This window comes from Mustela erminea, chromosome 1 (genome assembly GCF_009829155.1).
Source record: "Mustela erminea isolate mMusErm1 chromosome 1, mMusErm1.Pri, whole genome shotgun sequence".
Classification (NCBI taxonomy): domain Eukaryota; kingdom Metazoa; phylum Chordata; class Mammalia; order Carnivora; family Mustelidae; genus Mustela; species Mustela erminea.
Window position 1 is genome coordinate 95301031 of NC_045614.1, and position 58733 is coordinate 95359763.

The 58733-nt window shown below is 46.4% G+C and overlaps 1 protein-coding gene across 7 annotated transcripts; it reads right to left on the reverse strand.

Annotated features, from left to right (window-relative positions):
* Positions 1-15261: 15261 nt before the first annotated feature.
* Positions 15262-58525, reverse strand: DZIP1L (DAZ interacting zinc finger protein 1 like). 7 transcript variants are annotated; one of them, XM_032334055.1, is made up of 19 exons: positions 57899-58524; positions 54999-55255; positions 54325-54387; positions 52415-52499; positions 48226-48807; positions 45808-45892; positions 42271-42392; positions 41413-41574; positions 38452-38580; positions 33238-33300; positions 31698-31838; positions 29406-29436; positions 28267-28320; positions 23752-23885; positions 22863-23055; positions 20150-20366; positions 19518-19708; positions 17754-17893; positions 15262-16200 (listed from the first exon to the last, which is right to left on the reverse strand). In XM_032334055.1, exons 5-19 carry the CDS (start codon positions 48724-48726, stop codon positions 16039-16041), a joined length of 2325 nt encoding a protein of 774 aa, XP_032189946.1. In that variant the 5' UTR covers positions 48727-48807; positions 52415-52499; positions 54325-54387; positions 54999-55255; positions 57899-58524; the 3' UTR covers positions 15262-16038. The 7 variants fall into 7 exon arrangements, with proteins under 7 accessions (XP_032189946.1, XP_032189937.1, XP_032189952.1 ...); XM_032334046.1 differs by having other exon boundaries at positions 57637-58524; XM_032334061.1 differs by lacking the exon at positions 54325-54387 and having other exon boundaries at positions 57637-58524.
* Positions 58526-58733: the final 208 nt, after the last annotated feature.

Consider the following 58733-nt stretch of genomic DNA (forward strand, 5'->3'; position numbering starts at 1 on the left):
TTTGATTGTCCTCTAATCTACTGTGCATAGTGTTGTATCTGAATTCTAGGGCAAGCACTACAAAAAGAAGTGAAAAATATTGACAACTACTTTACTAAAATCTCCATGACGTGCTTTGAGGGGTACTAGTAGGTTTGGTTCCATGATCTGGCTGTATCAGGAGATGGGACTGAAGTGTCCCGTGAAGAAGGACTGGTTTCTGAATCTTGGGTACTAAGCTGGCATTACGTCTCCTTGTTTGGAGCCAGGGAAAATAAATGGTTGGATCTTAAATGTCAACACAGACTGATTCCAATGAACTGTGGTTAGGACTCAGGCATGAGAGAAGGCTAAGATCCGTGAACAATGTCTGTCATGGAACTGGCTGGGGAATGGCAGCAGACATGCCACACACTCACCCTCCTGAATCCCCCTGAGATGGAACTCAGCCAAGCATCCCCTGCATCATAGTAAGGATGTGCTTCTTTCAACATCCTGTGTTAGGCATTCAAAAATCTTGTATTTATTTTTTATCTCCTCTTAAGCAAGGGTGTACTTATAAAAGTGCACTGTCTCCAGCCAATCCAGCCCTTGTTGAACAATCCACCAAACCCAAGAGCCATTCTCATCGCATTTATTGTCCCTTATGCTTCAGAGCACTTAACAATCCTCAACTATTGCTATTTCTTGAAAAGCAACAGCACTCCACCTAGTGAATCTCACTTCAGAATCTTAGTACTATTGTTGTTTTTAGGATTATTCTTGTCTTCCTGCTTCGTACTAAAGATTTAAACCATGCGTAGATTTGACATGCTTCAAAACTTCTTTTGTTCTTTCAGGGAGCTTTTGGAGAGGGTCCAACTTCACAATGTCCCTGGGAAGCAAGGCCATGCAGAATCCTTTGAATTTACTTCCACAAATATTTCTTGAGTACCTACTTTGTACCAGGGGCCATGGCAGGTACAGAGATGAATGAAGAAGAAAGAGAAAGTATCATTTGTTGAGATTCTGCTGTGCTAAGCAACATGCCAATACCTTGTTGGGAACATTGAAGTGTTTCAGCTCATTTCATTTCCATAACAACCTCCCAAAGCATCACTATCACAAACACAGCCAAGAAAACTGAGGCTCAGGGAGGTTACATGACTTGCAGACTCACTCATCTGGTGATTACTGGAGCTGGAATTTGAATCCTGTCTGACTCAAAGCCCACCGTGTTTCAATGCACCATGACAGAAGACCAAATTAGAAGTACGCTTCATAGGAAAGTGGGAAGAGGGTCCTGGGAAATTAGGAGTCAGAGTACTTCCCAGCAAGCTGTGTGAAAGTGGGCCGGTTATCCACTCTTAGTTACCCACTCTTAGCTTCACCAGCCTAGTCACGGGCTAATACCTACCTTGCAGGGCTATTGCAAGGATTAAAGAAGATATGTGTAAAGCACCTAGCACATGGGAGTCTATAAAAAATATCTATTTTTATTCACATCCATGTAAATTACCATTTCTCAAAGAGGTAGGAATCATTTCCCTACACACTGAATTCTCAGAGCTTACATTGGGTACAAATTTTGAAATCTAGGATCAAAGTTAACAAGATTTTGTTATTTTGTTATATGGCTTTGAGAAAGTATATGGTTATTTCAAGAATCTCAGGAAAGTCTTCAAGAAGAGAAAATCCCAAACCAGAGGAAAGTTCAAGGACTTGCTTTCCTACTCTCAAGTCCTCCTTCAGCTGAACTGCTGGTCAGGAATGACAAGAGGACTCACCATTGTTGAGTCTGCTCCTGATTGTGCATGAAAAGTGATAACTACCAGGTCTGGCCCCCTGGAATTGCCACAGCATCTGCAGTGAGAGGAAGACCATTATCTAAACTGCCTGGATCCCACAGCAAATCTCTACAGAAGGGCACAAAGGTATACCAGTTCAGGCTTCTGTTGGTCTCTGGGGGGAAGCTGACTTTGTTCCTTAATGACAAATGTGTCCTTGAATGAGGGAATTGGCAAGACACCTCTCTCTGCACTGAAACCTGATCGAAAGCAAGTCCAACCCCTTCTGTTCTCTCAGGAGTCCCCACAGTTTCTAGTCCTGTGTGATTCAGCAATTTCTATGACAGGAAGACACCATCTTTGTTTCTTCTATAGATAATCTATCCATGGTGCAGCATGAACCCTCAAGGACCAGGCTGCCTCCCAAATAGGGAAGGATCATTGCCTGAATGGAAGGACTTGAGAGAAACTGAAGATGCATCCCCATGACACCCCAAGAAACCCCCCACCGCCACCCAATAAACTTGTTTTCTTATCTCTTGTCGCCAATGTTGCAAATCCTACTTTGGAGGCAGTAGCATAGGCAAGCAGCACTTCCCACACTTTTTTAGCAAAGAACCCCTTAAAAATAGAGTAATGGCAGAGGTAACTACACAACACTGTGAACAGACCATAAACTACAGAACTGCATTGTACAGTGATGACATTTATGTTCAATAAATTCATCTCCATGATAATAAAAAACACATTAAAACAAAACAAAAGCAAGGGAAATAGCCTTGGGAAACTTATCCTTGGGAGGTCTGAAGGGCCTGGACTCAAGTACACAGCTCGAAGTAGGAACTCTCGCATGCCTGTTGCATTTCACTCCCTAGAATAACCTCCACTTGCTGTGGCTTTTGAAGAGAGTTAAACAACAAAATGCAACCAAGTGAGTTTGTAAGTCTAATTGGTTTTATGAAGCAATTCATAAATTGGGCATCATTCCATCTAGCAAGTAGAGAGATTCTCCTAGGAACCTTATAAAATGGAAGGTTTTTATAGGAAGGAGGCTGGGGCAATGAGTTACTAGCAAAAAAAAAGAGAGGACTGTTTCAGGCCAGAACTTTTGTGGGGGAGTAGTTTGGGGCTGGAGGGCAGAACTGCAGGGTTTTTATCATATTGATTATCTCACTAGTGCTGATCACTACATTTCAGATTGACTTTTAACAGGTTATAGAACTTGGGACACTTGGGTGGCTCAGTCGGTTAAGTGTCTTACTCTAGATTTCAGCTCAGGTCATGATCTCAGGATTATGATCTCAGGGTCATGAGATTCAGCCCTGTGTCAGGCTCTGCGCTGGGTATGGAGTCTGCTTAAGATTCTCTCTTCCCCCTCTCTCTCTGCCCCTCCCCCACACCCCTACTCTACTCTTTCATCAAATAAATAAATAAATAAATAAATAAATAAATAAATAAATGTATACCGGTCACATTCCTGGGATAGGAATTAAGTCATTAATTCCTGTAATTAAGTCTTGGTTTGTTGTTGTGGGGGGCAAATAACTTCAATTTGGGTTTGTTTTTTAACTTTTTAACAAGGGTTAAAGTTATTTACCAATTAAAATGTTCTACTTTTAGGCCCTCATTTTCAAATAAAATTGAAACCTCAGGAAGACATACCTTAGTTTCCTGGGGGGTTTCGGAACCTTGTGGCAGCCCCACTCCCTTGTGGGCTGCCAAAGCATGTGAGAACCTGACTTACTAGGATGCAATACCAGGGTGTGATCCCAGGGATGATTCCAGGGTGTGGACCCAGGATGGAATCCCAGAGTGTGGATCCCACCCAAAGTGTAGTCCCAGGACATAATCCCCGGATGTGGGTCCTAGGGGGTGGATCCCAAGTTGTGATCCCAGGATATGATCCCAAGGCATGTATTCTAGTGTGTGACCCCAGGGTATAATCCCAGGGTATGACCCCAGGTGTGATTTTAGGATGTGATCCCAGGATATGATCCCAGGGTGTGGATGCCTGGTGTGATACCATAGAATTGTCAGAGAGGAAGACTTTCCTCTGCCCTTTGCTTCTTCTAGCTGTACTTAGAATCCATTTGGTGTGAGAAAAATTAGCAGCAGAAAGTCAAATTTAGTAACACACCTATGGAAAACCCACAGACGTGAAATTCTCAAGACAATGAGGGAACATGAAGCTTATATGAGCTAAGCACAGGCCTAAGGACACAAAGGGGAGAAAACTCATTAGCAAGAAGGTGTTTGGAAAAAAACGGATTGTTCTATCATGTAGCTGAGTTCCTTCTGTAAAGAGGGTCTAGTCAATACTTCTCTTCCAGTTGCAAGCTCTCCTTCCAATGTAAGTTTAGTCAGTTATGAGGGAGGCAGAGCACCTTTCTGGCATCTGCTGGGTTTTTTATTATTTTCAACTCAAAATAATCTTTATGTCAAAGTGGCCCATTTTGGGGTATCTCATCCTGCACCTCTTCAGTATAATCCCAAGGTGTGAGTCCCAAGGTGTGGTTTCAGTATGGGATCCTAGGGTGCAGCTTTGGTGTTGTGACCCCAGGGGGTGACCTCAGTGTGTGGACCCCAGGCTGTAAATGCCAGGGTGTGAATCCTTGCTGTGGGACACTGTACATTCAGGTCCCTGAGAGCATCCATTTCCTCCTCTGTTAAATCAGGAAGCTAGTACCTACTAGAGCATGAAACACACCCAAATAAAAATATACCTTATGTCACAGGAATAATTGAAAAAATAAACCAACATCTACAACAGCTCCCAAAACACCACACATACAGACACTTCTACTAGAGAGTATCTCCAGATTTGAACGAGCTTATCCAAGGCAGGAGACTTGAGGTAAGCAAAGAACAAACAAAAAAAGAAAGAACATTTGGGGCTCCTGGGTGGCTCAGTGGGTTAAAGCCTCTGCCTTTGGCTCATTTCATGATCCCAGGGTCCTGGGATCGAGCCCCACATCAGGCTCTCTGCTCCATGGGGAGCCTGCTTCCTCCTCTCTCTCTCTCTGCCTGCCTCTCTGCCTGCTTGTGATCTCTGTCAAATAAATTAAAAAAAAAAAAAAAAGAATGAACATTTAATGAAAGGTTTCCAGATGAAGCAAAAAAGAAAAGTTCCTCTACCCAGCCATAGAGACCTGTTAAGGCCAAGGTTAGGACAGGCTTCTGCAAATAGAAGAAATGTCTTTTCCTCATTATGGGTTCAGACTGTACGGTCAAGAACAAAATGTCTTCAGGACAGTACTAACTTTAATGCATCAACTGGTAAAAAAGGTGAGTATTATCTAACAGGAGACTGAACTTGGAGGACTCCCATCCATCATCACTCATTAAGACCTAGCTCACCGCAGCCTCACTTCCTGGGCCCGGTGTGCAGGGGCCTAGGGTTCTCATCAGCCTCTCTTAATGGTGGTGTGGTCACCTAACAAGGTTCTAGAAGGGCAGGAATAGTTACATCACTTGGACAAAGGAAAGCAAGCATCCCAGGCCTCAAGGGGCTCTGCTCTTTTCCATGTCCTCCTTGGGATTTTCAGTCCTCCCAAGGCCCAAATGGGCTGGGGTAGCAGTGCCATTTGAAAGGACGCCTCAAGTCCAGATGAGGGTGCAGGGAACTCGGTCCCTGTTTCTCCCCTTCTCAGTTCTCGCTGACTCTCCACCCTGAATGAGGGGTCAATCAGATGCCCAAAGGGGCTCTGGGACTTGTGGCAGGCATATGCTCTTACTAGCTGGGGCAGTGATTCCTTGTGAGAGCATGAAAGTTGGGTTCCAAAAATGCTACTAACATGCTAATTTGGGGTGACACTTTTTTTTTTAATTTTATTTATTTATTTGACAGACAGAGATCACAAGCAGGCAGAAAGGCAGGCAGAGAGAGAGGAAGGGAAGCAGGTTCCCTGCTGAGCAGAGAGCCCGAGGCGGGGCTCAATCCCAGGATCCTGGGATCATGACCGGAGCTGAAGGCAGAGGCTTTAACCCACTGAGCCACCCAGGCACCCCCCATTTTTCACAGAGGAAGTTCAACGTTCTTAGTTACCAAAAGTCCGTTGCCACGTGAACGGGCCCATGTGTCAATTCTCACGCTTCCATGTTTTAGTTCAGCGCTGCCACAGGCTGACAACTTGGGAGAGCAAAGGGTGACATTTATCCTGCATGTCCCTCACTACTGACACCCAGGACAGTCCTCCGACTACTCATAGGCTTCAACAGTCCTCTGAGAGTGGTCCCTTCTGTACCCCCTGAGGTGTTTCAAGACTGTTGCACAGCAACACAAATGGACTCTTCCAGTTGATGTCCTTTCTTACCTCTAGTTGTTGTGGTGACATCCTGCTCTCCTGGGTCAGTCTTACACCATGGTAGAGAACACAGGGACATGCCTTGCATAATGGACATGCCTTGCTCTTCTCCCTCCACCCAAGGACCCCTTTCCTATCCTTGCTGCAGGCAGCTGTCTATGGAAAGCAAGGGCATGGTCAACATTGAAAGGGAACACATTCTAGAAAGGCAACGATTAAGGTCTAACAACCTCAAGAAAAGACATGGTTGGAGGACATGTTAGTCTACATTTGTGTTATAAAATTCTAAATGGTAAATTTACCAAGACCAGAAAATTACCATTTGATTTTCCTATATACAGTGGGCAAGATTTATATTTACACTCATCAACAACAAAACACTACAAGATTTGAGAGTGTCATTGGAAGGCTGTATTCACAGGTGGCATGATTGTAAATAATGATGAAACTAGCATTAAATAATAGGTCTCAGGGAATTGCAGAGACCAGTAGATCTGTATTGTTTCAATACACACAGCCACAGCTTTGGGAGAAATAACAGTGTTGCTACCTTTTCCTCATGGTGAAGGATATGAAGTTAGCCAGGAATGGTACATTTGATAAGAAAGAACAGGAAGAGATGGTGCCAGGATACTACCCAGGGTCTTCACACGCAATGATTCGACAAGAAACAAATCCCTAAGTACCTCTTCTCCACCAATTTGTCTATGCTCATGGGCCCATGAGTTTTGTAATTCTTTGTTTCAATCAAATTGTTTATACAGGCAGCCCCATGAAAAATATTTGTCCAAGGCCATGTACCCCCTGGAGGTTGCCTGGGCACAGTTGTGTCTTTTGGAGGCAGGGGAATGGGGTTTGTGGGGAAGAGCTGGACAGAGGACTGCTTGGGAAAGTGCATTCAAAGCTGAGGACAAAAGAACCCAGTAATGAGTGGAGGCTTTTATCCCCTTCAAATAACATCATTATCCTTCCAAAATCCTCTCCAAATGGAATAAAAATAAATTGTAAAAAAGAAAACTGAGCAAAATTAAAGTTTTGAACCTTTTAGGTTAATGTCAGGAGGAAGTATAGCACAGTAGTTAAGAACAGTAGCTTCTAAAGCCAATTACCCTGGCTTCAAACCCCACTTCCATCATTTATAGTCATGTGACCTTGAACCTATCTGAGCCTCAGTACTCTGCTCTGTAAAATAGGGGAATAATAGTACTCATAGTCTCATTGTCTCAAAAGTCTCATTGGTATGCTATTTGTATAACTCTCATGACATACTATTTGTACAATAAATGCTCAATCGATATAAACTGTTATTGTTTATTTGTTGAGGTAACAGGCCAACCATATACAGGGAAAAAAAATCCCAGATTTTTTTTTTCTATTAAATCCAGTTAATTATCCCATTTATCTTTACATTTAGCATACTTTCATTTTTTAAAAGTGTTTTTGAAAGGATATGAGTCTTCTAATTTAAAATCACATTGTAGGGCGCCTGGGTGGCTCAGTGGGTTAAGCTGCTGCCTTCGGCTCAGGTCATGATCTCAGGGTCCTGGGATCGAGTCCCGCATCGGGCTCTCTGCTCAGCAGGGAGCCTGCTTCCCTTCCTCTCTCTCTACCTGCCTCTCCATCTACTTGTGATTTCTCTCTGTCAAATAAATAAATAAAATCTTTTAAAAAATAAAATAAAATAAAATAAAATCACATTGTATCCCAGTAAGGATAGACAAAAACAAATCCATCCATACCTACAAACACTGCAATTTTTATAGAATTGTAGAGATTGAAAGAACAACTTAAACTTAAATCAAAAAAAGGCAGATTGACTACAAAGCAACAGCATTTGGAATGATGACAGAATTCTCCAGAACACAATGGAATCGTGTCTTTAATGTAATGACAGAAAGCAATTATCATCCTAGTATTCTATACCTAAATAGTTTATCTTTTAAGAATGAGAGTGAAATCTTTCTATTTTCCATTTTCACTTACTCTAAGGGCACCCAGTGTAAAAGCATAGAGCATCCCTAAACCCATGCAACTTCAAGACAGGTCTTCTCGAGCCTTATCCCCCCTCAGACTGTCACCCCTAAACCCCACCATTATGGAAACTGGAAGTGACTGAGGAATGTACTGAGAATGCCCAAATCCACACTCTGAAATGAGAAAAACACACAAGTTCATGGACTATTAAACCCAAGTGTATTTGCCACCTGTGCCACAGCTGCTGATGAGTAAAAATTCTGTGATCATTTATATAGAGCCACATTCCAAATACTGGGGCTCCAAGCCCCTCCAACTTTGACCAGTAGGAAATTACATCTTTTGCCACAGAACCCTTCCTAACCTTTTTGGATCTCTCAGAATTCACATGTGAAATGCAAATGTGCCTCAGTCTGCTCACCTGGGGGTCCTAAGTAGGGTCATACTCCTTCCTGGAGTGCCTGGGAGGCCCCACATAAAAACAGAACCTCTACCTGCACCTTCCCTTATCTCTCCCCCTCCCTGTGTCCTGCTGTCCCTGCTTGTCTCACAGATGTGCCTCATCCCCTCCACTATGGAGTTCAGACTAACCATTTTCTGGCTTCCTCTGGGCCACCCCAAAGCAACTGTCTCACCATAGCAGAACTGCCTCTGACCTCAGCTGCCCCCCTCTGCCCAGACCCAGGTCTCTCCCACAGCCACATGGGCCCCTAGTGATACCGCCCTGAACCTATAATTCCTAAAGGGTTTTTTCAAAAGTCCTTTTGTTTCTGCTATACATTAACCACAAAAGAACTAATTCTAAAGAAAAAAAAAAAAAAAAAAAAACAGAAAAGAAAAAGAAAAAAAGAAAAGAAAAGAAAAGAAAGAAAGAAAAAAGAAAAAAGAATAAGACAATTATATGACAAACGGCTCAGAACCATGAAATAGAGGCTGATTATAAATATAGGCTTGAGGCATTATGAAATGAGGCAGCTCTAAATTTTCAAAGAACAAAGAGAAAGCAAGAGGATTTTTTAAATATCAAAAGGACTTTCAGGTTATAATTAGTAAATTGACTAACCTTTTTAAAGGTAAAAGTGAATTTCCAAAGCCTAAGGCCTTCATGGGATTCTAGAATACCATAAGTCTCGGAAATGTCCCCTGCCAACCTCCCCTGTCCCCAGGTGAGAAGACTAAAGGTTACATGACTTGCCCAAGGCCACCAAACCTGTTTGTGGCTGTCAGGATTTGAATCAGGGCTCCTGACTTGCTTCTTCAGGTTCTTTCCACTCAGTCTACAAGAGAAGCTGCATTCCCAAATGGGCCACAACCCCAGAATTACATGGACAGATGCAGGCTGGTGGTGGTGGTGGTGGTGGATGGGAGTGGTGGTGTGGTGGTGGTGGTGCAGGAGCCAGTGGTGCTGGTGAGATAGGTAGATAGATAGATAGATAGATAGATAGATAGATAGATGCCGAGGGGACAGTTTAAGGGCAACTCAAGGGCATGTCAGCCAAAGCTGAGATTCAGTTGTAACAGGGTACATCTAAAAAATTGATGGACTGAGGAACATGGTGCAGTGGGTAGAGACAAATCAATTAGATGTATCTATAAACAAAATACAAGAAATAATACGGCAACTGAGGAAGCAACAAAGGATTTTTCAGTGCAAGATTGCCATGCATGTTGGATATTCCCAGGACAGGGAACACTTCCCAACGGTGAGACTCTTGGAGCACACACCTGGTGGAAACCCATAGATATCTGTTGATTGCTCTTTCCATGCAAGACTCTCAGGTACACCTTGCCCACACTAAGGTAAGCAGGGAAACAAGGCAAGTAAGTCCCGGCTCTCTACCTTATCTTTTGGTTTTGGCTTTTTCAATCACAAGGGAGTTTCCTGGCTGAATGAGACAGTTTGCCAAGTCCTGCCCACCTGTCCCAGAGAGGTGGGGGGTGGGGGCTGGAAGAACCCTGGTTTTCTCTTGCAGAGAAGTCCCCATACCGTTAAGTCTGAGTGTGGCCATGGCTTTGTAGCCCACAGTGCCACCATGTGGTAGGCACCAGTTGGCTGATAGAACTGAAGCTTTAAGCCAATATATCACTTCAGGCCAGGGAACCCTGAGCACTTTTCTTTGCATGGCTACTGTGCTAAATCAATGCAGAGAAAAGGCTGTTGAGCCTTAGGGTGCAAGAGACCTCAGGGACCATCTCTCAGGCCCGAGTTCTCAACAGTCTCCTCTGTAAGGTCGGCTGTGGTTAGAATCAGTGAGCAGCAGGTGGTTCTCTGTTCTTGAGACCACCCATGGGATCCAGTCCTCTGATGCATTCCATGGACTATGAAATGCAGCTTCAGCTTCTACAGGAGCCTAGTAACAACCAGCTATTGACAGTGGCAGGACAATTCCAATCATTATCTCACCCTGGGTTGGGTCCTTCTACCTGCCACCTTCACACCTTTATTTTAAGCCCCCTGTGCCCCTTGGAAATATTTTTCTTTCTGGTTCCTTGCTTAGGTTAGTTCCGCTATCTAGTCTTGTCATTAGGTAGAACAATGTATGAAGACACTCCTGGCATAGGAACAGACATGGAACTGGCCCAGCTCAGCATATCAGATGGCAAGCGTCTGCTCTGTGCATGTTCAAGTGATCCAAGGGTCAGCAACACAACCTCCTCCCTATAGAATGTAGCAAGTGTTGGTGTCTGGCAGCACCATTTTCTGCCTGTTGTTCTCAAGGTGGAGCCTGCAGCATTATCGCCAGCAGGAAGACAGGCTGGTTGCCATTTGTAACAGGCATGAAACAGACATAGAGCAAGCCATGCAGGTATACAATGATTCCTTCCAGTCCTTTCCTCCTAAACCTAAAAAGGACTTGATGGATATTTGTAACTCCCTTCAGAAACTGGTAGCAGGCGAGGAGAGCAGAGGGAAGAGAAAAAAAGGTACAGAATTCCATTTGTGGTTCTGTTGACTTTAGAGTTTGCTTTATTTGAATTCCCTATAAATGTACAGTTTGATTACAGTACGTAAAACAACTTAGGTTATTTCACATTAGACTTTCCAAAGCTGAAAATGGTCTTACTACATTAGATCTTAGCCAAAAGGCCGAGAAGCAATTAATAATGGTCTTAATCTTCGTTTTAGTTATCTACTACTACCAAGTTCCAGCCACGAGCCCACAGCATCTTCTACTCCCTAAATTGTGGGTTTATATTTTTAGATGGTTTCAGGTTGTAAACGTACACTTATTACTAACTTCTAATCAATGTCATCCCCACGTGTCTAAGTTAAACTTTTTTTTTAATAAGCTCTATGAGCTCAAACTCATGATTCTGAGATCAATAGTCGCATGCTCTTCTGACTGAGCCAGCCAAGTGCCTCTAAGTTAAACACAATTTTGAAGTGTCAAATTTTGAAGTGTCACAATTTTGAATGTGTCAGAAGACACATCTATTTATTGGGCATGGGGACATCTCAGTTAGCTAAGCATCCAACTCTTGATTTTAACTGAGGTCTTGATCTCAGGATTGTGAGGAATGGGCCATTCTACCCAGATGTATTCAAAAGAAACACCCAGTACAACGCAAATAGTTTCTGTAGTATACAACAAAAAGAAAAAGTTAATCACATCCACACGGGGGGGAAAAAAGATTAAGAATATGATCAGACAATTTGTACAAGGAAAAATAGAAATAATTGATATGACAATGAAAAAGGGACTCCTAATAGAAGATCACTAAAAAACGTCAATTTTTTTAAGTGAGTTTTCATTTTTCACTCATCACATTGTCATATCCCAACATTTAAAGACAAACAATACCCCCTGGTGGCCAGGGAAGGAGAAAATGAGCTCACACTGCAAACATTAATCTAAATTGGTTTGGGTTTTCTGGGGAGCATTTGGCCATCGATAACAAAAATCCCCAAAAGTAGGTGGTTTGGAGCCAGGGCTCCAGGGCCAGCCAGTCAGGGCAGATCGCAGTTATACTACTTGCTGGCACCAGGACTTGAATCAAGTTTCTTTCAAGGACTGCTCTATGTCTCAGTGACTAGTCGTTCAGTGACTGTAAAGAGTTGCACCCTGACTGCTGTGAGGTTCAGCCGGTGAATATTCATGAGCACCTTGGACCAGTGCCTGGCACATAACATGGCTTTCATTATGATGTTGGTCCAGGCAACCTCACTTCTAAGTATTTATCCTGAGGAAATCTTAATTAAGGGCACAAAGATGTATATATGCATTTATCACTTCATTATTTAGCAAAGGCCAAAAGTGGAAATGTCTGGTTAAATAAATTTTTGCAGACTTTACCTTGTAATACTATGGGCCCATTAAGTATAATTATGTTGATACATATGTACTGATGTGAGCACATTCATATTCTGTTTTAAAGAAGGGAGGTCAAGCTAGGGAAGAATAAATATAATGGAACCCTAGGAAGGAGACATACATGTTTTTTAATCAGAGAATGTATAGCTTGTTGTTAACAGACATGTTAACCGTGTTGACCCTTGATTTGAGGGTTACTCAAATTTATTTTTCTTTTTTGATTGTGTCTTCCAATTTTTCTAGATCAATCTCATTGTTCATATAATTTTTAAATAATTTATTATGCTGCATACTGAGATGGTTAATCTCAGTCAATTTGACTGAACTAAGGGATGCTCAAATAGCTGGTAAAACATTCTTTGTGGATATGTCTCTCAGGATGTTTCTGGAAGAGATGAGCATTTGAATGAAGAAGATCCATCCTCCCCAATGTGGGTGGGTATCATCCAATCCACTGGGGACCAAAACAGAAAGAAAGGCAGAGGAAAGATGAAATAGCTTTCTCTTCTTGAGCTGGGACATTATTCTTATCCTGCCCTCAGACATTGGAGCTTCTGGTTTTGGGACCTTTGGACACCAGGACCCTTCCTTGTTCTCCAATCTGCAGATGGCCATGGGATTTCTCCATCTCCATAACCATATCAGCAAATCCCTACAATAAATTCCCTCTTTATACCTATATCCACACCTATATTCTCTTGCTTCTGTTCCTCTGGAAACCCTGATTAATATACACATGTTCCAAAGTTCTTATCAATTTTGCCACACATTCTAAAATTGGTTTGAAAGTGGGGAGGGATAAGCAGCATAATGTTAGTCCAGAGTAGATAGAAAAACACATTCGGAAACATATAACTTCATAGTGAACACTCAGGTACAGAGTCATTCTCGGTAATTATCACTAGTGTCTGTGTGTTCACATGCAAACACATGTGCACACACATCTCTTTCCTTTGGGTTCCCCCTGAAAGCAAAGCCTGAGGGAAGGATTTGGGAACAGGTTCATTTATTTAGAGATGCTCCCAAGAAGCGTAAGTGAGGGGTGCCTGGGTGGCTCAGTGATTAAGCCTCTGCCTTCAGCTCAGGTCATGATCTCAGGGTCCTGGGATCAAGTCCCACGTCGGGCTCTCTGCTCAGCAGAGAACCTGCTTCCTCCTCTCTCTCTGTCTACTTGTGATCTCTGTCAAATAAATAAATAAAATCTTAAAAAAAAGAAGAAGAAGAAGAAGAAGCGTAAGTGACAGTGAAAAAAATGCAACAGTGGGGAGAAAGGCCAATAAGAGGAGTGCTAGTAAAAAGTAACTGCTGCAAGCAACTGGGATTCACTCCCACTGGGCACTCTCTGAGAAGCTGTGATAAACCTCAGAACTGTCCCACCAACGCACAGGCAAGCTGGAGCAATTACTCAACTCCCCTCCCACCTGGGCTGCAGGCTACCCTGGTAGCATCAGCTCTCCCACGCTTCAGGGTTACATCTGCAAATAGGCTACGCAGCCTCCCACAGCATCAGAGACACCCCTTGGCCAAAGAGCAGTGACCCTAGGATGTGTGAAGTGGGTGGGCTGCCATCCAACATCAGCTCAGAGTTTCAGGAGACCCGGATGTGGTGGGGGGACACCCGGATGTAATGGGGGGAGACCGGGATGTAGTGGGGACGGAGGAGATTTGGATGCGGAGCCACCATCTTTCATACCTCCCTTCATCTTTCATACCTCCCTTGCCCAAACCCCGCTAACGGGAAACCAGGACTTTGTTGGGAGAATCCTGGGAGGCGGATGAACCCACCACACTTCCCACTCACTGCCCCTTCTCCTCCTCACACACTCACCTGCGACCATCGCTGCACAGGTCCTCAGCTGCTCAAAGGTGTGAGAAACACAAAGGGAATTTACCCCCGGGCGGCCAGGGCTGCATCAGCCCCAAGTCCCACATCATGCCCTTCATAAGCTGTCTTCTGGCTTCAGTGAACAGCCTGGTACTGTGGCCCCCTAAGACTCCCCCCGACCCCAGATACCCTTTGTCCTCTGCAGTGCCTTTCCTCCCTTGCTTCCCCTGGTTCCTCCCACCAGAACTTCTGGGCCTGGCCAGGTGTCAGAACCCAGAGGTCAAAAAAAGCCCGGATGGAGGGTTGGGGAGGGCAAAAGACCCCAGGTGGGGGGAAAAGAGAGATGGAGCAAAACTGGCCATGAGTTTCATTCCTAATGGCTGAGGCTGGGTGTTGGGGATGTGCACTGATTACACTACTCCTGTAACCTGTGACCAATGGGGACCCATCACAGCAGCAGAATGGTAAGTACAGCTGCAACTTCTTACCCAGCCCTCTCTTAGTTTGCCTTTACATTTCCCTTACTCTCCTCCTGCAAAGAGAGGTCTGAGGCTTGCCCTCCTGTCTCCCCATTTGGCTGCCTCTCCACTAAACCCTTTCCTTGCTGCATACTCAAAGTCTCAGTCATTGTCTTTGCTGCCCGACAAACGGGCAGATGGACTGGGGTTCCTCTACGTGTGAGTCTTGGAGGCACAAGGCTGCATCTCCCTTGAGGCCAGAAATTGCCGTTGGATTCTGAGGAATGGAGTAGGTTGACAGGGTGGGGGCACTAGAGCCCAGCCCTTTCTCCCCAGTGGCGGCGGAGGGTGGTAGGAGGGGTCCCTGCTCCACAGCTCCCACTGGGCTGGCGGAGATGTCAGCCCTGCCAGGCAGTCTGGGGGCTCCCTCTCCTCTCCCAGTGGTGGGACCTCCCCCACTCTCTGAGGGCTCTCCCTGTCCCTTCTGCTTCCTCCACCTTCAGCCCAGCCAACCTCTGGCACTCCTAACTCCATCTTGGCAACCGCATTCCAACAGACCTCACCTGACATGACCAAGGTGCACTCGCTTCACCCCCACTCTGCCCCTGCTGAAGCTCCAAAATAATGAGTACACACAAGTTGTAACCATTGTGTTATTTAAATGTTCACATATAATAAATTAAGCTCTTCACATTAAAAAAATACAGTGGTGGCATAGATAGCTTAATTTTGGAGATAATATCAAAAATTAAATTTGTGGGTCTTTGAGCACGGGGTCCCATCCAGGTGGCTTTCCTTCCCTCCTGCCACTGTGGAAGCACAGCCAGACATCAGCTCTGAGACCCTCTCCAGGACCTCCCCCTTACAGCACTGGCTGGCTCGGGCTCTACTACCATAGCACCCTAAGCTCTGTCACTAGTTTAGCACCCTGTAATTCCACCCCAGTCACCTCTGCCAGCACCCCAATTCAGCAGGGAGAGGCTGAAGGGCCTGGCACAGAGCAAGCACTCAGTAAATGACTTTGAATCAGTCACTGAATGACTGACTGAGGCATGTGTCCCCACAAAGACACTCACCATGAGTGTTACCTGCAGGGTAACACTCATCTACACACTGTTCCCACAGATTTACAAAATGCCAGCAAATAAAGATCAAGGGGCTCCTTCAGGCCAGAGTGAACATGGAGGTGGGAAAGGAGACTGCTCATTATAACCCTTTATAACTCATTATAACCCTTTCTCAAGCCTTGGGACCCAGGGGCACCAAGCACCCCTGGTGCTTGGAAGCAGGACAGATGGGAGGGAAGAAATTATATCCAACTTCTGCTCTGCTTCTTTCCAAAGGAGATCTCTTGGTTACTGGCGAAGACAAGAGGCCTAGCAGCCTCTTCTGTTCAGGGAGCCCGCCTCTGGGGCAGGATCACCAACCAGGGACCCTGGGTCGGCCAGGGCTCCAAGGGCTGGCATCAGACTTCTCCGGTGGCTTTGAGCGAGACAGGATCTTTGATTTTTCTCTCTGGCCCAGGTCCTGGGGGAGCTCTTCCAAGGAAGAAATCTCCAAGTCACTCTCAGCATCAGAAACCTATAGGGAGGGAAGGGGAAGAGGAAAATGCATTCTGACAATGGAGGATGAAATGCTGGACAGACATGAGGGCAAAATGCAGGTTTGGAAGGAGCAGGAGGGAGATGCTCCTTCTCCTGTTTGTTCCCATTTCCCTGTCTTGGAAGACCTGATTCAGAGACCCTGAGTCAGAGTGATTTCAAATGCTCCTGAAATCCCACTGGCCAAACCAAGGCAAGTTCTCTGGAAAGGCTTATGGCAAGTCAAGTTGCTCTTGTAATTTAAACTTTGTCCAGATTTGTTAATTCCCCACATTGATGGAGCTGAAAGCCCAGAGCATTGACTTTTCTGAATCCCTGAGCTGAATGCAGCCCAGGCTAATGCGCACCTCCCCTCCTCTCAGACAGCTGCTCTGAGGCCTGGTCAAACACCCTGACTCGAGGAGTAGCAGACGCTCCAGAACACCAGGATCCCCTAGCCTGGAAAGCGGTTGGGCTGTAGCCAACGGAAAAGCCTGAGCAGGCCAAGGGCCCAGGCAACCTCTGGGCCACGGACCCCACTCCAGAACTTTCAGTGCCCTCCTGGCCTTTGATAGGAACATCCTATGCGTTTTTTCCCAGAATGTAAGGCCAAGCAGCTAGAAACACCCTGGGCCGAGGGCAGCAGGCTCTGAGCAGAGCCTCAACCTGCTCTGGGACATAGGAGAAGGGACAAATACTTGTTTAATCATTTGGACTTCCTACTCATAAACCGCACACGGCCTGCACAAGAAAACAAACACATTATATAATAAGTGTATGATCTCGTGAGGACCAAAAAGTGATTGTCCACTCTCCTGGTCATCCCAAGAGGTGCCTTTTCAACTGAGAAGGGTGAGAGAGGAATGTGAAGTAACGAGCTCTACATCTTTCTGCCTAAGCAGGTAATGGGCATGTAGGAGTTGTTCCCTGACTGGAGGCAGTGGGGAGGGGGTCCTGATGGTAATGGTCCCAGAGGCTGATGGCAGCTAGAGTCTCAGAGAGGGAAGACCACCAAGACATTCTTAGTGATAAGGAATGACCTTGAATATTCTGAACAAAGATCTCTAGATATTCCCCTTCTATGTTGTCACCTACTACAATGTGCTGTAGGATGCCCCTCCAACACCCTGCCCTCAGAGAGAAGTCTCCTCTGCACACACATCCTGGAGTTGGGGTCCAGAGCTGACTGAAGGAAGGAGGTGGGGCCCATGATGGGATGAAGCCAAGCCAGAAGACAGAAGCTACTGCAAGCATCCGGGCATAGAACCAGGTCCCAGCTCTGTCAGAGGCGGGACATAGGAGCATGAGTGACCAGGAGAAACAATCTGTTGAGCAGTTCCTTGTGTAATGAACCAAAAGGCTTCTTAACATCAACAAGGATACAAATAAGAAGTGGCCATTCCTCCCCCTGTGCAGGGGCAGAAGAGACAGGGAGGTCACTGGCAATGTCCCACTAGGGCCAAGGCTGACACTACACCCCACCCCAGGGCCCCAACACTTGGAGTTGGCTCTATTGGAAATGGCAAGACAACCTCCAAGAGTCCTATGCCCTACCTGAGGCTTGTTTCCCGGCACGGCAGCCCTCTGGGGCCCAGTGTTAGGCAGTAAGAACAGACTGACCCCTCCAGAGGGCTTCTTCACTGGAGCTTCCAGCTGTTTCTCAAGGTTTTTGACCAGCGACTGCACTAGTGTTCCTGGAAGACAACCGGAGGGAAAATTCCAGAGAATGAATGCCTCATCCTTATAAGTCATGACCAGGCTCCGGTGTGGATAGAGGGAGTGTGGCGAAGGGTCAGAAGGGAGAAGGAAAAGCAGCCACAAAGAAGAGGCGCAAGGGCAGAGAGAAGGCCCAGGCCAACGTGTGCTGGTAAAAAGAGGCTTTGCCCATCTTAAAAATATAACTTCAGTTAATGACGTGAACAGAGGCTTAGGAAGCTGTTCTTCCCTCTTAATGGCAGGACCTCTGCCCAGCTGGTATATGAAAAGCAAGACTAACAGGCAAACACAGCCTCCTTCAACATCTTCACTGAGAAGAGAAGTATCATAAATGTAAATTATCACAGAGGGGCCAAGGGCCAGACAGACTTTCTGCAAACTCCATGCAGGAAGAGGGCTAAACAGGGACATAGACTATGAACAGACTCCTGGTGACATGCTAAACCCTGCGGGATGTCCAGGCCTCAGGAACAGCCAGGAAGCAGGGAGCTAACCACCACCTCGTAGGGTTCAAATGACTGAGGGCCTGAGCAGATGTCTGGGGCTACAACAGCCCTTGGTTCATTGATTCATTCAAGAATTGTTTGTTCGTTAAGGGGCGCCTGTGTGGCTCAGTCAGTTAAGCATCTGACTCTTTTTTTTTTTTTTAAGATTTATTTATTTATTTGTCAGAGAGAGAGAGAGAATACATAATCAGGCAGAGGCAGAGAGAGAAGCAGGCTGCCCACTGAGAAAGGAGCCTGATGTGGGACTTGATCCCAAGACCCTGGGATCATGACCTGAGCCGAAGGCAGTCGCTTAATGAACTGAGCCACCCAGGTGTCCCAAACACCCGACTCTTGATTTCAGCTTAGGTCATGATCTCAGGATGATGACACCAAGCCCTGAGTCAGGCTCTGTGCTCAGCATGGAGTCTGCTTGAGATTCTCTCTCTCTCTCTCTCTCTGTCCCTCACACACACACACACACACAAACACACACACACACCCGTTAACTCACACGGGTGTACTCTCTCAAATAAATAAATAAATAAATAAATAAATAAATAAAATCTTAAAAAAAAAAAAAAAAGAATTGTTTGCTAAGAGCCACTATGTCCAGGCACTGTGTTCCTCACAGTGTAAGGAACACTGTGTTCCTTACACTGTGTTCCTTACTTGTCTTGTACCAGTACCTCATTTTACAGCAAAGGAACCAAAACCCCTCACTCAGACACAAGCAGGTAGCAAGTGACAGAGCCCAGACTGTCTCAGAGGACTCCCAACTCCTGCTTCCAAAATCTTTCCACCCTGTCATCCGACCTGGTGGCTATCAGTACCTGGTTCTGGTGGATTCTGGTGGACTGGGAGGCTTGGAATGAGTGAGTGAGCTCCTCCAGTCTCCAACAGCTAAGCAAAAAAAGGGGCAAAATAAACCTCTCTCAGGTTCTTCCTTCTGATATCTCTGTAATCCCAGGAAAATATCTGATAGGAGGGAGGGTCATTCTCCCCAAGTTTCAATGAGTTGCCAAACCAGAAAACCCAGAGAAAATTACAGGGTATTTCCAGAACTAGAGAAATCTGGCCTGGAAAAGGTCTGTCCCAGTGGTCCCAGACCACTCACCTGAGGAAGCCAGCCCACCTGAGCTCTTGTTAGGGGGCTGGGCACTCCCCTCCGAGGTCTCAGTGTCAGACCAGTCCCAATCATCCTCTGGCCGGGACCCCATTCTGGAGGGACCTCGTGGGGGCTGGAGGGATGTCCGCTGCACCGAATTTCCCTCCTCCGAGTCCTCTTCAGAACTGAACGGGGGCGTACTGTCATGGAGGGGAAGAAATGAGGCCTATATGGACCAGAAACACTTTAAAAGCCAAACCTCACCACTTGTAAGCATGTTTGGTTTGGCCTGAGCCAGCCCTGCTCCTTCCTTGGGCCCGGGTGACAGTCAGGAGGTACCCTGGAGCACAGAAGCCACACCAGCAACTCTGTTAGAAGATGGGGACCAAACCCTCCTGGTGCAGCAACTAAGGCTTAAGGAAGAAATAGGGAAGGAAGGGTAGATTTGTCCCACCTGGGAACAAGGGATCCTGGTCTCTTCATGGGGGCTTGGGAGGGGACCCCACCTGAGGCGCCTCCTGTTCACTTCTGTCTCTGCCCCTCACCTGTTTGCAGAAGCCTGTGGGAAGCCCTGATAAGGACTGCCTGAGGCTGGGAGCCGCAGCCACAGACCCAGTAGGAATGCAGAGTCCAGGGCTCACCTCAGCCCAGGCCCTGGGGTAGCAGGGGTGCTGGAGCGTCCACGTGCTCTGGGACATGGAGCGGGGGTGGGCATGTGGGCCAGGCTGGGGCCATGGCTGCTGCGGCTCTGAAGAGTCGACGTGGGAGGCTCTGTTGGTTTGGATGGCAACGCCACATGCAGGGTCCTGGACTTCGTCTGTGCCTCTTTGATGACCAATGTGTTCTGCTGGCTTTTGACTAGAAACACAGAGAGGAATAAGTTCCAGGGCATGACTATCTGGGCCCTCAAGCCTGAAGAAGACAGAGAGGGAGGTTCTGGCCCACTAGAAATGGACAAGTCACTCTGTCACTCTATACCATAACAGTCACAGCCAATAAAGTCCTTGCCCCCACTCCCAACTGTCTGTCCTGCTGCTGGCTTGACTCAGGGTTGGGGACGGCCCATAGTTCCACCAGAGACCAGGAGAGCAGCTTGTGTTCCAGGGTCATGACATCATTCCAGGAGTCCCACGGGAGTCGGCAGGTCTGAAGAGGGGCCCAGCTTCCCTGCAGCTTCACCCTGCAGTCCTAGGGCTTGATCTCCCCAAAAGCCCCACCCTCTCTACCCACCCAGGCTGCAGCTGCGAGAGTTCAGACAACCTTGCAGGAAGGCCCTGCTGCCACCAGAGGTCACCACAGGACCACATGGGCCACCCACATCCACCACTGTCCTCCCAAACATGCCAGTGGCAGGAGGGCTAAAGGCAGACCCCAGACCCAGTGCCTCCCTCTTCTGAACTGCATCAAGTCCCATTGAGGCTGGGGTAGGAGTGGGGCAAGGATCCAGGATCAGCAATTTTTTTAATGGAAGAGAAGAAGCACATTGCAGGGAATCAGAGTAAGTTCTGTTGCATGAAACTCACATGTGTGGACTGTCACCGTGTAAATGTGTTTCTTACTGTAGTTCAAGATAGAAAACGTCTGAAATACACTGCTCTCTGAGAACGCATTTACACAGAAGTAGATCTTCTAGGAGGGGCAGACTGAAGGGAAGGGAAGGCAGACAAACTGGCTCAGGGAAAGGAACGGCGACAGCTGGTTACTGCACACCGACAGCAAGCTAAGCCCTCTACCTACAGCAGCCACCAAGCCCCGAGCCCTTAGGACAGTGTTGTTCTCCCTGCTTTACTGAGGATGCAGGAGATCCAGGGACTCAATCAAGGCCCACAATTCCATGGAAGGAAGTGGTCAGTACAACTGACCACTCCCCAACTCAGGTCATCAGCCACCCCAAAGCCAGGGTTCTTGCTACTCATGGCCTTGCTTCATCCCACAGCTTTGCCCCAAAACAAAAAGAGGCACAATCAAGGCAGAAATCAGAGGTGAGCATTCACATAGCACTCATGGGACCTAGAAAACTAGCATGTGGGCGTAGAGCTGGAAAGAGAGGTCTACAAAATGCTGTAAAAACACATTACTCATCTCACACCTCCAAGACATGCCCTGGAGAAGGTGGGGCCCCTGGACCTGGGAAGGGGGGCTCGGCAAGGGGTGGTTCTCACTCTTGGCTTTCTGACCATAGGAGCAAGGGCCAGACAGGAAGAGGCACCTGGAGAAACGAGGTACCTTTCCTCTTCTGAGCCTGTCCTCAGAAGATGCTCTCATTCCTCTTCCCTGCCTCCCTGTCCCCTCTCTCCTCTCAGCCCACGCACCCACACACCCCACCCCTATGCTTGGCCCCATCACACCTCCTAGTCTGGGCTGGTTTCCCAGCTGAGGTGGCAAGCCTTGGCACAGATCAGCCTCAATAGATTTTAAAATTATCGGTCCCTGTACCAACAAAAATCATCTCACATCCCCAGAGAATGTGTCCACACTCTGGAAAATTCCTTAGCATGAAGAGTTCAGGTTGGGTCTGCCTATACAGGAGGAGATAAGAGAATTGGTATCCCTCTGGCCACATATGAGGGAAAGGAGCTGCAACATCGTCCTGCACAAACAGCCTCGAGCCCCTGAGGCCCTCCCTAGAGCCCCCAGTTTCAGCAGCCCGGTGGATCTGGGAATCCTCCAGAAATGGGGGGGTTCTCAAACCTAAGAACACAAATTCCCTTCTTTCTCAGTACCTGGAGGACAGAGACTAGAGGGTCGTCAGCCACACATCTGAATTCTCCCCCAAGAACCACTGGGCCTGTCCTTGTCACAAGTCCCAGGGGCAAATCAGGGACTGTGATCTGGCCCAGGGAACCACAGTCAAGCTCTGAGGATGTGTGGGCAGGCAGAACTCCACCCAGCTTCTCACACCCTCCCTCTGCTCCCCAGCAGATTTTCCATCTGATTCCTATTTGCCTCCACCTGCAGCCCCAGTGCTCTCAGGCCTTGGGTCTTCTCCCGGCACTGACATGCCCCACTTCAGAACCAGAAACAGAATGGGCTACTCTCTGTTAGAGCAAAGTTCAAGTTGTGATCAAAGCAAGTAAAGTAGTGTAGAGCCAAGCTGCTGAGTGGGGCAGCAAGCTCAGAGCTGACCACAGGCCCAACTCTGGCTCTCCACCCACTTCCCTGGGTGACTCGGGCCCACTCCTGGATTCTGGTTCCCTCAACAGAGAACTTTTGGACTCAGTCATCTGTGAGGATGCTCCCCTCTCGCCCTTGAAAGTAATGCCCTGTTGGGGACAGCAGTGTGCCCTCCCTGTGTGCAAACCAGCCCAGATCCTCCCAGTCACTGCCCCCAGGGATGCCCTTTTGCCGGCTCACCTGGAGCCTTGGTGTCTGGCTGGGACGCTGGTGCCCTCTTCCTCTGTCCCTCCTTCACTCTGCTGGTGGCTTCCTTGACAAGCTTTTCCCTCAGACTCAGAAATTCAGAAAACCTCCGTGCCTTCTGCTCCCGCTGGGCTCTCAGGAGGGACTCAAGGTGTCTGAGAGTTTGAATGGAGATTCCCTTTGCATCCTAAAAAAGACAGACTTTCCTCTTTGAAGACAGAAGCGCCCTCATCCTCCCTCAAAGCCTCTCGTGCCTGCTGCTGGCCTAGGAGTCCCTGTGATCAGCGCTGGGTGTTCTCTGGCAGAGGATATGGTGAGCGTCAGAGCAGGGTGGGCAAGGGGTGCACATTCTGCACGAAGTGTGGTGGTTTAGGGTCTGGGAGCCTTGTCAAAACATGCATGGTAGGCACCTGGGTGGGTCAGTCAGGTAAGCGTCTGTCTTTGGCTGAGATCATGATCCCAGGGTCTAGAATGGACCCCGGCATAGGGCTCCCTGTTCAGCGGGGAGTCTGTTTCTCCCTCTCCCTGCCACTCCCTCTACTTGTGTTCTCTTGCTCTCATTCTCTCTCAAATGAATAAATAAAAATAAAAATAATAAATGGGCACAGAAGAAAGCAGCCCATGAGTGGAGAGCACAGAGAGGTCAGGACACAGGGTGACACCCCCAACCACCACTAGAAACGGAGGAGAGAGACCACACTGCTGCTGTGAGGTAAGGAGAAGCCATGTGGGTTTATATTCCCAGATATGAAAGGCTTCCCAGCTGAACAAGTAAGACGAAGAAGCCTACGCAGCTAAGAGCAATCAAACACTTGCCAGGTTAAGAATGCCACGTATCCAAATGGTAGGCAGCAGCCCTTGCAGCTGTGGCCCCTGCGCTTACTCTCTTTATCCCCATGCTTTCCAGTTTCTCTTCCAGGGTGTCCTCCAAGATTGGCCTGAACTGCTTCAGCAGGGTGGGGTTTCGCCTCAGAGCAGCCAGCACATTCTGCTGTCCGTCTCGGGAGTCCTCGAGATCTGCAGCACACAACAATCCACCAAGGTCAGCCTAGCCGCCCAAAACCTCCATTCTCAAAGTCACATAGCACCTGCGTGGCCCTCACCAGACCATGAGCCCAGAGCCACGGACCCCACCTGAGTGTCCCTCCCAGACACTAGGGATGTTTCTGCTGCTGGCTCCCACTGCTTCAGACCACATACCTGCCTGCAGGATTCTCCTCCCCTGCCAGTCCGGGCCGCCAAGATCTGGGCTCAGTGCTGCTCAGATGAATCTGGGATTTGTGGGCTTTGGACTTGCTCTTGAGCCCTAGCAGCGGCTTGTTGCTGAGCTCCACTCCTCCCCTCAACCCAGTTTTATTGAGACATAACTGACACAGAGCAGCTTATACATTTAAGGTATATAGCATAGTGACTTGACTTTATTCAGAGATTATCACAGTAAGCTTAGTTAACACCCGCCCTCTCATACAGATACAAAAGAAAAAAATGAAACAAGTTTCCCCTTGTGATGAAACCTCTTGGGGTCTACTCTCTTAGCAGCTTTCCCGTCTGTCTTCCAGCAGTGTTAACTCTGGTCCTCCTGTCCATGACCTCCCTGGCACTCGTTTCTGCTCTCACGGGCACCTTGTACCTTTTGACCACCTTCCTCCAATCCCCTTCCCCTACACCACCTCTGGTAACCACAAATTATGATCTTTTCTTCTACGAGTTTGTTTTTTGGTTTGTTTTGATTCTACATATAAAGGAGATGATACAGATTTGTCTTTCTCGGACTTATTTCATTTGACACAATGCCCTCAAAGTCCATCCATGTTGTCACAAATGGCAGGCTTTCCCCCCTTTTATGGCTAAATAATATTCCATTATATATATATGTACCTCAACCTCATTATCCATTCATCCATCAATGAACACTTAGGCTGTTTCTGTATGTTGGCGATTGTAAATCACAGATTCCAGGCCCTGCCGGCTGCCAGCCCTGTGTGATTCTGGCCCCAACTGACACTCTCACTTACTGCTGTACCACGTCTGCTCCCATCCAGGGGATTGAATTCTTCATGGGACAGACACCATAAACTCCCTTCAAGCTTACTGTCTCTAGAGATTAGAGACTCGCCCTTCAAAGCAGTACACAGAAGGACCACAAGAGTTAAAAATGCATATTCCCTGGCCCCACCCTCCAGAGAGTCTGATTCCGTAAGTCCAGGGAAGGGCCCTGGAAACTGCACTTTAACTTGTCTAAACGATTATGGTGGAGGTAAGCCACAGACCATACTGTGAGAAATGTGGACCCAGAGGATAATAAAATAAGCTATTACAATAAAATGTGGCCATTGCTGCAAAGAGGCCTTCCAAGGAGACAGGTCTAGTGTGGGGTGGGCAGCGGGAGGGAGGGTGGGCACACTGCCCTTAGAGCAGGACCAGCCCTTAGATTCACTCAGTAGACATTTTCTGATAAGTAATATGGAGAATGAACAAGCCTGTACTGGGGTGCTGGGGGGCACAGAAGAAGACCCTCAAGGGGCTCACATTCAAGAATGATGTCAACTGTGGCTGCACATTTGAATCTCCTGGGCCCCATCCCAAACTAATGACATCAGAATCTCTGAAGCTAGGCCCTAGACCTCAGATCTTCTAACACTCAAGCCTGAGAACCAAGTGTTCTAGAGCAATGGTTCCCGAACTGTGAGCCTGAGTGATGGCACCACCAGGTAACTTATTAGAAATGCGGATTTTCAGATCCCACTCCAACCCTACTGAGTAAAAAATTATGGATTGGGAACCCAGCAACCTGTGTTTTAGCAAGCTGCCCCCCACAAGGTTGATCCTCCTCCATCAAGTCCACGCTGGGGCACAAGCCCCAACCGTGGCCACACATCAGAATCACCAGGGGCTTTAAATACTAACGATGCCTGGAACCCACCTCCTATATGTTCTGTTAAGGTCGAGGGTGGGGGGCTGGTGGGGTCCTTGGAGAGTTACAAGTGACCTGGGTGATTCTTAATGTGCAGTCAGCTGCAGACAGCCACTGGTGTGACAGTGGGGCTCCAACAAGCATCAGGACGCCCAGAGATTGCAAACTGCGGGACCCCACCCCAGAATTTCTGACTCTGCTTATGTGGGATAAGGCTGAGAATCTGACAACTTTCCTTTCTAACAAGTTCCCAAGTGGTATTTTTCCTGCTGATCCGGGACTAGAAGAGGCAGGCCAGCATACAAAGAGGTCAAGCACAGTGGATCAGTGTGGGAGACACCAGCTTCGTGTGACAAGTGAGATGGGTAGGGGTCAGCCAAAGCACCCTCCTCAGCTCGGCTCTCCATGACTCGGCAGCCTCTGCGGAAGGATTTGGTTCCTCCACTCTATGGACCTCAGCAGGTCCAGTAACGTGTTGTGTTACTCAGCAGAGAGCTTCCCCCAACAAAGTTACATGCATCTCTAATTTGTACTTCTAAATTCCAAGGTTAAGTGCACAGGATGGGGGTGGGGAGTAGTAGAGGACTAGTTAAATAAATTTTGGTGGGGCACCTGGGTGGCTCAGTGGGTTAAAGCCTCTGCCTTTGGCTCAGGTTGTGATCTCAGGGTCCTGGGATTGAGCCCCACATCGGGCTCTCTGCTCAGTGGGAAGCCTGCTTCCTCCTCTCTCTCCCTCTGCCTGCCTCTCTGCCTACTTGTGATCTCTTGTCTGTCAAATAAATAAATAAAATCTTTAAATAAATAAACAGATAAATAAATTTTGGTTCACCCATCCAACAGAATACTGTAAAGCCCTGCAAAAATAATGAAGCAACTGTACATAAAGGGACAGGAAATGATTTCCCAAATAAGTTGTTGAGAAAGTAACCAAATACAGAGCAGTATGTATAGTATGATCCCATTTGGGAAAAAGGAAAAAAATGCATACACATATGTGCTTATATCTGCACCAAATATCTCTGGAAAGATAAATGAGAAAGCATAGCAGTGTGATCTCTGGGTGGAAACTGGATAGCCCAGCAGGAGGGAGACATACTTCTCACTGTACACACACCCTTTTGCTCGCTTGCTCACTTGCTTGCTTGCTTTTTTTTTTTCTTTTTTTCCAAGAGCATAGATTACTGTCTCAGAAGTAAAGGAAGAAATTTTCATTAAAAATCAAAATTCCGTGGGACGCCTGGGTGGCTCAGTTGGTTAAGCAGTTGCCTTCGGCTCAGGTCATGATCCCAGCGTCCTGGGATCGAGTCCCGCATCGGGCTCCTTGCTCTGCAGGGAGCCTGCTTCTCCCTCTGACTCTGCCTTCCACTCTGTCTGCCTGTGCTCGCTCTCGTCGCTCGCTCTCTCTCTGACAAATAAATAAAATCTTTAAAAAAAAAAAAAAAAATCAAAATTCCGGGGCACCTGGCTGGCTCAGCTGTTGGGCGTCTGCCTTCAGCTTGGGTCGTGAATCCCAGCATCCTGGGATCGAGCCCCACATCAGTCTCCCTGCTCAGCGAGGAGCCTGCTTCTCCCTCTCCCACTCCCCCACTTGTGTTCCCTCTCTTGCTGTGTGTCTCTCTCTCTGTCAAATAAATAAATAAAATCTTTAAAAAAAAAAAAAAAAATTCCGGGGACGCCTGGGTGGCTCAGTGGGTTAGGCCTCTGCCTTCGGCTCAGGTCATGGTCTCAGGTTCCTAGGATCAGGCCCGTGTTGGGCTCTCTGCTCAGCGGGGAGCCTGCTTCCTCCTCTCTCTCTGCCTGCCTCTCTGCCTACTTGTGATCCTCCTCTCTGTCAAATAAATAAATAAATAATCTTTAAAAAAAAAAATTCCCATGGTGAACTCTTTGGTGACACAAATAAAACCCTTTCCTGGGTGCATTGGTTGGGTCACTTTTATCATATCAGAGCCCAGCTCCAGAGGGCAGGCCCTGGTCAGCAGGTCAGCTGCGCGCACTCCCTGATCTCTCCTGGGAGCTCTTCTCCCCAACTCCCCCAGGAGCTCCCACAGTCAGAGGAAAACTGCTATTTTTTTTTTCCACTTCTTCTTTGCATCCCCTAAATCATCTGTTTGAGCTCTCTCTGCATACCAGACTCACCACCGAACGGACTGAATGAAAACAGAAGGTGCCCACGACTGTGGAGAGGGAGCCCAGGCAGATTCCGAATCCCGCCTCCGCCTACCTGCCGGCTCTGTGACTCCAGGCAAGTCGCTGGCCCTCTCTGGGCTTCCCCATCAGTGAGCCATCAGATCGCACCTTAAGGCCTGTGTGTAACCTGCCTGGCACACACAAGGTGCTTAAAGTACTCGTCTCATGTTCCTACTTCCCTTTCCCGGGCTTCCGGTAGCCAGACACAGTGAGGGAGAGACAAACTGGACAAGGAGGACAAATCTAATGCAGGACGAATCCTGCATTAGACACCGGGGAAAGAGAGTCAGGCCTCACCTTCCTCAGAAGAGTCTTCTTCTGTGACCACAGCCTTCAGGCCCTCGCAGGTCCCTGAGGAGAGCCCAACAGTTAGTGGCCCCAATGCCCCGGATACCATCCCTGACTTGGAGGAAAGTGCAGAACACAACGTGATTGCGGGCCAGAAAGAGCAAGCCTTCCAGTCGTTTCTTCACCAGGAGAGGCAGGACGGATGGAGTTGCAGTCATGAGCACAGACAGCTCGAGCCAGATAGACCAGAGTTTCCAGCCCAGCTTGCCCTTTGCTGGTCCTTCACAACCCCACGTGGCGGGGGGGAGGGGGCTGTCCCAGAACCTCAGCAAGCCCCAGTCTCCTCATCTAAAAAATGAGTCTGATAATGCTGGGTCCACATTAAGTAGTGGGGACAACATAATGAGACAATGAATCTAAAGTGCTTGGCGACACGCGTGGCACACATCCCAGCCCCAGCCCTCAGGACGTTCAAGGCCACAGGGAGGGTGCTTCTCTGACCTGCTGGCCAAGCTGGGGAAGGAACATCTGACCTAGAGGCAGGGATTAGGGACAGGCATGTGGGTTTGCAAGAAAAGGCAGAAAGGTGGCTAAAGAGACAGGACAGAAGTGGGAGTCCAACGGGCCAGGTTTCATAAGGGCCTGGCCAAGGTCGTCCACACAGGGGCGGTCTCCTGTGTGTTACTGGCTCCCTTTAGACACCAGCACGTCCATCCATGAGACACTCACACACACAAGAAACACACAGCAGCACACCAGGGTACCCAGAGGAAGACTACACATACTCTAGACAGGCCACATTCATATTCAACTTGCTACACCCTGAGAGGAAGGTCAAAGTTGATGGCTCGAACCCTAGGCATGAGGAATTAGAATCTTTTCGTGAAAAGCTCCATCAGTCACTGCCCGCAGGATCCTACTGTTCCCTGGGTCTCCACCACCCACAGAGAAGACCAGGCCAGGCCAGAATCCATCTGTCTGTCCCAGAAGCAGATCTCTTCTTGCCCTCCCTCACCCAGCCAGCGAGCCTGACACCCCATGACCCAGGAGCTGCTCTCACTGCCACCCACTCATTCTATAAACTGACTGGTGGGGGACAGGAGAGAGAAGAGGCCAAGACTATTAGAAAACACCCCATGAGAACTTACCCTCCTCCTTCCTGAGAGACATGGTCTGGATCTGCAAAGATACAGAACAGAACAGGCAGCCGGGAACCCTGCTCTGTGCCGTAGGCCTGCCCAGCACCATAAAGAAGGGACATTCAGTTTCCATATCCCCCACTGGGAACTAGAAGGAACTCGGAGACCGCTGCCCCAACCCCCCAGTATGCCTCCTGCCATCCATATGTAAGGGGGGTGGTGGCACTGAGGTTGAACAGCAGCATCCAGGATGGGGAGGCAAGAATGCTCCTCTTCAGAGAGGGACTGTGATTTGAAGGGCAGGAGCCCCACATGAGTGGAGTGGGACAGGCATACAGCAATACTGCTGGTACACTTGGTGGACAACCAGGGTGAGGCAGGCTCCCCCCACCATGGGGACATGAGCTGAGGGCCTCCTGGGCGGAAGGAGGCATGAGCTGGACAGTCATTAAACTGCTGAGCCCTCCCTTTTCCAGAAGGTGCCTCTTCAGCCTCCTTCCACACAGTTGCACATGGGACAGCCATCTGTGACAACGTGACCGCACACCACAACCATAGCCAAGTGTCTAGGTTGGGGCAGAGAACTCTGAATTGGAAATATGTGAAGTCAAGAGCCAGTGGCAGCCAACTGGTTTGGGGTTTGTTTGTTTGTTTGCTGCTTGTTTATTTGTATTGCCATATGGGGTAGGTATGATGAGAAAGCTGATCTTCAGAATAAAAGGAACAAGTTTAAGCAGATCTAGAGAAAAGGACAGAGACACACAGCAAAGGAAAACTCCTGACCACATTCATGTCTCTCGTTCTAGTTAATCCCAGACTCAGCTGCTCTCCTGCCTTGAACTTTCTGAGACATCCTGTCTATCCTTAAGACAAATTTCCTCTTCTGCTTAAGCTTCAGTTGTTTTTTATTACCTACTGATGAATGACACATCCAATGCCAATTGCCAACTACTTCTTTCTTTGCCTACCTCTATTCTAGAGACTCTAAAACTAATTATTTGCCTTCTAACCTTCCTTGCAGCTATGGTTGCCCATGTAATACAGCTCTGACCAATAAAATATAAGCAAAAGTCTGAGGAAGGGGCCTTTTCATCAACTTCTTCTACTGAATATGCTTGTGATGGTTGGGGCTATGGCAGCCATTTTGCAATTATAAGGGTCAAACATGAAAACAAAAGTCAACCCACTGAAGATGATAAAAAAGAAAAACTGAGTTTGGATTTTCAATGACATAATTTTGCTGCTAAACCAAGGCCATCAACTGTCACCTATTTTGACATGACAATACAAATAAACCCCTACTGATCTATTCTAAATCCAGGTTTAGCCAATGGGCTCCCTAGTGAAATATCTGCAAACAGGAGTCCCGGGGTAACAGAAGGAAGAAATCTCCAGACTGGACCTGAGGTGGCCAGAGCAGTGAAGAGCTAAGTGGCGGGAGGCCCAGTAAAATGAAAAGCAGAAGAGAGGGTCAGATCCATTACCCGAGTGAAGTACAGCTGGGAGAACTGAAAACACAAAAACCAGGGAGTGGGAACAAGAAGACTGAACTAGATAGTGACAGGAGGTGCTCTGCTCAGAGAATCTGTGTGGAGGGGGTTTCAGAAGCAAGGCAAGGCCCTGAGGCCACAGAGGGGCCCCTCTGATGGCAGAGACACCTGTCCCCTGACTTGCAACTCAAAAGGGGGAGCTGAGCCCAGACTGGGCAGAGAGTTAGCAGTAAGTCAAGGGGTCAGCTCTAGGAGAGAGGTGCTATGTGAGCAGATGACTTCTCACCATACTAATTTGTGTGACAACATCTTCAGCGTCCATTAATTTAGGACAAGTGTTTTGACCAGGAAAAAATGTCTGAGAACGCAATGAAAAGAGCCCAAGTTTTGCAGTGCACTGCCTGGCCAGGGCTGAATCCCCACACTGGCTCTTATAGGGTGTGCTCTGTGGACTTGAGGGAGGCACCTGCTTCTCCAGCCTGTTCCATCATCTGTCAAAGGAAGATGGGAGGAAGCCAATGTCTGCCTTGAAGGGCAGCAGTGAGGTTTAAATGAAGTCATATACCAAGTATCAAGCAGATGCCAGCCTTTAGACAGTGTCTGCTGTTAGTGTGAACTTAGCTCAGGCCCTCCGGACAACAGGGCTATCTTCAGCCTGGAAAGAGACAGCCGCAGCTTCGTCATTCTTTTCTCTCCTGAGAGAGCCTCGTTAATGAGACCACTGCCAGTGAGTCCGGAGAATCAAAGGAGATCCTCACAGAGAAGAGGCCTAGGGGCCCCAGGGCCTGGCAAGGAGGAGGGACAGACCTACCATCTCCTCCTGGGAGGCAATGAGCCTGGCTTGTTCCTGGAGCTGGGCGCGGAGAGCACTGATCTGGCGCTGGGACCGGGCAGCTGCTTTCCTCTGATCCTGAGACAGGGAGGCCCGGAGCATCTCGTTCTGCTCCTGCAGCTGGTGGGCACAGGGGACTCAGTCAGTCAGGTGTCGCAGCAACCTTGGAGTGCCCGGGAGCTGCAGGGCCTGCTCCTGGAGGCACATGCTGGCTGCAGTTTCACCTGAAGTGGGGTGGGGGCTTCCAGACCTGGGCAGGTGGCTTCTAACAGGATGGACTACTTTCCAGTTTGGGCATATTTCCAAGCTGTGCTTGAGGGGAAGTGAGAATTAGATACAGACCCCTACAATCAGGGCAAACAGGCTTTCTGTCCAGCATGACCACCCACGGAAGGACAGTCAGATAACCTGAGGCCATTCATGAGTCATCCAATGGTGTTTTTAGGGAAAAACCGGAAGGTGAAGAAAATACTGTCCCGTGCTGTTGTAAGAGTAGAGAGAAGATGAGACTGTTTCTATTTGCATAAAGATACTCTAGAAAAATACCCAAGAAAGCAGTACAGCCGTGGACAGACAGCCACGGGGTGGGTGATGGGGGCAGGTAGACAGAGTTGGGGTGGAAGTGAACCTCCATATATTTCAGTACATTGTACTGAGTGTGCCTTCATATGTTTCTTCCACTTTTGGAATAAATTAAACCGTATTTCTCATCTGAAGATGTTTCAAATAAAATAAAACCATCAGATGGTCGGGGCTCCTGGGTGGCTCAGTGGGTTAAAGCCTCTGTCTTCAGTTCAGGTCATGATCCCAGGGTCCTGGGATCAAGTCCCACATCGGGCTCTCTGTTTGGCCAGGAGTTTGCTTTCCCCTCTCTCTCTCTGCCTGCCTCTCTGTCTGCTTGTGATCTCTCTGTTAGACAAATAAAATCTTTTTTAAAAAACCCATCAGATGGGAATTACTGGAAATGGGAGTGCTGGCCTCTGATCTGAGCACCTGCCTCTTCTGGGCTTTCTGTAGGCAGTACCTGGAGCTTCTGATAACCAGCTTCCTCCTCAGGGGCATTTTCATAGGAGCTGTTTTCTCATCCTGAGGCCTGCTGCTCCCTATTCCCCGATCTCAGTATTTGACCCTTTCCATGTGGGCTCCCCTTGAATGATGGCTGAGGTTCTCCTGGGTGGGGTTTCAAGGAAGAGCGCAAACATGAAATGACCAGACAATGCATCTAAGGTTTCCAGGCCTGGTCTCTGTGGACGGCCTGAAGGGGTCCCTGCATAGGGGACCACAGAGTAAAGCAGGTGTTGGGTTCAGAAGACAAGTCCCAGAGACCCTGACTCCGGGCCAGGGAGGCTGCTGTTTGGGTGGCTGACCCCTTCTGGGGATTGATTGGGGTCAGCCACCAGGAACACCATCAGCAACCAAATACTGGTCAGTTTGAGGGGGCTAGTGATAGAGGATGGGGGTGCCGTAGGGTAAGAGGAGGTTTCAGGAAACCCAGCTCCCCCTGACTACCCAGAGTTACCTCTTGCTTCTGAGCTGCATGCTTTCCCTGAAGTTCCTTCATTTTTCTCTTCCATTCTGCTTTCTGAAAAAGATAAACAGGACTCTGGATATCAGAATGTACTACAAAGCTACAGGAATTAAAAAGTGCTGGCTCATGATTAGGCAGAGTAGTAAAAAGAACAGAAAGCCCAGACAAAGACTGGGGGGTGGTGGGGGATAGAATCTTACTCTGGGGGAAATAGATTATTGACAAATGGAGTTCAAACAGGTGGTTAACTACCTGGAAAAAAAATATATGAACTTGAATCTTTATTTCATATCTTAAACCAAAATAAATTTTAGGTGGGTCAAAGATTTAAACTTAAAAATTGGAAGTGATATGGTAAAATGGTACCATAAGAAATTCCAGCTCTCAAACCACCCTCAGGTGCGGATTCCTCTGTGGGAGCCCAGGAACCCAGCTGAGAGTTTCTGACACTTCAAAAGAGGAAAACAAAAAAAAATAAAAAATAAAAAATAAACCTGAGAACAGATGCATTCCAGAGAAGTTTCACTTTACCTGCCTCAGCTCTCCCCAAGGAGGCACAGTTTGATGCCTAAAGAGACACCCCCTCAGCCTGCAATTTTTCCTATGAAGGAAAGTGAGAGCAAGTGAGCACCCACCGCCCCAGCCTCATGGGGTGCTGCCCAGGAGGCCCACTTCTTTCCCCCGCCCTCAGAACTGGGGGACAGGGCAGAGCCAAATCAGCCTGTGGTGCCCAGCATGGGGATCTCAACAACCATCCACAGATCCGACTGGCTGGTTTGTAGACACCAGGAGGTGTAAGATGAGAAGTATTTACCTGCAACCAATATTAAGTTACTATCAGCTTAAAATAGACTGCTGAACTATAAGATGGTTTATGTAAATCTCACACTAACCACAAAAAACCGATAGCAAATATGCAAAAGGTGAAGGAATCAACGCATACCATTACAAAATAAAACCATCACATCAAAATGGAAGGCAGCAAGAGAGGAGGAAAGGAACAAAGTAACTACAAAACAGTCTGAAAACAATTAACAAAATGGCAATAGTAAGTCCTTACTCACCATTAATTACTTTAAATTTAAATGGACTAAGTCCTCCAATCAAAAGACACAGAGTGACTGAATGGATTAGAAAAATAAGATCCAGCTATAGGCTGCCTACAAGAGATTCATCTCAAGGACACACATAGGCTGAAACTGAAGGGATGGGAAAAGATATTTCATGCAAACCACAACCAGGAGAATGGGGTAGCTATAACTCCGTCAAAGGCTTTAAGTAAAAAACTGTTACAAGAGAATAGTCACTATATAATGATAAAGTGGTTAATTCATCAATATAACAATTGTAAATATAGAAGCATCCAAAATCAGAGCACCTAAACATATAAAGCAAATATTAATACAACTGAGGGGAGAAATAGCAATACAGTAAGAGTATGGGGCTTCAATGGCCCACTTTCAACAACGGAAAGATCATCCATGCAGAAAACCAAAAGGGAACACTAGACTCGAATGTCAGTATAGACCAAATGGGCAAGACAGACATATACAGAACATTCCACGCAAAAGGAGAACCACCTAAGGAATGTGAAAAAATATTTTGCAAACCACGTATCTGATAGGGAGCTCACATCCAAAATATAAGGAACTTCTATACCTCAGTACAAAAAGAAAAAAAAAATTAATAGACAAAGAGTCTGAATAGACATTTCCCCAAAGAAGGCCTACAACATTAGACATTAGTGAGCACAAAAATGTAAATCAAACCACAATGAGATACCACACCTTACACCTGCAAGATGGCTAAGATATAGGTAGATAGATAGATATATAAAACAAGTGTTGGTGAGGATGTGAAGAAAAGAAGATCCTCATACACTGCTGGAGGGAATATAAATTGGTGTAGTTATTATGAAAAACAGAGTGGAAGTACCTCAAAAATTAAAAATAGACTTACTCATTTCCTCTGGTATCTCCCAGGTAGACATGAGATGTATGTGTTAATAAACTTGTTTGTTTTTCTGTTATTAAAAAAAAAATTTAAGGGTGCCTCAGTGGCTCAGTCAGTTAAGCATCTGACTTTTGATTTCAGCTCAGGGTCATGAGATGAGCTCCACAACGGGCTCTGTGCTCTGAGTACAGTCTGTTTGTACCTCTTCCCCTGCACCTCCCCTCTCTTGCAAATGCCCTCTCTCTCTTTCTCAAACAAATAAATAAATAAATAAAAATTTTTTAAGAATTAAAAACAGAACTAACATGTAATCCAACAACCCCACTTCTTGATACTGACCCAAAAAAACTGAAATCAGGATCTCAAAGAGATACCCTCCCATGTCCATTGCAGCATTATTCACAATAGCCAAAACAGGGAAACCTAATAATCCACTGATAGATGAATAATAAAGCAAACATGGTACATACATACACTGGAATACTATTCAGTCTTAAAAAAGAAGGAAATCCTGCATCAACATGAATGAACCTAGAGGACGTTACACTATATGAAATAAACTAGATAGGAATGACAAACACTGTATGATCTCACTTACTTGTGGAATCTAAAACTCATAGAAACAGAGAAAGAATGGTAGTTGCCAGGGGTTAAGATGAGGAGAAAGTGGGAAGGTTATGGTCAAAGGGTACAAGGTTTGTTCTACAAGATATGTTGTATATTTAAAATTAGCTAAGAAGGTAGATCTTATGTTGTGTTATCACCACACACACAAATAAAATAATAATAATAATAAAGAATGTGGGAAGAAACTTTGGGAGGTGATAGATATGACTGTGCCCTGATGTGGTGATGGTTTCAAAGGTAAATACTTATTCCCAAACTCACTGAGTTATGTACACCAAATATGCACAACTTCTTACATGCCAATCATACCTTAATAAAGAGGGACGTATGAATGAAGGAATAAATAAATAAATAAGGCCTTAAAGGAAACACAGAAACATTTTCTTTTTAAATCTCTGAGTGGCCATATACAAAAGATTGATAATTTGATCATTTTGACCACATAAACATTATTAATTTCATATGGCCAACAAAACTGGAGGCACAATATTGTGGGGGAAACAACCACAAGAACAAGGACGCCTGGGTGACTCAGTCGGTTAAGCATCTGCCTTTGGCTCAGGTCATGATCCCAAGGTCCAGGGATTGAGTCCAGCATTGGGCTCCCAGCTCAGCAGGGAGCCTGCTTCTCCCTCTGCCTGCTGCTCTCCCTGCTTGTGCACTCTCTCTCTCTCTCTGACAAGTACATAAATAAAATCTTTTTTAAAAATTAAATAGCCACAAGAACAAGAAAAGTTTGGGTTAAGTTCCATATATCATAGAAACTCTCAAATTGGTAAGGAAATCCATAGACGAGGAGGCAAATGATGAGAACAGAGGCCATTTCTTAAAGTGAAACCTGTAAAACATCAAGTAGTAAAAACAATTTACCAATCTCAGTTAGACTTTAAACTCTTTCTTAACAATCTTAGCAAGCAGAAGCAGAAGCACAATCTGATAGAGTGATCAGGTCCTTCCTTGTCCTGGAGCAATCAGTGACACAGACCAAATGTAGCTGGACCGTTGTAAGATTCCTCCAGTGGTGGCCGGAGCCACCTCCTGCAGCCTCAAGAAAGCAGACTGGGTGCCAGCCTCTCCAACTCCACACCCAGGGGCCTCTCAGCGGCAGCATGAAATCGGCCTGGGTGGGAAAACTTACACCATGGACAATGGCAACTGCTACAAATTAAAGCTTTTTTCGGTCCAGAGAGTGGTTGTTGGATATTTACCATCACCAACAAGATCCACTGGAAATGCCTTCAAAACAGGAGACTGTCACACTTCCTTAGAGTTGTTTTCAACTGGGTTGGAACCAAAATGAGGGTGAAGGTACCCAGTAAGGGACATAACTGTATGTATTTTGAAAAGATGCCAAGCAAACCTGATATTGCTCCCATGTATATACCAGCCTCACCTGAGAACCCTAAGAATCTGATCCCATGCTTTCATGTATCGGCAGAAGGTCTGCAAAGGTAAAACCTGATGTCTTCCACATGAAAAAATGCTCAACATCATTAGCCATCAGGGAAATATGAATCAAAACCACAATGAGATACCACCTTACACCAGTCAGAATGGCAAAAATTAACAAGACAGGAAACAACTGTTGATGAGAATGTGGAGAAAGGGGAACCCTCCTACACTGTTGGTAGGAATGCAAGCTCGTGCAGCCACTGGAAAACAGCATGGAGGTTCCTCAAAAAGTTGAAAATAGAGCTACCCTATGACCCAGAAATTGCACTACGGGATATTTACCCCAAATACATAGATGTAGTGAAAAAAGGGGGCATATGCACCCCATTGTTTACAGGAGCAATGTCCACAATACCCAAACTGTGGAAGGAGCTGGGATGCCCTTCAAAAGACAAATGGATAAAGAAGATTTAATCCATATACACAATGGAATACTACTCAGCCATCAGAAAGGATGAATGCCCAACTTTTGCATCAACATGGATGGAACTGGAGACAATTATGTTAAGTGAAGTAAGTCAAGCAGAGAAAGACAATTATCATGTGGTTTCACTCATATATGGAACATAAGCAATAGCACAGAGGACCATAGGGGAAAGGAAGGAAATCCAAAGTGGGAGAAATCAGAGAGGGAGATGAACCATGAGAGACTATGGACCCCAGGAAACAACCCAAGGGTTTCAGAGGGGAGGAGGGAGAGGGGGTAACTGTGTGATGGGTATTAAGGAGGGCATGTGCTGTGACGAGCACTGGGTGTTATAAGCCACTAATGAATCACTGAACAATGCATCAAAAACTATGATGTACTATACAATGGCTAACTGAACATAATAAAATAATAATAATAATAATAAAATAGAAAATATCAAACTGCATAATGCATAGAGAAGATAAATATTGTTTTGTTTAAAATATATTTCCATTTTATTTGTACATACATGAACACATCAACATAGGTCTATCTGCGTATGTGCACATATATGTATATGTAAAATGTAAAATTTTCTTACTGTGCATGAATTCAAAAATTTTAAAGGTTAAAAAAAAACAGAAACAAAACAAAACAAAAACCTAATGTCTTCCAACTTCCATAAAGCCAAGAGCAAAACTGAGAGACTTTGTTGAAAACAATATGGCTGGCTGTGGGGAAAAGGGCAAGAGCCCTCAGCTCACCTGAATGTCCATCTTCTCTCTCAGGACCTGGAGCTCCTGAGTCTGCCTGAGTCGCTCCTCAGACTCCTCATCCCGCAGTGACCCGAGATTGGACTCCACCACACTGTGGGACTGCAGCACCTGCAGTTTCTGAAAAGTCAGGGCCAATTTTATTCAGATGAAGATCTAATCTTGATGTTGTCTTTTATACGGACAGAAGGGCCCACCACACCCCACCACAAACTCCAGCTTGTCTTCACCGGACATCTATGTGCCTGCATATACTCACACAAGTCTGCATTCCCCTCCACGAGGGTTCCCCTGAGAGCTCAGTGCTTACACAGGAGAAGCAGGAGCCCATGGACAAAAAGAATTCAAGAGCAGAATTTCAACTGCACTGAAATTCAACTGTACCCAAAGCCCAAAGCTCACCAGACATTTCTGCCCCCATTTCTTCCTCAGTCTTGAATACGCTGAAGAGAATCAGACTCTTAGAGGCTTTGGGAGGGTCTCATGCACTCTGGACCATTCCCTGAGCACTCCTGTCCCTCTTCCCATCAAAAAATGCTGGCTGTCACCAAGAAGGCCTGGCTTTGCCTGGCTTGGAGTGGTGTCACCAATACCTAGTGACTCCTGAGCATGCAGTGTGTAATCGGAAGGAAAAGGCACAAAAAGGGGGATCCAAGAGAACAGGCCTTGCCACCTGTGGTTACACTTTTAAACACACCACTTCTGCAGTCACAAAAGCAAATTATCTCCATCTCTATTACCACACCAAACGCACAAGCCCCCCCATTAAAGCTTTAAAGAACTGCACGTCCCTGAGTTTAACTTGTTACCATTCTTCAACTCTTCTAGACTGCTAAAGCAGTATCAGGTAAAATCTTAACCATTTCTAATTGAGTATTATCATAGAGTAAAATGCTTTTTCAAGTGTATGTGCAACCCTCAGCTTCTGATGTGTCATTACTGTCTTCACACCGATGTTTAGACAACCAGAGAGCAGGATTTCTCGGCATCACAAACCTTCATGGCAATTTCCATTCAACTAGGGACTCCTTTGGCAGCTGGATTTACCCTACATCTTCTCTCAAGTTCTCTCTGCCGTCAGGCAACTTAGCCAAAGTAAGCTCACAGGCCTTGGTATCAAAGAGAAAATTTTGAGGAGAAACATCTTCAAGAAGTATTTCCCTTTCATTGGCCCTCCTAACACCAAGGGGAATCTTTTCTTGTGTAATGAGACAGACAGTCTTACTGTGTTATTCATTCCCATGGTAAATGAAATCTTATCTTTTTCTCCCCTAAATAAGAAGAAAAACTAACAAAGTAATTATCCAAATACACTGAGATGTGTGTATCCAGTTTGGTTCCTATAATAATAAAATGTCACTTGAGAGGAGATGGGGGCGACATACGGACACAAAAAACACAGCATAAGCAATCCTATAGAGGAAAGACCAAAAAAATGATGTTCCAGTTTAGGAAAATGTGATCCAAGTTAAAAAGAAACCATGGATGGTAAGAATTATGTCCTTATTTATCAAAACTTCAAATTTCTGAACTGAAGGAACCCTCTGAGGTGGTTCCTGAACAATAACTCCAAATTCAAACTAATACCTATCTATCAAATGTCTAGTCAGCTAACACCATTTTGGGGGGAGGAATGGGAGTCAGCAGGGGTGTGGGCGAGCTCAGGAATGATGAGCACAGAGTTGGTAAGAGCATGAGCTCCATGGGGTAGAGTGGCATCTTGTCGCCCACATATCATCCCTGACCACATGCGGGAACATTTAGGATGGGAGGACTTGGGTCACTAGAGATAAACACACACACACACACACACACAAAATCATCATCATCATCATCATCATCATCTCAACCCCAAGCCTTCCCCATCCATGACTTCCCATCTCAGATTGAGATGATGGACCACCCAAGATCCCACGCATATCCTATCTCCTCCTGGAAAAGTTGGCCAGGTGTTTCTTTAGCAAAACATAGAATGATTGTGAGAAATGCGATCAGACAGTTCATTTTCAAAAACAAAAAATATATATATATATATTCTCCTTGATGCTAGCAGGACCAATAATTAGAGCTAAATATATTCTGAACATATTTCTCCTCAAAACATTTTCAGCCATACAGTCATACAGGCTTATATGGGAAGATACAGTCCAGGGATAATAACCTATAATAAGGTTTTCCTGAATAAACCTGACAGTAGACCCAGTAGAAGAGCAGAGGCTTTGAAGTTTCATAAGTCAAGTTCAAATTCCAGGTCTACCTCTTAGTAGCTGTGTGACCCCATAACATGGGGCCTCAATGTCTTCTCCTGCAAAGGAGGAATGATAATAGCTTTCTTTTAAGGAACTTTAAAAAAGAAATAAGTAAACAGATATTGTACCTACTTTGAGAATGTTATGGTTGTTTTGTTGTTGTGAGGATTAAAAGTTAATGTCTATATATAAAGTGACCCACACAGGAGCTGGAAACCAGTAACTACAGTCAGTAAATCTTATTATTATGTGTGATCTCCACAGACCCCAGCAGAATGCCTGGCAGGTAAGCAGCACTCAACTCACAATTTGCTGGGAGAAAAGTGCATTCATTTAAATTTCGCTTCATCTCTTGTCCAGTGATGAAAGAAAGCTCTTTGCAAAAATAAAGATAATGTCTGGGAAGTTCTTACTACATACCAGACAATGTTAAGTGCTGTCTATGTGCTAATGTAGCCCTTTCAGCAACCTATCTTACAGAAAAGAAACTGAGACACAAGAAGGTTAAGTAACTCACCTAAGGTCACACAGCCAGTATGTGACAGAACAGGGATTCGATTCCTGGCACCGGCCTCTGTTACCCGGCCTCACATTATATTAGCCCAAATGGCAGATGAAATAAAACTAGTACAAACTAAGAAATAAATTTTGAGAATAAACAGCTTTTTAGCAAAAGAACTTTCAATGCTTTTGTGTTGGGTACCTCTTCTAGCGCAGAGTTATGGCTGGCAACACTTTTAAATTCATCCCAAAATAATTTTTTTAGCTTGTCTATTTCCTCATATAGCTTGGCCCGCTCTTTTTCTTTCCATTCATCAAATTCTTTCTTAGCTTCTATTTCCTTCTGACGGGTGATCTCTGCTTCCTGGAAAGAAAAGCAAGAACAATAGACTCATTAATTCCACATTATGGCAAATATTGATTGAGAAAATGCTAGGGCTCCTTGTCTGGGCAAGTCACTATGGAGACCCAAAGAACATTCATTACCACAGTCCCCATCGTTTGGTCATGGAGCAGGACAAGTCTTATCTGAACTGTAAAGACCCTTGAGGATAGGGACCCTGTCTTTTCTCTCTCTTTTTTCGAGGCATAGTTGACGCTCGATAAACGAGGAATGATAAAATGAGGAAATGAATGAAGAATGACTACATGAAGGAAGGAGTGAGGCAACTTTACATATCTTCATTCTACAATTATCTACTAAGTGCATCCCTGAAACTGGACTTTGGAGTTTATCCAGTCTTTGTTCTCAAAAAAGCGAACCAGCCAGGTAAAGTAAGAAGCTAACATTCTGGTCCAAATGCCCTCACAGGGTACCAGAAAAGGCAGGAAAGTGAAATTCTCCACTTTACATTTGGTCATACAGATCTGGAAAAATAATTGAGTTTTCCTTCCCAGACAACCTAAAATCATTTGCCACACTCAGGAAGATGCCACCCTGGTGCCAACTCCCAGCAGCAAAAAACCAGCCAGACTTCTGGTCCTGTGGGAGACAGGTGCCCCATGGGTCTCCTGGGTAGTCCACAAGCAGCTCTCCCCGGTGCCTCCTCTCCATGCCCACCTGCAGCTGCCGCTGCCTCTCCGCCTCCCTCTGGGCTTCCAGCTCTCCTTGGGTCCATTTTAGCTTGGCCCGAAGCTCTTCCAACACCTCCTCCACTGGCTGTTCCTGCTTCTTCTGCTTCTCTGTGGGGTCCACGAAAAGAAAGGGTGGTCAGTTTAAGTGAAAAAGTGAGTGGAGCACCGTTCCTCGCCTACGCAATCAGCCACACCTCAGGCTGAGACCAGTTCTGCCACTTCCATTGGACACTGACCAGGGGCAAGTGACTTAACCTCCCCCACCCTCAGTTTTCCCAAGTTGGAAAATGAAGATAACAGCACCCAGCTCAGATGGGTTGTTGTGAGGATGAAATGTGATAGTGCAAAGTGCTTAGCATACTGCCTGGCCTGACAGCTCCATAAACGTGAACTATGATTGCCATTGAAAATAACTATTTGGGCAGTCCTGACTCATGCATATGTAAACACGAGATCAGTAGAGTAACAGAAGCAGAATACGAAATAGCACGTGCACAGTGATTATTGATACAAAAAAACATATCAATGGGTCCTGACAGCCATCAGAGAGGAGTTGAACATAGTGAAGATAATTGTAGTTTGAAGTTCACTTTGTTCAGAAACACAGCAAAGTATTAAGTTTCAAATGAAAAAAAAAAGCAGCATGTATTATGAAGGAAAATTTCAGCCAAGATTGCTTTAAGTGCATGGATGCTTTAACTTTTCTAAGATTAATAAAAAAGAATGAATTATAAGAGAACATTCTAACTAAACCACATACTTATAAACCAAGAGTTACAGGTTAATGAAAAAGACACCAATAGTACTTGAACATTTGTTACTTTTCAAAGTACCTTTAGTTCCTATTAGATAGATGGCATCATTATTAAAACTCTAAGCCTGTCTCTGAAATGAGATATGGTTTTCCCCAGATTGGACTTTTTGGAAACAAGCAATTTTTTGATGTAGTGAAAATTAATTTGGGTTAACAAAGTGATTTGAGATAGTATGAAAAAGAAGAACAGGGGTATCTGAAAAGCCAGCTGCCTGAGAATAAAAAGATCATGAACATTAATTTAGCAAAAGTTGCCTTAAGAACATACTTTCCCTCTCCTTCAGCACTTAACCTTAAGAAAATAACAAGGAATATGCACAAAGATTTATATACGGGAATGTTGATCATCATATGATTTCCAAAAGGGAAATTTATTTTTTTTTAAGATTTTATTTATTTATTTGACAGAGAGAAATCACAAGTAGTCAGAGAGGCAGGCAGAGAGAGAGAGAGAGAGGGAAGCAGGCTCCCCGCTGAGCAGAGAGCCCGATGCGGGACTCGATCCCAGGACCCTGAGATCATGACCTGAGCTGAAGGCAGCGGCTTAACCCACTGAGCCACCCAGGCGCCCCCAAAAGGGAAATTTATGAGTAACCCATATAAAGTACAAAGTAATTTAATCGTGAAATAAATTGTGATAATCAGAGGATGGGATACTATGCAGCCATTAAAAATCATATTTTCCAAGATGACTGAATGACATTGAAAATGTAATATATTCTTAATTGAAGATAAGCAACAGTTAAAACTGCATAGTATAGGATTATATATGTACACAGAAAAATAATGACATAGAACAAACCAAAATATTAACTAGCTGATACTGTCCATGGTTTTTATTTTCTCTTTTCTACACTTCTGCATTTAAATTTTCCAGGTCAAGGGACACCTGGGTAGCTCAGCCAATTAAGCTTCTGCCTTCAGCTCGGGTCATGATCCCAGAGTCCTGGGATTGAGTTCCACACCAGGCTCCTTGATCAGTGGGAAGCCTGTTTCTCCCTCTGCCTCTGCTCCCGCCGCTTGTGTGCTCTCTCTCTCTCTCTGGCACCTAAATAAATAAATAAATCTTTTTAGAAATCAACAAACATTTTAAAAAGATAAATTAAATTTTAAAAAATTTTTCCAGGTCAAAGACATTTTTCCCAGCTTTTTATTGTGGTAAAATATATATACTATAAAATTCAGCATTTAACCATTTTTAAATGTACAGTTCAATGGTGTTAAATGCATTCATAATTCATAATTCTGTGCAACCATCACCACCATCCACTTCCATAACTCTTTACATTCTTGTAAAACAAAAACTCTATATGCTTTAAATAACTCTCATGGACCCCCTCCCCTGGCCCCCCACAACCATCACTTTACTTTCTGTTTCTATAAATTTGATGACTCTAGGTACCTTGTATCAGTGGAATCACACAGAATTTGTCCTTTTGAGACTGACCAACTTCACTTACCATAATATCCTCAAAGTTCATTCATGTTGTAACATGTTACATAATTTCCTTTTTAAGGCTGAATCATATTCCCTTGCATGTATATACCACATTTTGTTTATCTAGTCATCTGTCTATGGACATTTGGGTACTCCGACATCTTAGCCACAGTGAATAATGCTGCTATGAACATCGGTATACAAATATCTCTTCAAAGACATGTCTTTTTATCAGAAAAACTCATTTAAGAAGAAGAAAATCTGGGGGCACCTGGGTGGCTCAGTGGGTTAAGGCCTCTGCCTTTGGCTCAGGTCATGATCCCAGGGTCCTGGGATCAAGCCCCGCATCGGGCTCTCTGCTCAGCGGAGAGTCTGCTTCCCGCCCACCCCCCCCCCCCCCGCCTGCCTCTCTGCCTAGTTGTGATCTCTGTCTGTCAAATAAATAAATAAAATCTTTAAAAAAAACAAAAAAAGAAGTAGAAAATCTGTTTTTCTTTAGCAGTCTCCAATACAGAGCCAAGAAGAATTAGATTATATAATAAATGCATAACAATTAAGTAAATGGTGCTGTTTTAAAACTCTAAGTCTGCTCTTTGAAAAGGAAATTAAAATGAAAAAAATAAGAAAAAAGTTTTATTTAATGAGATTTTTATATTTATATGATTTATATTTTCATATTTATATTTAATTTTTGTGTTAATAGCTATTTCTTATGAACCACAAATGTAGATATAAAGAATGTAAATCTCTTTATGGGGGAACATACAGTCTCTCTACTTGTTTTGGAATTTGAAATGGTAAAATTAAAGCGATTAATTCATAGTTAGCTCATGTACATACAAAATGTCAAAGACCTGGTCTAACTGCTCATTAACCCCCCTTAAACCCCTTCCTAGTTAGCATCAAAAAATAGCAGATTCATAGGAGAATGGAAGGTGAGGACCCTTCAGAGTCATGCCATTTGACTGCCCCATTCACAGCAAAAGCCACTGAGACTCAGAGGGGGTGCATTGACTGTGGTCACATCATAGAAAGGAATAGAGCTAACACCAGAACTTACCTATCTGACTCCCTTCTTCTCTACACACATGGTCAGAAACCCTTCCAGGCCCACATGGGATGGGTCCCCCACCACCCCACAGTAGATGATGAGATCATCCCCTTCTTTACTGGATAAGGTCTGAGGACAGCTATGATGGTCTACATGCCCCACACCCACTGCAGACCAGCCCAGACTCTTCGACCATCCCAGGAGGGCCTCCTGGACTCACCGCCTTCTGCTGTGCCTGTGTGCCTGCGTTGGATGTGGCCCCGGAGGAAGGTGGCATTCATAAACGTCTTGTCACACAGGTGGCACTGCACAGAAGGGAAATGGTGGTAAGCCAGGATTACATCACCTGGCTCAACCTAGTGTCCTCCCAATATCAAAATTCCCATTTCCGTGGGCTTCCAGGGCTGCTTCAGAAATGAAGATTTGATCTGAATGCTACGGTGCGCTGGGAACTGGTGAGCACTGACTAGGTATTTGAGGACACCAAGGAATTTTTGTTGGTTTTTTCAAGGCATGATGATGCTCTTGTGTTTACATTTAAAAGTGAGAGTCCTTGCCTTTTAGAGATACATACTGAAATAGGTATAGATAACACCATACACTTAACACACTTCAAAGTGACGTAGGGGTGGGGCAAGTGGGTAGGGGAACACATGCAAAAATATTGATAGTTGATAAGGTAATGTACAGATGAAGGTTCATTACACTACTCTCTCTTTTGTACACGTTTAAAAATCTTCACACTACAAAGGAAAAAAAAAAAAAAAGAAAGCCAATGCCCAGGTCCCACCCCTGGGATTGAGAACAACCAGAGCAGAGGATAGAAGATAATAGTATCTCTAATTCTACTTCACTCTCCTCAAGCATTTCAGACACTGCCAATCTATCATATCATCTTTTTACTGTAAAATTTCAAACTTTCTCCAACACAACAAAATTGCAGGTTGCCAATCCTACTCAAGCAGACTAAGAGGACAGATTATTTGCGATCTTTACACAAATGTGACAGAAATTGCCAGTTGTCCCCCAAGACCCATTTTCCCTCTTTCCTCAGTAATAGAAACCCTTATTTTTAGCTGATCATAAGGTTAATGAGAATAAACAATTTATGCTCCAACCTCCCTTGCCATGTGACTAAATTCTGGCCAATGACATATAAGCAGAAGTGATATACACAACTTCTAGAAAGTATTATTAAGGGAGTTAGGACCGCACAGTACCAGCTCCTTCTTCCTCTGACAACAGAACTCCCAAGTTTTCTTCAGGGGAGTTACCCTGCTCCTCACTCTCCAACCACAGGCTTCTGTCCATCCCCAGCCCAAGGTGGGACATGTGACCTAGACCAAAGCCAGTCACAATCCTGAATTCCCAGGGACCTGTGAGTGGCTCCCAGATGGATAGGAGATCAAAAACAGCCAAATACAGGACAGTGAAAAATGGCCCAGATCTCTGGGACCAAAGTGGGCCTTCTATCATGCCAGCCTTGAACCTGGGAAAATGAGATACTGGCATTGGTGGCCCAACTTCCTACCACACAGACAGACTCTTTCTGAGAATGGAACCCACACTAAAGAAGAGTTGCCAACAGCTACAGAAAAACAAACTAATTTCTAGTGCCATCATCTGATTCCAAGGACAAGCCACATATGAGTCCCACCAGAGCTCTGAATTTTTCAGTTAAAGTAACCAATAGATTCTTTATTGGCCTAAACCAAGTTAAACTGCTGCTCTGGCATTTATTACTGAAAGGATTCTGACCTTTTTATCATAATTAACATTGTATCATATTATTCCTTCTGTCCCACCCACCCCCAGACTATGAATTTCTTGAACACCTGAGCCAGCATGACTTGTGCCTGCCTCCTCAGAGCCTGGTCCAGGGCCAGGCCCCCACAGCAATTCATGAAAGTGTAATGTCCTCAGGCCACACTTGCCATGCAGATGCAAATGTTCATATGCCACTCCAGGTAATGAAATGTCACTAGGTTGAATGATGGAGTCACTTTCAGGAATGGGGCTGGTGGTACCACAGTACCAGTCGCTTGCTACAGACTGATTCTACACACACACACACACACACACGCAAACACACCTTTTTATATCACACTGCTACATACACACAAACCTTTCAAACACACACACTCACACCCTCCATAACTACACACACCCTTACACACACATATATATCCTTCATTCATTCATTCATTCATACACACACACACGAACCATAAATATATCTTTAGGTGCATACTTCACACACAAACATATGTTAGACACCACAAACTCTACATACATACATACACATATCCAAACATTCACATGGTAGACACACATATTCACACTGTCCTTAAACATGCACAGCCTCTACATTCATACCTGCACACCCTAGACAGGCACCCTCTCTACAAACACACACACATATTATACACGTATGCACACACATCCTTCAGATACACACTTGCCCCCCAACACACACACACATGCTGGAGAACTTGATGAGACATCTCTAACATCTGCTCCTCACCCCAGAAAGCAGAGCCCATAGTAATCCAGGGACCCAGGGTGCTGGTGCCCAGGTGGCCAGGTGGTGACTGAGCCCACAGCCTTCCCCATCCCCGACCCTGCAGAGAGTCCTCACCGCGTGGTAGCTGTGGGCCCCTGTCTGCAGGAGCAGCTGCTGTAAGGTGCCAATCATCTTGCGACGCCTTCGGCTCTCCTCTCTCACACCCCTGAGCTCGTCGGCCTGGCGCCCCAACTCCTGCTGGCCACGCTGCTGCTGGCCCAGGCTGGCCTGCAGCCGGGCCTCCAGCTGGGCAACGCTGGTGCTCAAGCAATCCTGGCAGTGCAGCAGGTACTCAATGATGAGCTGGGCCAAGCGCAGCACCTTGAGCAGCACCGGGTCCACAGGATGCCCACAGCGGCTGCATGCCTCTCGGTCCAAATTGCAGAAGGTCACCCCGGTGATGTTCTCCTGCAGGGCGGCCACGTCCAGCTCCCGCGCCACACGGTCCACATCCAGGGCGCTAATGCGCCTCCAGTCCACGCTCTCAGAGCGAGGCTGGAACTTGAAGGTAGGCAGGGGGTAGGCCCCAAAGAGGGTGCCACTGAGGCCTTCAGCAGGGGTAGCTGGGGACTGCATGGGCTGAGGAAGCCCTGGGCTGCCCACCAAGGAAGGGTGCCACCAAGGCCACGGCAGCAGGCACAGGAGCTGAGAGAGGGCCTGGAAAATAAGGAGGGGTTCCGAGTTTGGTGAGATGCATCTGGCTGCAGGTACTGTACACCTGGCCAGCGGGAGCCTAAGGGGGGCAAAGGGAGGGAGCTGGGCAGCAGCCATATTACCCATGGGATGCACTGACTGGGTGAGAGCTGAGGGAGCCAATGATGTGACTCTGTAATCACAGGGATGGGGATTCAGATCGAAGCCTTGGGCAAGTTCCTTCACATCCTTAAGCCTTCTGTGTACATTGGGGATCCTGGAGTCTACTCTTCAGGCTTGTGGTTAGGAATAAGGCAAGTGAAGCACCCAGCCTAATACCTGAAACATAGGAGGTCCTCTTGCTAGGAATGAGGCAAGTGACTCTCCCCCACTGCTATGTGTGTGTCCCTGCCAGAGGTCTTTGTCAGAGGGAGGGGTCAAATGTCTAAGTGGGTCTTTCTGCAACCCTATACTGACCTCACGATAAGTTCCAATAACTTGCCGTGGGAGGCAAAGCCTCCTAACCACCACCACACTCCATCCTGTCCTCCTGTCATTACAAGACTACAGCCGACCAGGAATGCGCTACATTCCATAAAGTGTGCCCCAACTGTAAAGTGTGATCACAGGACTATGGTCCTCCTGGGGGGATGTGAGTAAGATGATGGCCACCGCGGTCCAGGGAGGCTTAACAGAGCAGCCATGTCTCCACACAGACTCTACTCCATCCATGATGGTCTTCCTTTCAAACCTACTGGTTTAGAAAAGAGGTCCAGTTTGTTCTCAGACTCCTCTCCACTCTCTTAGGAGACACAGAAATTGTTCTCTCTCTTTAAAAAGTAATTTGACAGTAGCAATAAGATTTTAAAATGAACATTTCACAGCAAAGAATTCTAATTTATCCTACAGATAAACATATACAAGTGTGTAAAGTCGCTTGTGCAAAAGGGTCATGTAGTATTGTTTGTAACAGCAAGGTACAAGAAAAAATACAAGAAAGTGAAGTACGAAGTACAACAGGGGATACAAATGGTAATTCTATACAACGAAATACTATGCAGCTATTGATAAGAATAAGGCATCTATTCACACACTAAAACAGAGAAATGACTATGTGTCTGTGTATACATATACATAAATACAAGTATACACACACATAAATATACACATATATATAAATATGTATTTCCACACCTGTTTAAATGATAACATAATCACATCAAATAATAATTTTCAAAGTAAAGATATATATATCTCACATATGTACCTATCTATATCTTTCAATATATGTCACATAGCTATAGATCTATACATATAACTCACATTATTGCCTATGAGGAAGGAGGGAAATGAGGGGTGAAACCGGGATAAATAAACAAATACATGGATGATGCATGGGTAGGAGATGGATAAATAGACAAGCCTTACACAGAGCGATGATGATAATGATACATGTATATAATATATATACATACATACACACGTATGAATGATTCATATTTGTTGCTCATACGTAATAATAGCAAAACAGAATACACTGATTTATGGTTCCTATATGTGCTTCATTGTCTATCATTTCGTTACCACAGACTACGGTATTTCTAGAAAAACGAACAAGCTGTTAGTAATGGTTGCCTCTGGGAGGGGGAAAGGAAGTCGGAAGATTTCGGTTTTCCACTTTCCCCCTTCCTATACTATCCAGTATATCTTTACATCATCATCTATTACTTTAATAATTTTTATAGAAATAATACAATTTCTGCCCTTGACCTTCAAATATGACCTGGGAACAATAAGGACAGATGAACTTATTTAATCAAGTTCTTTCCAGATTATGTGATTCAAACTTTTAAATACAAGAGAAAGTCAGAGGAGAGAGAGGTCACTGATCTCATGAAGGGGAAAGGCCTTGTGGGTTTGTAAAGAGGGGAGGGGCCTCCAGGAAAGGTCCCTGAAACCCCTGAGCCTTCACCCGAGAAAGACAGTGAGGGGCTGCACCACATGCCTGCACCCTGCAGGCCTCAGTGCAGCAAGTGCCAGCTCCTGCCGGACACAAATTCTACATGCAAACCTCCAAGCAGCTGTCACAATTCCCATTCTACAAACAAGGAAATGGATTTCTGGAGGGGGCTAAGAGTCTTGCCCCAGATTGGGAAGCCAGAGTTGAAGCACAGTTGGAGGTGCATCTGGCCGTAAAGCTTATGGACTCTGAACACTGATTCTTGAGACTCTCTGCCCTAAAACTTGGCTTTGATCAGATCATGACCGCTTATCCCTCAAACTCATTCATTCATTCACCCACTGCCCCCCTCATTTACAGCATGCCTACTCAGGCCAGACCCTGTGCCGGGCATTGGGGCCACCAAGGGACAGGAACCACATACCGTCCTTCACCCAGGAGCTCCGCGTGGCCCCTTGTTGCCACCGCACCATGTCCAAACTGCTTAGCCCAGCCTTGAAGACTGCCCACAGGCTGCCAATGGCCCACCTTTTCCACTGCAGCTCCCACACTTCCTTTCTCATCTACTCTTCCCCAACCAGACTCCAAAACCAAAACCATCCAGCCACCTGCACCCCCATCATGGCCATGACAAGATCAGTCCATTTCTACTTATTGTGTTCTGTTATTTAAACAAACAAACAAACAAAAAAAAAAAGAGAGAGAGAGAGAGAGAGACTAGAGTCCTGCTACTTACCATGCTGAGCTCCAAGCTGCAACTGTGTCCCTGGAACCTCAGAGACAATTGTCACAACAAGCTATGCCTTGGAGCAACAGCAGGTTACCAGGCATGCTGTGGGCAAGGGTAACAGGACACCTGCTTCCTGTCCTCCCCCAGACAACAGGGAGCTCACCTACAACTCACTGTTTAACTATTTAAGCTTTGGCCTCAACTGTGTGCCCGCAGTTCTCTCTCTAAGAGGAAGGCTAAGAATGCTCCATTGGCAAAGGCAACTCTCACCTTTTTGAACGTTCCTTCCAGCCTCTTCCATGAATAATTACTATCCTTTTACCCTTCTATTAACAAGGTGGGGGAAAGGGGAGAAGGCAGAGGGGATAGGGCACGGGCAGTGCTCCCATGATATTCTGCTGTTCACTCATGACCCATCTCTCCCTGCACACTCTCCCTGATGACAAGTTCACACATACCCACAGCTTCAGCAACCAAAGGCCTGCTTTAGGCTGATCCTCAGCCACTCCCAGATCTCTTTTTTTCTGGCCCATTTCTCTCTTGGGACCTTTAGATCCAGCCTTCCAGTACTGATTATATCAGAAATTGCATAAACAAAATCTTTTAAAAAAAAAATGGGGTGCCTGGTTGGCTCAGTGGGTTAAAGCCTCTGCCTTTGGCTCAGGTCATGATCCCAGGGTCCTGGGATCAAGCCCCGCATCAGGCTCTCTGCTCAGCGGGGAGCCTGCCTCCCCCTCTCTCTTTGCCTGCCTCTCTGCCTGCTTATAATCTGTCTGTCAGATAAATAAATAAAATCTTTAAAAAAAAAAAAAAGAGAGAGAGAGAGAGATTGCAAATCCAAATTCGCCCAGGTCTAGGAAGTAGCATTAAATACAGGAATGTGCCAGATATAAGAAAAACCACAGTACAAGCTTGAGGATAAAAGGCAACTGACTCCCTACCTTAGTGTCCAGGATCCAATTAGGCAGCAGTTCTCAAAGTGTGGTCCTTGAGCAGCAGCATCAGAGCATCAGCAACTGCTGGGAACTTGTTAGAAATGTGAATTTCAGAATTTATTGATGCAGAGCCATGGTGGGAGGGAATCTTGGGGATTGTGGCAAATTGGGGAATGCATGACCCGTTTAGAAGGGGCAGCCACCTTGGGGCACCTGGAGGGCACAGCTGGTTGAGCAACTGACTCTTGGTTTGGGCTCAGGTCATGATCTCATGGGTCCTGGAATGGAGCCCTGGATCAGCTCTGTGCTCAGCAGGGAGCCTGCTTGAGATTCTTTCTCTCTGCCCCTCCCCCAATTTGTATGCAGTCACTTGCTCCACCCACCACCACCACCACCCCGGCTCTAAAATAAATAAATAAATCTCAAAAAACAAAAACAAACAAAACAAAGGAAAGGGCAGCCACCCCTGGGCTTCAGCCACAGGAGAATGGATTTTCTGCATTCTTCATTGGCTAATCCCAAATTCACTAAAAAGATATTCAAACACCTTTATGAACCGTTTCCAAACTCCCTTTCTAGCTGCATCTCCCACTTACAATATTACTTGCTGTCCACACATTCATATCTCCAGGCTATCTATGGGCACTGTTTTAAAATGCTTCATGAAGAATAACTCATGTAATCCTCAGAACAATCCCTCAAGGAGGTCCTCATATTATCCAAACCGCAAAGAAGTAAAGAAGTTTTTCCCAGATGCAGGAGGCAAGATCCAAACCCATGCAGCCTGCTTTCAGAGTCTGAGCTCTTGGCCACTATGCCACCACGGTACAGATGGACCTCCACCACCTCCCCCTGCTCCTGCTGCAGGTGAATGAGTGCCTGCTTCAAGGCCTTGCTCACACCTGACAGCTACCATAAATCCCTCCCCAGGCCCAGAGTCAAAATGCCCTGCCCCTCCCTGGGACTCCTGGAGACCAGGGTATACTCTCCTCCGGGTGCCTTACCACATTCTGGTCTGTACTGGTGTTTCTGTGCAACATTCATTTATTCATCCCATCAGCAAATGACTCCTGAGCCCCTTCCAAGTGCCAGGCACAACAACTGACACTCAGAATTGACAGTGACCCCGGCAATAGTCCCTGCCATCATTAATAAAACTAGTTACCAGGGGGCGCCTGGGTGGCTCAGTGGTTTAAGCCTCTGCCTTCAGCTCGGGTCATGGTCTCAGGGTCCTGGGATTGAGCCCTGCATCGGGCTCTCTGCTTAGTGGGTAGCCTGCTTTCCTGTCTCTCTCTGCCTGCTTGTGCTCTCTCTCTCTCTGGCAAATAAATAAAATCTTAAAAAAAAAAAAATCTAGTTACCAGTTCTGCACACACCATTATAAGGTCTTCCATGCACTATCCCACTTAGTTCTCCCTACCACTTAGTGTATAGATGAAGAAATTTAGAGATGACCCAAGAGGACAGACAACATCCCACAATCATACAACTAGTAGTAAATGATGGTGTCTAGCGCTAGACTTCTCCAGAAAGACAGAAAAACAGGATTGACCATACAGAATGGTATGTGCTGGGGTAGGAGCTGGGACAGGGTGCAGTGGGTGTACCAAAGAGAGCCCATGGCAGGACATTCCTGCCTCCTTTCTCCTCCAAGTCCCCAGCTATAAGTTCTGCAAGGGCTGAGACCATGGCTTATTCATATCTGTTGTATTCCAACCCTGAGAATAAGACTTGCAGCCCAGATTGCTATTGACCTGGGCAGAATTATCAAAATCTTACTATCTCCCTCGAAAGTCTATATTCTTGCGTATTTGGAGAAATGAGCATATGAACCAGCAAGAATAGGATAAAGAGGAAGAACAGAGCTGGGAGTCCTTAATTTGGACCCACAGGAGAGAAATGCCATTCAGACTTACCAAAATGCTGGATTTGTTACAGTATGTGTCCACAACCTGATCCCACTGGCCGCTAATGAAAGCCTAGAAAATGGAAGCCCTTTATGGGTGGGCTCAGGCTCCTCAGCGAGAAGCCCCAGGGCCCACATTGACTATCCAGATATGGCTGCAGACCTGAAACCCTCATGTTTACACCTTGACCATATTCTGTAAACACTGAGGATGGCACCCCACTCGCAGTTATACAGAATTCTGAATTAGGGACCTGAGTTCATGTGATCTTACTGAACCCCAGAAGTGTCACGCCTGTCTTCCACTAGAACCCCCAGGTTCTCAGAAGTCTTAGGGCTCTGCCATCCAAAGGTGAGCAAGAACTGGGGGAATTTGAAGATTATGATAGTAGCCATCACTGATTAAGTTTCTGTGTATCAGGCACCATGCCAGCCTTTAAAAGTACTATTTCTAGCCATCATACAACCTTAGATGTAGCTATGATTTGCCTCATCTGACCAACATAGAAACTGAGGCTCAGGAAAGCTGAGGGACTGGCCCCAGGTCACTCAGCGACGAGATAATGAAGCCAAGATTCAAATCAGGTTCTGTCTGACTCCAGAGCTTTTGAATTATGCCCAGCTACCTCCCAACAATGACGATGATGACACAGAAATTACTTCCCACCATGGAAATGACAGTACCTCAGATTTCTTGACCAAACTGCAGGAACTGAAACTTGACGGCAAATCACAACAGGATCAGTGCTGGGGATCTGAAATCCTTTCTGTATCTCCACAGAGCTTAGCTGAACGGGACTCAACTGCACAGCCGGCATCCAGGTTAGGATGGCGGGAGACAAAGCCCAAAGAGAGTGCGGCAGATTACCTGGAAACCACACACCCCAAAGGGCAGTCACACTGTGCTTTCTCCAGGCATCAGCGGACTGTCTTCCCCACATCTGGGAGTAGAAACACAAGGCAGAAATGACTTGCTATCATTAGGAAATTCAAAGCTGTGTTAACCATCTCTGCATGTTTTGGTGGGGTCCCAGGAAGCTTCCCAATCCTATACCAATGTCATGAATTCGTAGGACCCAAAGGAACGATTATTTATGCTAGCATTCTAAATTTGCTTCATTGTTGAACAGATGGTGTCTACCTGGGGCAATCCCACAGCCAAGAGAAAAAGCCCATCTACCACCCTTGCTTTGCACACCCCCAATGATGGGGTGATCACCACCTCACAAGGCAGCCATCCCACGGTGAAACAGCTCCTGGAGGATTTATGGTTCTTCTGAAACCTGCCCAGCTATAATTGGCCAAAGAGAACTTGCTCAAAATTCAACCAGACAACTGATCTTTTTAAATTCTGATTTTTTTTTTTTTTTAATATCAGTGGACAGCTAGACTCTACCACTGCAGCTGCCACTTTACAGTCTCTTCCGCTTCCTCAAGCCAAGAGGAGCTATTAGGAGAGCCAAGCTATCAAGGCAGTTGCCAGGCAATTATTGACAAGCCTGCCCTCACTCCCTGAGCTACCCTCAGCAGCACCTGCCCTGGGGAGCCCAGGCTTGTCATTAGCGCTAATTGTCGTAGCTGCCAAGGAAACCTTCACACAGTTTGCAAACAGGCCATGCAAACACACCACAGGCAAGGGATCCCAAAGGAGAGGAGAGTGACTCAGGTGCTCTCCTGAAAGACTATCATTACAGATCTTCGACTTATTCTCTGCCTCTGCTGTTTTATAAAGAAAGATGTACACTTTCCACTCCTTGTTGCCCTTCCCAGGTGCTGCACCCACTGCCTGAACCATCGAGTGGCACACAGCTCTCCCCTACAGCTGGCTTGCATTCCCGGGAATGCAGGGAATTACCTGGTAATTTTATTTACCAGGAGGTAGTTGTATTTATTTTTTTTAGTACAGTTGACACACAATGTTGTGCTACTTTCAGATGTACAACTTAGTGATTTGACAAGTTAATACTTTATGCTATGTTCACCACAAGTGTAACCACCATCTGTCCCCTTATGTCACTTCTACAGTATCACTAACTGCATTCCTTATGCTCTGCTTTTTAGTCCTGTGACTTACTCACTCCAGAACTGAAGCCCTGGATCTCCTTCTAAGAAGGTATTTTTAAAAGACACGACCAGCAGATTTGTAAAAAAAACATCTCTTAAGTTTTTGTCACAAAAGAATTTTCCTTAAAATGAAAATCAGGGCTAGGATTTTGACTGGCGTTACTTAGGAATATTTTGGAGGGGAAGATTACAAACTGACATGACCTGTCTTCCCAGGTGCAGAATTGTCAAAAATCAGCACTGCTTTTCACATCTAAAAGAATATAAGTTAAAAAATAATAATAATAATAAAATAAATAAATAAAAGAATATGAGTTTAGAATATAATGGTGTTTTCTTTCCCATGAAGGAGTCATTGCGTCTTGGCAGGTGTTATTTTCAGTCATCAGACCCCCACAAAATCCTCCCTAGGGGTGCATGGCCTAGCAGCAGCCCCCCAACCAGGACCCGCCCTCTCTGAAAAGGGCCCACAAGAAGGTTCACCACCATGTTGTCCCCTTTCCTGCTCCCAGCAGTGTCCATTGAGCCACAAGCCTTTTAACCAAACTCCAGCTTTTTGGCAGAACCCAGTTAAAATCCATGAAGGAATTCAGGTTTCTGTTCCCAACCTAAAGTATATAACTTCATGGGACCATTTTATCAAGCTGGATGGTATCCAAAACTATTTCCACATGAGGAAGATGTCTCTAGACTCTTGATGCTGAGAGAGAGAGAAAGGGAAAAAAAAAAAAAAAAAAAGACTGCTTATCAACCACTTGACTGGAGGACCGGCCTTCTCTAAGAGGAGTAGTTCTCACTGGCTAGTCCTCAGCTCTAGGGGCCAGGAGAAGGTGATGAGAGACCTCCCTGACAGAGGCGGTAGACCACCCGCCTTGTCTGCTGAGTTAAGTGTGAGAGGCCACAGTCAAAGCACCTCACACTCACCAGGCCTCTCTTCAAAGTCCTTTTAGAACTCAAATTCCCCTAGACAACCGAGGGGCAAGAAAGCCCTGGGCCCTAAGGAGTGCTGGATGAAGAGTAGGCCTGCCCAAGTCCTCCAGACCCCCTTCTAGACCCTCGTTCCAAACAAAAGAAGTCTCCCCTAGATCTCGTTATGGAATGATCGCCATTTACGTGCAGAACCCAAAGCATCAAGTCCTCCAAACCATATTTACTTTTTTCAAAAAGTAAGCATCCAAGTCTGTCCACCAAGAGAAGCCCAGTCCTGGGGGATGCAGTCACTCCTGGTTCCCTCGGGGCGGGGTTAGGGGGAAGGTACCTCGGTCCAGAGGCGGCCAACGGAGCTGGAGGTGAGGGGCGGCGGTCACCCGGTCGCCCGGCGGTCTAGCGGCGGTCTAGAGGCAGCTGGGCAGTGCCGCTCCCGCAGCTCCCGGGCTGGGCCCCGACAGGGCGTCCGAGCCGCTATTGTTTAACCTCCCGCGGCTCGGCACACACTCCGCTGGGACTGCAAGGGCGCTCCGCACCCGCAGCCCTCCCCGGGCCGAATTCCTACCATAGTTTTCCCACGCGGCCCTGCTCACCTGGGTGCCGCCGGAGCCGGCAGCTGTCCAGAGTCGCGGGCTCCCCAGCTTGGCCCCGGCCCCGCCTCCCGGCTCGCTCCACCGCCCCCACCGCCGGGAGGCAGTTCCCGGAACGGCCGGCGCCACGCGGGCCGCGGATGCACCCCCTGGAGCCGAGAGCCTGGACTACCTCCTCGGCGGGGAGAACGCGGACCAGCCCAACCCCGTGCTGCAGACCTGCGGACCCGCGGGCCCCCGAGCCCCCGAGCCTTCCGCGCCAGCAGCTGGAGGCCCGGGGTCTGCGATGCCGCCGGCTCCGGGGATCGCAGCCCCACCTCCCCCGCACGAGGGTGGAGACTCTCCCCAGCGCCCCCGGGGCAAGCTATTTTTAAGTCTGTTACGGAGGCTGGAGGGAAGGGAATGCCACGTTTAATCCGTCGGGAAAATCCGGGATCCTACAGAGGGGCTCCCAGGCCTTGCTGAGAGAGCGGCCGCGTGGAAACCAAGGAGCTGGACGCGCTCCCACCTACACACACACACGCACACGCATACGCATACGCGCACACGCTAACAACAAAGGCTGGCCTGCTGGAAAGCACGAGCAGTTGCAGAACTAGTACTTAAAGCAAGCAACCCCAAAAGCCCCAACCTTCTAGCTTGCCACGTGGATCCAGCTCTGAAATCCAGGACCAAAGAACTCTTTCTCTCCTGCTATTGGTCCCTGATCCCTAGCCAGTCACTGCTTTACCGAGACCCAGATTTCTGGGACTTTTTTTCTTAAAGCCTCACACCCCACCCCACCCCACTCCACCCTACCCCCGCTCCAGTCTCAATCTGTCACACTGGGTCTTGGGGC

Coding starts and splice junctions, on each gene's coding strand:
- DZIP1L (XM_032334031.1), bottom strand. CDS start 52,006: ATGGGCCAGAAAAAAAGAGATCTGGGAGTGGCTGAGGATCAGCCTAAA. Junction 29,437..31,697: donor TTGCCTCCCAGGAGGAGATG/GTAGGTCTGTCC, acceptor GTATCTTTGCAG/ATCCAGACCATGTCTCTCAG. Junction 17,894..19,517: donor AGGTGGGCTGGCTTCCTCAG/GTGAGTGGTCTG, acceptor GTTGTCTTCCAG/GAACACTAGTGCAGTCGCTG.